This window comes from Eufriesea mexicana, unplaced genomic scaffold, assembly GCF_001483705.2.
Source record: "Eufriesea mexicana isolate 0111107269 unplaced genomic scaffold, ASM148370v2 scaffold7018, whole genome shotgun sequence".
Taxonomy (NCBI): domain Eukaryota; kingdom Metazoa; phylum Arthropoda; class Insecta; order Hymenoptera; family Apidae; genus Eufriesea; species Eufriesea mexicana.
The window spans coordinates 1-65,747 of record NW_016914851.1 but is presented as its reverse complement, the minus strand read 5'-3'; the positions used below and the strand labels follow the sequence as shown (position 1 = coordinate 65,747).

Sequence of the window (65,747 nt, the reverse complement as noted above, 5' to 3'; positions counted from 1 at the left end):
ACTCTTTCTATTACAGGCAGTGACAATCATTGGTTGAAGTTGGCCGAAGTCGGCTGAAGTCGGTGACGAAGATCATCGACGAATTGTTGCGAGACAGAGTGAGATAGAATATGGCAGCATCGGCGTTAATTTACTGTCTCTTAATATCTAACACTACGCTTCAAAGTCTATGACGGTGCTGCCATATCCTATTTCACTCGGTCTAACCACAGCCCGCCACTGATCGTCGTCACCATCTGCAGCGAATAGTAGTTACATCCTATGATCGAGGGGTGTCAGCACAGTCAGTCAGCTAGGAGGATGTAAGTAAACACGCTGAGCCATCCCTTCTCGAATGAATAGTACCAGTTTTATTTTGTACATAGCATGTTAAAATGGTAGAAAAATTGAGAGAACTTTTTCAAAATAGCCTTCTCAAACCTATTTTAACCAAATATCGCAATTGCCAAAAGAAACCTAGAATCTACAATTAACACAAGGTAACTACGCAGTATCATAATACCATATAACCACCCGGCGCTTTACTTCGCACATGGCACGTAAAAATGGAAGAAAAATGGGGGGAACTTTTTGAAAGCAATCTTTTTCGAGATACTTTACTTAAATATCGCACTTGCTAATCGAAATCTAGAATCTTCAATCGATATTATGTAACTACGCAGTATCATTATACCATACGATCACTCGTCGCATTATTTCGCACATAGCACGTAAAAATACAGAAAAATATGGAGAACTGTTTATAATCAGATGTATAATCGATATTATTAGAACTCTCGCATGAGCATATTGTTATGTCACATTTTTTATAATGAAGTCTATTCGACGTGCTCGATCTGTAATTATTTTACCCTAATAGTAATGACACGTTTATTTAACACATTGAATAGGATAGATAATGATAGATTATGTCTTCAAACAGTTGTTATTTCGCTCCATCGATATGACTACGATCTCGCGTTATTATGCAAATATGACTACTCTTTGTATGCATTAAATAACGCTACACGTCAGTCTCATTTCTGCCTTTTTCCTTTTCCTTATTCTTCTTTTCCTGATTACGTTTCCGCGAAACGCAAATCGAGATGAAAATCCGGAGAATCATGGCTTAGTTAATTGAAATCGATAAAATGTTTTCGCAGGACTAATTTCTATGAAAAATAAGACGAGTTCCTATAAAAATATGTGTGCTACGTTGAATTAAAATGTATTAAAAAAGACGCTGAGAACTTTATCATAAGAAGCTTCTTCTCCCAATCTTTTGCACTTCAATTTTATTATAAGAAATTTTGCGTTGAAAAACTGCGTATATATTATGTACTTCGTCCGCAATAAAGTTGTAGAAACTTTTAGAATTTGTGTGAATTTTATTCGTGTCGAATTTTACTCGCGCATAAAAAATTCATGATGAATGAAACTCATCATTGCAGTATAAATGCTTAAGATACAAAAATTATAAATACAAAAATATATAAAAATTATATAAAATTATATACAGTAACACTTATTTCCATCGCTGGCAAACGATGTTAAGCCTTTGGCATTATCTTAATACGATAGTCTGTTCAGTAGCGTTAATTTGGTAATTAACTTCTGTTCCGACGATTCAGTGCATCGCTACTAAGTGCAATGAAATAAGTCAGGGATAACGCATGGAATTGAAATTGCAATATTACCTATTATTATGAATACACTGTGATATTGGCACAAATATACTTAAATATAGGTGATGTATACCAATAACTTTAATGAAGTAATAAGAAATTAATAAAAATTTGCAACGGCGATAAATGCAAAATTTAAGTTACACTTCATATTGTAGTGAAGATTGGATTAATAAGTCGAAACGAACTTTTAATTCTGGTTATATTTTATATTCCTTGGCGGTATAAAATATACAGAGGCTCGGGGCCTTTTATGATGCGTGATGCAGACGGTGGACTGTCAAAAAGTGTGTGTGCCGTCAAACTCTTCAGCTAGGTTTCTGTAGGCCTTATAACAAGTATTGTGTACGATTTCGAGACACGCGCCGTATCCCGAGCTTAAGCTCTATAACGGCTTCGCGAAAGATATGTTACAGTACTTTCTAGGGTCACCGCTGCAAGCAAGCGCGTGTGTAGATGGACACGCGGCTTGGAAAAACCCTGCCCTCACCGTTAAAGGATTATTGGATAAGTTGAACCTACCCTTGCGTGAAGCAGCTCACTTGGCCCGAGCCTCCAGGTTGTCTAGTAGCCTGGAGTTTCATTACCAGCGGGGACCACGGGGAGGCGGACCTGCCAGCTTTTGTTCGGTCCCAGCAAGTTGGCGTTTGCTGATAATCCTGCACCGTCACGGTATCTGTCTGCAGATACCGCCTGCGGTGACGATTGCAGGTCAGGCCCTATGACAACCATTGCGTCATTCAACCCTGCTTCGAGAATTGATAAGCTGGATGGTTCCTCGAAGCAAAGATAGATCTCGGTGCAGGGTGACGCCATCGAAATAAAGATTCCTCTCACAATTACGAATACGAAATCTCGAAAGTTTTGCACTTCGATATCTGCAAACCCAAACTCCCACGATCCCGATTCTTACTTTCAGTTCGTCTCATAATACATCTTGAAACTCGCGTATAGATGGTTTACTTTGAATTTTATGGCCATAGGTAAACTTGGAAGATGATAGAGAAAATGTCAGACGAAGACACACACAGCACTTCTATCTCGAAGCAACCTACATCGAAGCAAATATTTTGTAAAGAGTTTCTCGAACCCCTTTACCCGTCTTTGCAATTATGCTCAAACGATATTCATAGTCTAACACATTCTAGAAATACCTAATGTTTTGAAACTTAATTCACGATTCAATTTCGTCGTTGAAAGGACGAGCTTATTGATTACAACGCACTTGCGTGACGTGTATCGATTTTCTATTAAAGTTGTGATTTAATTAATTTAGTTCTCGAGTTTCCTTGTATCCATTTCTCCCTCACATTCCTCATTTTATTTCCTCCAACGCTGTATCCGATTTTATGAGCATACTGTGCTTCGGCACTGATTTCACCAATTATAAAAAATGTTTTGCGGTTAAAAGCTTTGAACAAAAGCTTCCCAAAAACGTTTCCCGGTTTTCATTGAGTTGTAAAAACAAAGTTTCACCACACAATTGAAACAACGTTTATTTTTATTTTCCACTGTACATGAAATAAAAAATTAACTTTTAATTTAAAAAATTGTATAATTCGTCAATATAAGAATATATAAGACAAATGTAGTACAGATCGGATTAATAAGTCGAAACGAACTTTTGATTCTGATTATATTTTATATTTCTTGGCGGTACAAAATATACGGAGGCTCGAAGCCTTCTATGATGCATGATGCAGACGGTGGACTGTCAAAAAGTGTCCCGTCGAATCTTTCAGCTGGGTTTTTATAGGCCCTATGACAACCCATTGCGTCACTCAACCCTGCTTCGAGAATTGATAAGCTGGATGGTTCCTTGAAGCAAAGATAGATTTCGATGCAGGGTAACGCCATTCAAATAAAGATTCCTCTCGCACAAATATATATGTAGGAATGCTAGGGTTTCAGATTGAGTGCAATAGAACACTTGGGCCTACCTAGCTAATGATGGACAATAAACAGCAGCCTAGGGTTCAGTCCTAATGTTTAGAGTGATGTCTGGAGTGTACGTGGAAAGATAAGTGACCACGTGCAAGGATCGAATGAACGGGATATTTTATTTATGACAGTATCGAATGCAAGTAAAGAGTGAAATGCGTCTGTGTTTAGGGTACGTGATCCACTGAGAGCGAGGCTATGAGAAATGCATGATTAAGAAAGAGAGTATGAGTATGAAAGAAGACAGAATGCAAGGTTTAAATAAGGGTGCAAGGGCATGAAACGGGACAGTTCTTTGAGAGATAGTGAGTGTGAAAGTCGTAAGCTTAAAATAAGTTGGTTCACAATAAATTTATAATTTACTATGGTCGTTTCGCTACCATCCAACAATCCTACACATATATCATTGTTATTTTACAATTATAAACTCATAATCCCAATAAGATGTATAAAGTAAAAATTAAAATGTCTGATAGAGTTTCTGGTTATAGCGTTGCTGAGAACATGCAGTTGTTCTAGACAGAATTGATGTAGATTTTTATTAACGTAAAGAAACATATATAATATTATTATTGTAATATTTATAATTTTAAGGATGTGAAGGGGTGTAAGAGCGTGAAAGAGGACAGTCCTTTACGGAGTTTGAAGAAGAGTCAATGTAACAGTGTTAGTTGCGTGACCATATCAGTTATTAGTCTAGTCTTTTAGTATTAGTTTAGTAATTAGTCTAGTATTACATTTCACGTCCTATTACGAAATAGAAAATATTCTACGCTCTATTCTAAATTTTTTACGTACACGTAAAATATTTTTTATCACAGAAATTTTCATGAACTATTTGAAATCATGGCACATTTGCCATTTAAAAAAATGTTTATGATGCAAATGCGTTGTCAACCATATCGCATTATGCCATTAGTGTCTCGCATACAAATGTATAAATTTACTATTATACAGTGTAAATTTGTACCGACATGTAGATCATCGTGTCAAACTTTTAAATCGAATATTTACAAAAATTCATGAAGAATGGATCTCATGCTGCTATACTGTAAACTCGGCTACAGGTTACAGGGAGGGAAAGAAGGGGAAACAAGGAAGAGAGGAAAATGGTAAAATGGGATGAGGATAGGATGAGAGAATTCGAAGAGATAACAGCAGGTAAGGAGTACAAGGAGGAGACCACAGAAGAATATCGGCAAACAATAAAAGCAACGATAGAAAAAAGTGTCACGAAGGGTAAGTGAAAAGTGGGAAAGAAGAGGCTGGGTTACGGTAAAATGGCGGGATAAATAATGCACAAAAAGAAAAAAGCAAAGAAGAAATTTAGAAAATGGAAAGAAGGTAAAGAAAGTGAAGGAAAGTATTTAAGTGAAAAGTGGGAATTGCAGGACCTGTGTGAGAAAAACAAAAAGAAACTAAGAAGATAAGAACAGAGAAGGAACTGTGAAATTATATCAATATGGGGAGGAAAGAGGAAGCTGCTATTAATGAAGAAATAAAATTAAATGGATGCACTTCACAATATTGAAATTATTGTTTACGAGCAAGCGAATTCTGCCGGTAAAGGGGGGGGCGGTGGCGGGAAGTGCGTCACAGATTCGCCGTACTAGCTCCCGGGGTCTAGACCCCGGGTTTTTGAGACCCGGACCAAAATTTGTCTTCTTCCCTCCTGCAGCCAGGATATACTGTGAGCAGTTTGTGTGGGAGCTCGGTTGTTAGGGAAGCCGCGCTCGGAGAAGGGCGGCGCACGCGTAATGGCGCCGCGATATCCCGTGAGGATGTGATTCTTTTACCCCCCTCGGAATGAGTCTGGAAATAGTGGTAAGCCGCGGGAAAGTATAAAAATCTTACATGATCTCGTTCCCTTCATCAGGGGGCCGGGGAACCTTCTGAAAATTTCCCCCACCTAAGAGAAAGAAAAGAAGGAAAAGTATCCTGTTGCAGCAACAACAATCCTGTTATTAGGGGGAAACGAGAATGAGCTGATTTTCAGATTTAAATTAGCGCAATGCGAGGACAGCGAATTAATGGACCATTATAAATGTCGCGAAAGAAAGTCCTGTAAGTGGTTATATTTTAAAGAATGGACTATTGTTGTGTAACTCTATAGCAAATCGTAACATCCTAGTCGAACGAAAGAGAACATATTGGATATTGGAGCAGAAAATGAAAAGCATTTGCGTAAGTGACGTAAAATGGCTAGGAGATCCCTCTCGAGCAAGGGAGATTTAGTTGCCATTAAGCAGACACAACCCTGTACGTATGGAGAATGTGGCCGTGGCTCCATAAAATGTTTACGCTAGATTATCAATGATATGAGAAGAGCGAATTAATCCCTAGAATGCACGTGGGATTTCTGAACGCTCGGAGACGCAATAATACGAGTGTGTACTATATGTGGAAAAGAAAAGAATACCGAGGGATGAAAAGGGGTAGTCGATTTTAAGCTACACTTATAATAAGATGTAATGTAATGTAAGCTACATGCAGGTTAAAAATCGTCGTGTACAAATGTATGAATCATTTCAAGTCAAAAGAGGTTGAAATAAAAATCTACTATTACTACTACTACTGCACAAACGGATATATGTATATACATATATTTAAACAAGTACAAAATATTTTTCAATAGTTGGTCTCACATTTCGCACTCGAAGCTTTCAAATCTATTTGTACTATTTCTTTCTTGCGCTTTCGCTTTCGCCCTACACGCGTCTATACTGTCTCCATACCCTGTTGTGTCTAAAAAATGGTTTCACCGATTCCATAACGAAGACCAATGCCACAGCACGATTATTTGCATAAAGGCACAGTAGAGTAATTCCAACCGCAGGTTTCTAGTTTTAATTTATTTGCATTGACTTTTGATTTAAGCTTCTTTATTTCGACAAATAGCAATAGCAATGATTAAATACCCCTTTGATTTTCTCAATAAATTATATGTCGATAATTACTCCTACTATCGTACAAACACCCTCCTACTTAAATTTTGATAGCGAGTCGAAAACGCAGATAAATAGGAAAAAGTACCATAATAGGGCATATTCGTTTCTTAATAAGCAAGACTATAAATGTTAATGCGAGGGATGGTCTTTAAACGCTGTGAAAATATGTATTAATAACTGATTTGTGAGTTAAAATTCATAACACATACGCGTGAGGGGTAGAATCAACGGCGCAGGTTCCATCATGCTCTCCTCCTATAGGGCAGACCCCGTTGAAATCTGTCTCCCCACCGTAAACATCCCCACCAGAAGATAGAAATAAATACCGCGAACAGCATCCGCATCCCCATTTCATTGCGAGTTCTCGTAAAGTGCGGAACAATCACCAATACCATTCCGATCGTCGTATTGATACATCACGAATGCAGTACTTGATCGAATAATTCCATCGATACCAATTATTTACCCTGCATTTAAAACAGCAACAGGTAAGCAAGTAATAAGGAATATTATTTTTGTATTGTTGTGTACATATTTAAGTTCATTCGAATCAATTAAATTTCCATTGTAAATATGACATGCATACATACATATTTCATATATACATATTTTAAGATTACATTACATCAGAACTGGGCATATTTTATTCGAACAAGGAATAACGAATAAATATGGGAAATTTATTCGTAAATAATGAATAACGATTTCATTCGGGGAAAAATTATTTGGTATTTACGAATAACGACTTCATTCAAAGAACAAGTCATTCGTTATAAATAACCATTTTATTCCAACAAAGTAACAAAGCATATTTGAACATGACTTTATTCGTTGTACGCACAGTTGGGTACTGTTTAAACAAAATTTTATCTAAATAACATTTCGAATAAATTCTTGGAATAAAATTTGTATTCGAATAACATTTTGAATAAATTTTCCGAATAAATTCTACGAATAAAATTTTATTCGAGTAACATTTCGAATAAATTCTACGAATAAAATTTTATTCGAATAACATTTCAAATATATTCTACGAATAAAATTTTACTCAAATAATATTTCGAATAAATTCTTGGAATAAAATTTCGATTACATTTAGCACAAAGGCTCTTACGTCTACTTCTATTGCATGATTCTTGAACTTGACAATTCTTCCATGTGTCAGTAGTATGAATTTTTGTCAATGGAATGGAAGTGTTCTCGATATCTTCCCTATATTTATTTCTTAGCTCTTCGGCCAATTGGAAAATAAAATCTTTTCTTGAAATATTTACTCGAGTGGTCTCTTTATATAGAATCCAAGCATCGATAGCTGCTAAATCTAAAGTGTTATAGAAAACTTGTAGAGATCATCTGCCAGAGCCTGCTTTAACGCTATATTTTTTGGCCATCTGGTCAAGTATATCCACGTCATACTTGATGCTATTACAAAATGTTACTGTTTCCAGAATAAGTCTTTTATTTTTTTCAATTATTATATTTTTATGTTTCGAACTTAGTAGTAAAACTTTTTTATTAGGCTTGTTTTTATAAATGGGTGCAAAAATTGCCCAGGCCCGATGTAAGCTATAAATTTCACGTGTTATGCGATTAACTGTTAAATCATTTTATGAGTTAAATTGGCTTACAACCGTAAAAGTAGGTGTACCACATTCGACAATGCGAAATGAAGGGGTCTGCGAGGGAGAGGAATCATTTACATATATTTCATTGCGTAACTAAAAACCAACATATGTTTTTAAAAAAATAATATTTAAGTTTTATATATATATATATAGTAATCAAATTTGTAATGAGTCAAATTCCACTTTACAATGGTATATTTTTCCGATCAAATTCCATCACTTTCATGTTTACATTAAAAGCAAACAAAATTGATCCTGAAATTCGCTTGCAGAATCAAATTAGAAATATACAATATTGTTCTATTTCGTTATCTTTTTTATATTTTCTCATTATCATAGGAGAACTGAAATACACAAAACTCGAAACTTGTGGTATATGTTGAGAATTTGTTACGAACTCCGATAATTAAATAGTTTAATTTTTAAACAGCTCGGTAAACTTCCGAAAAGCTGACGATCTAAGTTTCGAAATCCTTTATAATTTAATTCCAAATTCCGGAAATATAATTGAAAACTCCATGAAAAACAAGTGAAAGTATATACAGCATTACTGTAAAATGCATGAAATAACAATAAATAAAATTGAACATCGAACACGTAAATATAATTTCTCTCACTTTGTCGGATATTCTATTCTATCTTGTAGGTTCCCTCGGGTTTCGCCGTCTCTATGTGATCTTTGATATCGTTTCCACATATTATTGGCACAGTTGAATAATTTCCTTCCTGGAGCATATTTTGCATAAATTCATTGTATCATTTATATACAATCGATTTAAATTTATAAATACGTGGAAAAATAATTGATCAAACTAAGGGAAGTAAAAACGCAACCATTCTTCATCCCCGAACTCGACCTCGACAAATCTATGTTCAACTATTATTTACGAAAATTCTATTAATTCTATTTATACCATAGGTACATTTGGTACCATAGGTACAATTGGGAAAAACATTACGAGCGTGTTCGAAAAAGTCATTAACAAACAAAACGAATTTAATAATGCAGGAAATCTTTTCCTACCCTCTTCCGAGCTGACGAGACAACGTAATTTCCATCTTTCATGGTAATAGAAATAATTCACTGTCGGGGAATACTCGATTCTATTGAATCACGACGAGACTTGCTGCACCTGTTACGCGCTTTACATTGGCTATGAACTCATTGTTAGTGTTGGATGAAATAATAACAATATTTATTTAACAGTTTAATAACAGAACAAAAATTATAATTGAATTAGTTAAAATAGACTCGCTTCTCTCTGCGATATAATCTTTACACGACTCTCTTACACACAACGTCTTTTTCTGTTGACTGTCCTCCAAGCACTAACTGTTTTTCACGACTCTTAGTCATACTCGATATACACATATATTCTTCCACACAAACATTCTTCACATTTATACCAAACATATATACTTAAAAATCTATGTAACCACTACCACACTCATAAGTAAGTATAAATTATCACGACATTGCGGTATGATCATTACACTAGTTATTATGATTATTATGATTACGTTTATCATGATCAGAAGTGATTATTGTATTTAATTGAGGTATTGCGACCTGTGAAGGACTTGTAGCGAATTGCATCTTCAAGAAAATACAAAAGCGAATTGTCAAGACTCAAGATATAATGTTTTTATTTATGAAGTTATTTCACATTTAAATTATACGTGAAAAGAATTCAATCCAAAATTGAAGCCGCTGTTTGGTGAAAAATTAACAATATCTGATATCTGGTTCGAGAATAGATAACATTTCCGGGGATGAGACTAAAAGTTAAATAAGCTACGTTTATTGAAATTATTAGGAACATTATTACGTTACAAATTCCCATAAGATTCTGTCACAATAAATGCACAGTGATTTCACATGTTGAATACATTTGTAGCGACTATCACATGCACATATGCATGGTAATTTCCATTTCTCCAAACTAATGAAAAAACATTTTTTTGCTTTTTTAAGAGAATCTTAGATTCAATTGCTACATTCGACGTGGGAAATGAAATATTTTAATTTTACTACTTTATATCGTTATTTCTATTCATTGCCAGAAATATTGCAACACAGGTTTAAGCGGGACCTAATTAAATAAATTTTACAAAATATAAATATTTAAAATAAATGTTTTCATTGATTTTCAGATGACGTCATGTCACCAGAAATATGGGCAGTCGTTAGAATATTAAACATAATAGTTGCGCCACTCACGGTAATGGCAAATACCGATGAAATGTTACCAATTGCGAGTTCTTACACTATGACAAGCCCTTTTGACATATTGGTACAAAATAAGTATTTCGCGAACATGGTTATTGCTTTATTTTTAATCCCTTTTCATGTAAATTGATTAATTGTTAACAATTATAGTGGGTCAAATATGTACGTCTTCGTATAGTACGGTCTTAGAAATTATTACCTGCGAATAAAATGCAAAACTTTTACTGTTTAAGTTTATTGGAATTTTGTAGTTTGCTTATTACAAAAGAACGACAACGTATATTTTATTCTTAACTTGTTCTTCATTAGTCAAAGAAGGTATATCGTTTCTGCCCTCTTAAAAAGATGGTACTCTCCATATTTCATATGTACAGTTTGTGCTATAACCCAAATATTTTCAACCAACGTCGCGATTTTAACACTGACGACAATTGTTACTAAACGATTTTAAAACCCTTTAGCTATGTTATCTCTGAACGAATATATACTTTATAATTTTCGAACGTATTTCTACTATCTCGGTTTCCATTCGGATAACCAACATTTCACTATGAACAGCATAAAACCGAGAAAACAAACAATTAGTCTCGTAATTGTTAGAATTTAGATATTATTCGTAGCTTCAACAACCCTAATAGCAGTTGCGCGTCGGGTAATCAAATTACATAATGAAAAAGACCGTGAATATTTCTCGTACATCGGCTTTGCTACTTTTAAAGATCAAAGATGACCTCGATGGCCCACCATAATTTTTGCATGATCGTAACCGCCAATAACGCAATCTGGATGACTGTACGTGACCTACAGATTATTTTATTTACCGTTTCATCTGACTAACCGGCTGTTTTGGTATTTACAGCTAATCGAGGCAGCAGTAAAGAAGTGTGTATGCACATTAATTTAACGAACAAATGGATGCTATGTTATTAGTATTTCTATCATTTGTACAATATATTATACCATTTACATCAATGTGCATCATCTATTCGGAAATCGTGTTTAAACTGTGGTGTAGTAAACCTCCTGATAGCCGAGAACCTTCTCGAGATGAGAATTTAATAAACAGCAAGAATAAGATAAGGTGCAGCTACGTGAATTTAAATTAATCTGGAATTTAACAGGTATTAATTTTTCATCATTACCCTTCCAGATAGAGAAAATGATAATTGTAATTGTAACCATTTTTGAAATTAGTTGGTTATCAGTACAATTATACAATTTTATGGTATTTTTTAGCTCATCTAGAATGTAACACGTATTAATTTTTCATCATTAAGTTTCCAGATAATCAAAATAATAATTGTGATTGTATCCATTTTTGGAATTTGCTAGTTACTGTCTTTTGTACGTCAGTTCGAAGTATACTTAGTCATATCAATTATTATATTAATACGTGAGACATTGCTTTGTTCGCGTACGTAAAATTTAATATCTCAATGGCTTGCTACGAAACATGATTCCAGATATAAATACATTCATCTTATATGGTCCTGTTGCAACTGGTGGCCATGAAAAACTGCTATTACTGCCCATTCCTTTACGTGGTAAATAACGTAAGTACTAATTTCAAAAGTTATTAACAAAAAACAAAAATTTTTCGTAAAAATTCGATAGACCAAATATAAATACTAGACATTTCCTTAATATTCAAAAGAATTGAAATTTTCAAATGTCAAGCCCTTTAACTACGATAGACTCTGAGACTCACCGACTCATGCGTTCGGAGTTCATTCGCGACGAATACCGAGAACGGTGAAATTTTTCATTGAGAGTACATTTCAGAAAATGTATATTCATATAATCAAAACATTAAATTGCACTACATTAAAACAATATTATTTAGTCCTTCGTATTCTGCATTGAGTTGTTAATTTACATACTAAAAATTTAACAGTGCCATAACAGCAATATTTTTAACTGCCTTTTGGCGTCTACCGTATCACAAACGTAAGTTTTGTAAGCGCCTTTAGGCATCTGCAGTATAGCAAGCGCAGGTTTTCTTAACACATTGTTGACCCATGACGAGTTAACTCGTCATTGCACTTGCATTATCTATTTCAATTTATGAAACTCAGGGCGATATAGAATATTACGTGTGAAAGTGATTTTGAAGATTGGATTACGAAATAATAGCTGGTAATATGGCATAGTTTCTGTGTAAAATTATCAGTCAACAGAGTGTTAACAGTAGTCAAAGGGCTAAAGGATATATTATAGTTTCATATCCTTTGTGATTCTTTTATGTCACTTGACTGGAATCTTGCTCATCAAAAAATCATATTGAAAACAGTTTTTTGTTTTAATTTTAATTTTTTTTTTTTAATTTCATGCTGTCTTGCATAGCTTATAAAATGTTAAAACAAGTCACAAAAGCTTCTACAAATCAAGCGATTACTTTTCCACCGGTATTCCTTCATAGTATCACTAATTTTTGAGCGCGTCAAACTACTCCAATGGAGAAATGCAGAAAGTATAAACTACGAGGACTACGGTTTAATATTCTTTAAAATGCATATATCACTATATAATTATTTGTTTGCATGCACTATCGGTTTACAAACATATATCAGTAACAGAATAGAGAAAATATGATATCAATATCCAGAATAGAGGCGTTGAACGGTACCCAATCGCGCGTTTTCAACAACAATATTTATATCTCAATTAGGAGATAAGTGGGAATATCTATAAATTCGAGGTTAAGAGAGAACGATATAGAAAAGGTCGGTGTTAGAGTGAGCAATAGCACGACAAGGATGATTAAGGAATAAAAAGGGAAAGTTAGCAGTCTGGAATTTATCTAATGTATGTAATTTAAATTCACGTAGCTTTACCTTATCTTAATCTTGCTGTTTATTAAATTCTCTTCTCGAGAAGTTTCTAGACTACGAGGTGATTTGCTACTCCGCAGTTTAAATTCACAGTTAAAATCACAGTTTCTGGAGTAGATGATGCACATTGATGTCAATGATATAATATATTGTACAAAGGATAGAAATACTTAATAATATAGCATCTATGCGTCCGTTAAATTAACGTGCATACACACTTCTTTATTGTTGCTCGATTAGCTGTAAATACAAAAACAGCCAGTAGGTCACATAAAACGGTAAATAAAATAATCTATGGGCCACGTACGGTTATCCAGATCGCGTTATTGGTGGTTAAGATCATTCAAAAATTATGGTGGGTCATCGAGGTCATCTTTGATCTTTGAAAGCAGCAAAGCCGATGTACGAAAAATATTCACGGTTTTTTGCATTATGTAATTTGATTACCTAACGCACAACTGCTATTGGGGTTGTGCAGCTACGAATAATATCTAAATTCTAACAATTACGAGACTAATTGTTTGTTTTCTCGGTTTTATGCTGTTCATAGTGAAATGTTGGTTATCCGAATGGAAACCGAGATAGTAGAAATACGTTCGAAAATTATAAAGTATATATTCGTTCAGAGATAACATAGCTAAAGGGTTTTAAAATCGTTTAGTAACAATTGTCGTCAGTGTTAAAATCGTGACGTTGGTTGAAAATTGGGTTGTAGCACAAACTGTATATATGAAATACGGGGAGTACCATCTTTTTAAGAGGGCAGAAACGATATACCTTTTCTGACTAATGAAGAACAAGTTAAGAATAAAGTATACGTTGTCGTTCTTTTGTAATAAGCAAACTACAAAATTCCAATAAACTTAAACAGTAAAAGTTTTGCATTTTATTCGCAGATAATAATTCCTAAGACCGTACTATACGAAGACTTACATATTTGACCCATTATAATTGTTAACAATTAATCAATTTACATGAAAATGGATTAGAAATAAAGCAATAACCATGTTCGCGAAATACTTATTTTGTGTCAAAGGTCAAAAGGGCTTGTCATAGTGTATGAACTCGCAATTGGTAACATTGCACCGGTATTTGCCATTACTGTGAGTGGCGCAACTATTATGTTTAATATTGTAACGACTGCCCATATTTCTGATGACATGACGTCATCTGAAAATCAATGAAAACGTATTTATTCCAGAAAATATTTATATTTTATAAAATTTATTTTTTCAGTTCTTGTTTAAACGCTAAATAGTAGTATCAAACTTGTGTTTTAATTTTGGATTAATCCAAAAGCAGGTCAAAGCAGGTCAAAAGTAGACATATATAATATCGACTCCACGACTTTTCTAATATTATATTCTATAGAATCGGTTCCATGCTGATGAACTCTTACGTCATGTCATTACTCATATGCCGGTACGTTACGGCACGCAAGATCGCAAATCGGTTTTGACTTTCTTTCATTCATAAACAGTTTGTTTTAAAGACTAATGTACCTTTCGAACATTACTTTTAAAACTTCAAATTACTATTTAAGTAAAAAGGAAATGAACTTTTTCAAAATTTCAAATTGTCCTGTCCCCTGAATACGTTAAACGCCACACCGGTTTTACGTGCCATTCAATTCACGTCACAGTTAGCCGTTATGCGGGCCCTTTTGGGCCGTACGGACCGACGAGGCCTGAACGGAAAGTCTAGCGTCAGTTCTTAAGGACCGGGTTTGACAGGGTTTGACATGCTCAAAAATTAGTGATATTTTAAAGGAACATTGGATAAAAAGTAATCACCTGATTAATATTAGCTTTTGTGACTTGTTTCAACAATTATAAGCTATATAAAACAGCAATAAATTTTTTTTAAAAGTCCCTTGTTTAGCTTTGCCACGTCATCATTCTGAAATATTTTTTTTCAATATGGCCTTTCGGTATGCAGGATTCCACCCAAATGAGGTTAGTGGCATAAAAAAATGAAAACGATTTGAAACTATATCATATTCTCTAGGTATTGACTCTCGAACATTTCAATTTTTTTGAAAATTAACAAAATGGCAGCTATTTATATTTGATGAGTCGAATTTTTACGAAAAATTTCTACGTCTTTTGTTAATATCTTTTGAAATTGTTAATAATTTAAAAAAATCGAACGTCAATGCATAATAAATATTATAATAAAGATATATGCAAAATTTCATAATAATTAGTCTATTAGATTTCGAGATAACTTACACATTCTTCTTAGAATCATGGTTTGGAGAAAAACGTGTTTAACGTTTCGGGACGTAATTTTTCATACGTATCCTTAATTTTTCGCTAATCAATCATTGCTGCCTTATACGTATGACCATCTGCTTCGACTTTAGCCTATTGCACAACTGATAGACTAGATCTACGAGCGATTTAACACGTTAAGTGCCATGTCAATCCCTAGGGACCGGCCGCAGACTTTAGGTACCTATTACATGAACGCTCGTGTCGGTTTTTGCGCACTGATTGTGAGACTAAATAATGTATTTTGATTATTTAACATCAGTTTTAGTTCAATCAAGGTTTAAGAAAAAGAAATACAATATTTTGAAAAAATTTAATGTAATATATAGTCGTCCACTTGACGACCGAGTCTGGGCCTGAACGGAATAGCAAGCAAGATGAGTTGGGCACTTAACGTGTTAAACTTTTTTAGAGATTTGAAACGATCGTCTATTAGGTGCTTTAATAATTTTTTCGTCGACTGTGACGCATAGTACAACAGCTATTGATCTCATGACTAAATTCATAGTGTTCATATTTCATAAAACACTGGAGAATTCTTTACTGAAAATACTAGCAGCAATATAAACAGCAATTTTCGCGTTTGAAATGGTACAAAATAAACTTTTTTTGGAGCTGAGAACGTTAAATAGTATATAAAATTTCGTTTTAATTTTGAGTCATCACACCCAAAGCAAATCAAAAGTAGATACATATAATGTCGACTCCTCGACTTTTCTGATATTTCGACCTGATGTTGATAGACTCTCACGTCATGTCGTCACACATGTGCCGATACGTTACGGCACACAAGATCGCGAATCGGTTTTGACTTCTTTACATTCATAAATAGTTTGTTTTAAAGATTTATTGATTAATGTACCTTTTGTACATTACTTAAGACTTCAAATTACTATTTAAGTAAAAAAGAATGGATTTTTTCAAAATTTCAAATTGTCCTGTCCTCTTAACAGAGTTCTCTGAGAGTTCTCTGTTTCTTGCAAAGAAACAAAAAGTGTTGCGATTTAGAGTAACTATTGGGATTATGAACTCTTATTTCTCAAGGAAGGTATATGTTTCCTCTAATGTTTCTCCTGAGAGACTGACCGATCCCTCTAATACACATCTGCAACTGTACCCGAACTCCTGAGAGAGTGTCAAAAGGGTACGTGATGCGGTTCGCCCAAATCCCCAACTCCCATCGGATGTTTATATAAACATTCGTTCTAGGAACTTATATCTTATAAACTAGATTGATTTTCGAATACAGCTAAACTTATCTTTTCAACAGTAACCATATTTGCTTTTAGATTTTATTTTAACCCCTTGCCGTACTGTCACGAGTTTGACTTGCGATTCAAATTTTGTACGAAACACGAATATTAGACGAGTTAGACTCGTGGAATGATTCTTCGTCAGTTACACTCGTGGTTTAGTTTTTATCACTACGCCAACATAGTTGGTCACAATTCTTGTAATCTATTACATTCCTTCGGGCAAAGGCACCCTTGAAGACGCTCAGAAGACTTTAATTTCTGTTCAGGTATTGTTTATTTATGAAATATCATTTTGAAACTGATATTTGTCATGTATTGTAAAATGTAGTAAATTTATAATATATACGTGGGAATGGTGAGTGAATGATATTTAGGGTTTAAGCGTTTATTATTTAGAATTCCATATTTAAAGTGCTCCTGTGTTGAACAAGGAGCAGGTCTAGGAAACCTAGACCTACGTTCTCCTGACAGCCAGATACTAAATGCTGAATAGTTTAGAGTTCGGTACTTTCTATATTTATTCAGTTGTTATATATATATTTGTCAAACTTCTTTATTTCTTCGGGTCACCGGATACGAGGAGTTCTTCAGCACTTAGGATTTGGGTCTTCGTTAGAGTCAGTGTTCGCAGAGTGTTCGAGAGTGAGTGTGTTACGGTCGTCGATAAATATAAAAGTCGAGAGCGGAATTAAAGCTGGTTCAGCGTAGTGAACTTGAAATGGAGTGTAGGAGTAACCCAGAGGACTCAGCCGTGAGCAAGCGTACTCGTTGCATCCTAACAGAGGAGAAGTGTCGCTCTGTTTGCGCTTTGTAATATCTGTGTGATACTCTGTGTAAAAGACTTGGATCTTTTAATTGCGAACAACGAGAAGGAATATCGAGCTCGTAACTGATGAAAGCAACGAGTAACCCGCAATTCCAAAACATCCTTGAAACGGAAGAAAATGCGGCAAGGAGCAGTCCAAGTTCCGAAGATCCTGTCAACCAGAGGAAAGCGGATTTCCTCAGAAGGGAGCTAGAAGCCGCACGGCTCAAGTTCAAAATGTTGGAACAATTGCAGCATTGCCAATGCGATCGCCTCAGCCAGCATTGTCGATATCAGACAATGGCAGGGAATCGAAAATCTCATGAAAATAAGTATCACTGGAATTGCTGATCTGTTGAATTATTTTAACGACTGGGGCAATCAGTACCTGCATTGAGAGAAAGCAGGTGCGGCTACTACGTCACGTACAAGCTATTCCCAGAATCGTGCAAAGTTCCAGTGTCCCGTCTCAAGAGTGGTGTTATAGTAAAGACTAAATACTTTCTTGTCTTTTGTCAGCGCGTGGCTTTCGTCTCCCGTTTTCTGGAGACATCTTTTGACCTGAGTAGCCCTAAACAGACAGGCCAGTTCTAACCGTTCGCCCGTTTAATAAATATCTATAGTATTTCCACCGTTTCCACTGGCTACTATTTCTTTGCATTATGACCCCTTAACAAGTGGTGGACATGGCGATCGATGGGTTCCTTCAGGAACTACGTGGCATGTTCTATCGCCAACCGGGTAAAACGGTAAGAAGAAAGCAGTTCGAGGAAGAGCAGGGCATTGAGCAATATTTTCATGAGAAAGTGATACTAGCTAATAACGTGCCGATGGAGCAGGACGAAGAATTGATAGAGCATATCATTTTGGGAATTAATTCCTCCAAGATCAGGTCCATATCCGGAGGTTCGAATCGAAAATGGTCCCCCTAGATGTATTTGAGAAAGTGCCGTGGCATAGCAGGGATAACGACATGCTGAGGAGATGCCACAGCTGTGGATCGCCCAACCAACTGGCACTCGGTTGTCCTGGGAAGAAGGGGCACGAAGTGCTTCAGGTGCGTAGAATACAGACACGTCTCCACGAACTGTCCAAAGAAAGATCCTATGAGAAACAACTACAGTATCTCCCAAACGGAGGAAAACACGTGCCTGTGTAAGGCCTCCATAGACAGTGGGTAACTGTACTCGTTGATTCCGGGAACAAATTGAGCTTAATATGCGCTGAAACGTATATTCGCATAGGCGTGTCGCGAATAGGAGACAGAAAGCTGTTTCGAAGCGTGGCTTCTGATACAAGCAAGACCTTAGGGAAATTGCAAACAAACGTAAGTGTAGACAATGACACGTTTCCAATCACTTTACACGTGGTGTCACATCAGTTCATCCGACACAAACTGCTATTAGACACAGATTTCCGGAGGAACTTTGACTTCGAGACAAAGAACGGGAACGTCTACATCAAAAGGACACAGGAGAGCGATGAAAAATCTAGCGGTTGTATCCCAAAGATGTTTCAAGTTGGCACTTGCGGAACGGACGGAGAAAATCGTGTATACAGAACGAAATAAGAAATAATTCCTACCCGTCGCAAATAGCTCATTTGCCAGATGTGAGTTACCTCAAGAATTGCAATTCACTTCGAGCCAAGAAGAGTTTTTAGAAGGAAACGCGAGGAATGCTGTAGTGGATGCTACAGGAGGACATTGTATGTCGATCGTGGAAAACGAGATATCTAATTACGAACTCTTCGAAGATGAACAATCAGTGAATCTCGTGCAACCTTTGGAAACAGCCATACTAGCGTTTCGGTAGTTATCTCTATCCTAATAATCTCAACGAGATAGAGGATCCACGAGTCGATAGAGAAGAGGAATCGTTATGATATTCGCGAGCAACTATGGTTCAACGTCGGATAACAGTCCACTCGATTTTGAAGCCAAGGAAGAAGCGGACGACGAAGGGTTGACTAGAGTATCCTTGCAAGCTCGAAGAACGTGCAGAGTCGTGTAAACAATGATGAGTCGTTGAATAAGAAGTTACCAAATGACGCTATCCAGAAGACAAAGCACGGACTTTAGGGTAACGAGCACTAACAGCGTTAGTAGCTTGTTCGAGAAAGAATATCAGGAACTGTCCATTCCTCAATCTCTACGCGGCAGAAGGATGGAGCGGAATGCTGGTTGTCGACTTGGAGCTTTTGTCGGAACGTTGTATTTGATTGCGATGAACGTATTTTGAGCTTGTTGAATTCAAGTTCAACGGGGCCAGCAAGTAATGTATATGTGGATGATGGCATCGTACCTGAAGCAGTCGCAGCATGGCTCAGCAAAGGAACATCTATCGGCACCTAGAGAAGGTATCGGTGCGATAATGGCAAAGTACAGGACATGTCTTTTGTTCATGGCCGTCTTATACTGAATCCCTTCGTTACCGACCATGTCAGCAGACATCCTTCGGCAGTGTACTTGGACGATATTTCTTGGACTCGAAAAATGACGTCGACGATATATTAAATTTGTCTGTGTATGACTAATAATACAGAGTATGATGAATGTGTCTGATCGCAGTGAAGTGATTGTGCGGATATCTAAGAATATCGATATCTTTGTTAAAATGGACGAGTATGGAAATGGTGAATGAATGGTAGAGTTTAGGTATTTATTATTTAGAATTCGATATTTGAAGTGTCGTGTATGAAACAGGAAACAGGCTAGAAGTCCTTTTACAGTCTTCTAACCCTAAGCCAAGTTCTAAATGTTATATAGTTTAGAATTCGGGACTCTCTATATTTATTTAGTTGTATATATTTGTCAGACTTCTTTATTACCTCGGGTCACCGATCACGAGGAGTTCTTCAGCACTTAGGATTTGGTTGACATATATATAAAAGAAAAAATAATTAGTGTTAACGTCCACAAGACGCTGTATCACATAAAGCAAATGGCTGTACTACAGATATTCACATTTCGGCTCGTATTGCATCACTTTGCAATATTTTCAAGGATCATTCTGGCCTGTTTCGCATTTTGTCGAACTGAATGGTACGGCAAGGGGTTAATATATGCATACTAAAAAGGCCTATCTATGACCCAAGAATTACATGTGAAAATCAATGTAATTTAATGTATTAAAGTAAGAACAAAATAAATGAATAAATGAAATATTGTTGGTATGTTATAAACTTATTATATATATATATATAGTGTTCCATTGTCGGTAGTACAATCAGGAAGTGGTTGACTACATGAAAAAACAAATCGAAATAAAGAATAGAATCTTTTCATTCGAAGCTTCGTTGGCGAGAAATTGACTTTGAATATTCACCGAATATGCGTGCACTTAGCTATGGCTTAGAAGTATATAAAGATATTACACATTGAATTTTTCTGTCACGCAAATCAGAAAAACTTCAGATCCTTTACCCTTTTAGAGTCACTTCCAGTAACACCGAAACGGTGTAGTATAAACGGTGTACAAATCAACAACAATTTTTTAAATAACATGATGTCCGAATATTGGTCCATTTGGTTAATATCGTTTTTAGCCATTATTTTCTTTTTTTAACATTAAAACTTTGTTATAAGCACTTAATATGTTAAAAACTATTGTTATGAGTAAGTAAATGGCCTTCTTATGTAAAAAAATAATAGTACATATGAAAATTAGTGTACATATTGTTATTGTAAATTATACGAAGCATATAATTGCAAAAATCTATGTAATAACTATTATAAAAGGCTCCCGAATCTTTGGAAAGTCGGTTAAGTTCGTGAATTTACGTTTGACTTGGGACAAGGGTACCCTCGGTTCATATAGGCACCGGAGGTTATAAGACACGTCAGTTGCTCATCGACCGTCACGGCGTAAACATTTAAACTTAAACCGCCTAAATTAACTTATTTAACTACTTTTTACTTTCAATTATTTATTTAATTTATTTATTTATCATTTACTTTTAATAACTTATTTAATTTAATTATTTATTTTTTACTTTTAATAATTTAATTAATTTTGATTAATACTTTTTAAAGAATTTATTTAATTAATTAATTTATTTCTTACATTTAATAATTGGTTTACTTAATTCACTTACTTTAATATTTAATTATTTATTTAATTATTTCATTCATATTTTAATTCTAATCTATTTAATACTAAAATAAATATTCTATGTTTTATTTTTTTAATTTCACTAGTGTTAGTGCACATTAAACATTGATTATTTAAATTAATAAATATAACTAAATCGTATACGTTCGAACGATTTTGCACGCGATTTTTTTCACTCGAGCCGGTCGAAATAAGTTCGTATCCGCGACGTCGCGAGTGTATTTCGGAAGTGTTGGAAGAAAAGAAGAAGCAATTACAAGCAATGATGACATTGCTACACCGACGACGTGGCAAGAGAAGGTCAAAGTGACGCTGATGCCAGAATAAAAACGACGATCAATTTAGAGCTGCTTTGTTACGAAGAAGATGACAACGATCGGTGAGTCGCATGTTTACAATTCCTCTGGTTACCCATCATGTCGTAAGACGAATGGTCTGAAACGACACGGATGACTGGTTGTATTTAATTACAATATTTAGCGAGCATAGTGACCACGTGTGCTAATGTACCAATGTACAATAGCATTCGTGCAATATATATTTCTGTGCTATACTTGTTGAATCAGGTTAGGGCTTTCTTGTACATCGCGTATTAAAATCGTGGTTAAAAAAATGTTTAATTTCTATTCTGAACGGGAATTTCGATATTTTAATTGTTCATTTCGTTCATTCCCATGTTTATTTCACGCGATTTTTAACGAATACAAATTCAAGAAAGCATTCCCCTCGGAATAGGTTCCAAAATCAAAGAAATAATTTGAATTTTCCCCTTTCATTCCTTTTTTTTTATTTTGTTTTTTAATTAATGCATATTTCTTTCGTGACATGAACTTTTGTCGAGTCATTTAAAAAGTAGAGTCACCCCAGCACCTTAGCTATAATAAATAAACTAATCCCGATTATTAGTTAGGATTTTCAGCATGGGGACAACAGCACTCATTTATACTATTTCTAATATTATTTTTGTCACTATGCTCGCTACTTTCTTTATATTTATTTTTGTATATTTGTACAGTATTACTGTACATACTGTGCGTACTGTGCGTACTGTGCGTACTGTGCATACTGTGCACATTCTTATCGCGGGTTAGTCGAACTCCCTTGAAATTCGATATATCGTGATCGGGAATTAAAAGTATATCCCATTTTCACATAAAAATAAAAAAAACCAAAGTCACGAAACATATAATGCCCTAAATAACTGCTCGCGTGCTTCTTTCCACTATTGTCGCGACTCTTAAAGCACCACAAGTGAAAGCGCGCGTATTTAAAAAATGATTTATTATTTAATATCACAATAATCCAATGCAACTACCAATTCTTCCTCTCAACTTTTATTTCTATGTCATTATTAATTGCTCTTCCTTTGTTGCAGATGTGAGGCATATCATATTTTGTAATTTGCATTGCAATTTATTTTGTGATTTATTTTGTAGTAAATCTTGTATTCCGTTCTACATTGAATTTTGTAATCATTTTTGATAATCATTTTGAAATTCATTTTGCGATTTATTTTGTATCGTATATTCTACTATGTTTTGTACTGTGTTTTGTACTATATTTTAGTGGAGTATTTAGACATGGGTCTCGATTGCGTAGCCACCTCCACGTGGTGAGACCTGGTAATTGGCACGTTTGTCAAAGATATACTTCCACATTTTTCTGAATAAATTTCATCGCGTAAATTTCGGAATATTCGATCTTTGGCAAACGGTGCCAAGCTAAGAGCTACGTAGTTCTCGCAGTCCAGTCTAGCCTCCATCAAGCTACCTTCAGCCACCTTCGCAATTATTAATTAAGATTCGATATTCGAAGTATTCCTGTGTGGAACAAGGAGTAGGTGTAAGAAATCTAAATCTACGATCTCCTAATGGCCAAGTCCTAAATGCTGAATAGTTCGGTACTTTCTACGTTATAATACGCTGGTACCTTCTACGCTATATATTTATCAAACTTCTTTATTGACTCGATTCACCGGACACGAGTTCTTCAGCACTTAGGATTTGACTAATAATGCTGGACAAAAGTATTGGCACACTTGAATAAAAACGTTTAAAAATGACTTGAAATTAAATATTAATATTTAGTTAGCTCTCCTTTCCTTTTAAGGACTTCCTTTAATCATTTGGGCATTGAATCAACTAACTTTTTTGTAAAATCCCGCTCGATTTTATTCCATTCTTGTAAAAGAACATTTTTCAAGTCCACTTTGCTATACAATGCTTTCGAATCCTTTTTTTCCAGGCATGTTCGATAGGATTCATATCTGGACTCTGGAGTGATGTATTTAGGGAATGAGAAGTATTAAAAATGATCCAATGGCGTACAATATATATAAAAGAAAAAAGAATTAATATTGAAGCATGTGTATATAATACCCTGCATATACAGGGTGACTCAACCTGTAGTAACCTGAAATAAGTTATTCTCGTAATTGACCAAAAAGGTCCGTTGCGCCAGCACCTAGGATCCTTGCTACATCACTGCAGGACCCATGACACACTTCAATTGACCAAAATATAACGGTGCCCGCTCCAATGACCTACTTTGTGGCTCACACGCACTCTCTCTTTCCTATTCCTTCCGCCATTCCTTGAGTGCCGACTGTTGTTCCTCTTTCTCTCTCTGTTACCCCCACTATCACTCGATAGCTTTTCGGTCAAGCGATCGTCGAACGCATGCGCGCACGCAGGGAACGCATTCCCGCTGGCCGCTGTATTATCGGGCGAACTCCAGGCAGCGCAAGTGAAATCGACTGATTATACGATTAGTAATGAAAGCGTCCTTCTCACGCGTAGAGGTATCGTCATGTAGTCGCGAATTGTCACCTATCTTCTGTCGTTTTTACGCCGATAAGCAGTCTGTCAGTGAAAACGATATCGCCTTTGGACTAGTTACGTGATCTTTGATCCATACTTGGACCGGGACGCACAGAGTCGGTCCAAAGCTCCGAATTTCAGTCAAACACGAGTTATAAATGTGATTGTGCATCTAGTCCTCCAGGTAAATGCTAGTTGCTTCGTTTAGGATGATGAAGTTCAGCGAGTGATTTCCTTTCTTCTCGGATGATATAAAAGTGTTTTGTAAGATGCATTGTTCGTAGGCGTAAGGTGCGTGTAATGTAGTCGATAATGTTAATTGTTTGTCGGATTGTTCTCAAAGATAGCGTATGGAGATCACTAGGAAAAGATATTATAGGGATATTTTGATTAATTTTTCTTTTCGATGTACTTTGATGTCACTTGTAGCCGAATGTATTGATATATTTAGGAGGGGAAATTGGCTGTTAGGTGTAAAGGTGTGGGTGTTTTAAGAAAGGTAATAACAGACCTTAACATGTTGGCTGAAATAGATGATAAATATATTAACGAAATATAAATATATTAATATGAACGGAATTGTCGAAACTGTTTTCAATTCGATTAGGTAAAGAAAATATTTGTCGGTAACGTGTATACGGAATTTTACCGCCATGCAGCCATTGTTCGTTCCTCTAGTCTCAGCAGTGTCGCAGCTACGCGTAATTCCAATACCAGATGAAAAGGAAATAACAGTAACAGACTTCGAAAAAAGAAAAATATAATATTCTTCTAAAATTTGGGTAAATTGACAGCACATCTTTCGGTCTAATATAAAAAACTCTCTAAATTTTGTACATCGTGTATACCACTACATTATCGCTTTCTTTACTCGGCGCCAAGATCATTTTTTTCTATAAAATCTTACACTCAGGGGTCGTTATGCTATATTATGAATGCGCAAGGAGGACGTTGAATACACCTCGTAACGCCATAGACGAAGACAGCAAGCGGTTAGATAAAGATAGAGTAAATTGGATTATAATTGGAATTATAATAAATTATAAAATTGTAAATTGTAAGAGAAAAATATAATAAATGATATTATTTAACCTTTTTGTTATATCTGTAACTTAATGTATATTATATTGAAAATCCAAATAATATATAAGCAGAATAATCATATATAAAGGATGCTGTATTTTGAACTAAATTTTTTGTATTACATATTTTTAAGTCATATTTAAAATGTATAATGCATTTTTAATATTAGGTTTATTACTTTGTAGTATTTCTTAGTTTTCACTTTCATTAGTTATTTGTTAATTTAGAAAAACTAAGTTATTTAAAAGAAAATTTCAATTGTTGGATAGCATTGTTTATTGATAGAAAGTACTTTACGTATAAATATAATATTAAATGTATTGATGATTTTACGAAGATTATTACCAAAAATTAATAAACGGTTTAATTTATTTGCAATCTTCGATTGTCTTTAATCTTTTGTCTGATTAAACGAATACACAATGTATAATACTATCAAAAAGTTTTATTATTATATATTTATTATTTTATTAATGCAACATGTATTCTCAATCGTTATTAATAGATATTTTATTATCATATTTATTTTATATTACTATAATATAATTATTGTCACATCTCATTTTTCACATACGTAATTACTTTAATACTAATTAGTATATTTTATTCTCTTCTTATCTATTCTTTACATTTCATCCTCCTGAATAAAAACGTAATGTTGGTAGGCTAATCTCAAAATTAAAATTCCTTGAAATTTTTCATAATTATTAAATTATTTCATTAATGGGATTATTAAACTAATAGGATTAGAAAATAAGTCCAATAATAATTCATTTAGTTTTTATGTGTCTTAAAAAATACACTATATGTAACAACAGTAGAAAGCTAATCGACAATATGTGTAAAGACATATTCTGGAAGTTTCACTAGTCAAATGTATCATTGCTATTGTAGGTACAATAAAGTCGGTCGATTTCTCTATTAAGTAACGAATCGTGTTGCGTCGAACGATTGTTATTACATTGGTGGGAAATAAATGCCTGATTGAAGCATATACAAAGTTTATTGTTATAGCATATAATCGTGAATTACTTTTACTTTTGTGCTAAAGCTTCTTATTTTAATAGGAAGATTCTGAGAATAATATGGCACTGTTATGTCTACGTACTTTCAAAATGATGATTGTTCGAATTAGTAGAACAATTAGTGGAAAAATGTAAGTACTATTTTGAAGAAATTAAAATAAAAAAGAATAAATTATCCTATTCCTTTTGATAGAAATTTTGTTTTCATTCGAGAATAATGAATAGCATTTATTCTCTTATTTACTTATCCATTTATTTCCCGTTAATCCTATGCGAGAATGAGCTTAATTAATAAATGAGTTATCTTATAAAAATAGAACGATCTACAAAATTTTCTTTAATCTTGATACTTCTAATACTTGCAATCATTTCTTATATACCATGTTTATATTTCAGTGACGGTAATTACGCACAAAGCAGTCTTAGCGTATGTGCATTGAAAGAAATTGTGCACGGCCTCAAGAGTAGCGCTACATGATGACTACTTGGAATAAGAGTAAGAAAGAGCTTATACGTGATTTGTCGTGCTTCCAGTAACAATTGCTTTTAAAACATCAACTTTTCGCCATTACCAGGTCTTTACGGTCATTCTTTATTACATACCTTTTTCTCTAAAGCACATTGAAATAATTCTATTTTAATTGACAATTTTCATTAAATTAACATCAAGTAGTCTATTGATATAAAGTTAGAAGATGTGTTATTTCTCGTAACAGATAAATACGTAAATTTAGAATGCATCTTTTAAAATACCGAAATAATCATTTACAAATTAAATTCGTGATCTAATTGTAAGTTACTTGCAAATAAATAGTCTAGCAAAGGAAGCAAGTTCAAAGTGATAAAATTTAATCATTTAAATTAAACACAAACATTACGTTTCGACAAAACGTAATTTTTATTTCGAAGAAAAAAGAAAAGAAAAATTAAATATAGTAAATCTTATAATCTATTTCACAAAAATGGGATTCTTCATCTACTTTAAAAATGCTCCCCACGCTTTCTCTAAAATTTTATTCTTCAATAGTTATAATCTACTCAGTAACTTTCTTCTCCATGATTCTTTATGACCGACGAGATTGCGAAAGTATCAGAACCGTAAGTTGCAACAAGATAATCTCTCTCAAACTTAGACTAACTACAACATTAACGATGAAATTAAAAAACAAAAAATAGAGCGCATAGGTGAAAGGCTTAAATCGTTGCATGTTTTCTACGTTATTCTCTCTTTTTCCATTTCCTTTTTTATCGAGGAAAGGCTTCGTTTGCAATGTTTCAAATCATCACATCTAAAACAACTACGAGGTTAAAGAAAAGAAGAAAAGCGTAACTGGATAGAAAAAGAGAACCACAGCTGGTGTTTTCGATTTACCCCAGCTCCAATTCGTCCGAATCTGCCGAAAGATCGCTCTCGTAGCCAGCCGCGATGATTCGCACAGATTCGTCGGTTTTCGACCGAGGATTTCGTGTTTTCTCGTACTGATTGCTATTTCCGTTTCGCAGACGTCCACCGTTGTTCTCGATGAAACGGCTCGTCTCGTCCTTCGTCGGTGTCACCAGATCGATCTCCTCAATCTGTCTGTGTATTTTCTGAAAGAAATCGATAAGGCCACTGTTAATGATCCCGATGTATTCATTGATTTATCGGTTAGTTGGAGATGAGCATGTTTTTCGAGCTACATGCCGGAAAAGAAGGGAGAAAATCAACATTTGCACACTTTCTACGACTGATCCTGTTTATCGTTCGATGTCACAGACTTTGTTGGAATTCTATATCCTTTTCTTCCTTTCTTACTCTTGTTCTGGATTACTTACAGAATTCTAAAACCTAAAATTTTTGAACCTGGCCAATAGTAAAAGTTCATTTACATTTCCAATAGTAAGGTATGTGATTACTCATCCACCGTGTAAAAAATTTTACTTATAGAGAATTAAGTTTCGATACATTTACCTGCGGTGTGACAAGATCGATTTCTTCGATTTCTTCGATTTGCAAGCCTGAAGGTGTGTCGCTGGATGTTTCGAGATCTATGGCCGATTCATCTGGGTTTGGAGAATCGGTCGAGCCCAATGTACGCGAAGAGTTTGCCGATGTTTTAGGGGTCATAGGTCGTTTCACCAATGGGGAAGTAGACGCTGGACTTGAAATAGTCGGGAATTCGTGACTTTGCGTTGATAGCGACAGCGTTGAAGAGGCTGCCGATAACAGAGGCTCCTCCAGCTCAGCGAAGCCTTCGTTTATCATCTCTTGGCCGATATTTATGTCCTATGCATATTTTATATACGATATATATTGGTGCATCAGTATTAATGGAAAAATAAAGTTCATAAGAATAGATGGTTTAGCCCCAAGGTTTATATACCTTGTCTTCGTTCTTATTGAAAAGATCAACGCAAGGAATCGGTGAACCCTCGCGTCGAGATCTACCGTAACTGAGGGTCCGCTCCTTGTAACCCTTAACTTTGGCAATCACCACTTTCCATTGAGCCAACCAAGTGAGTTCAGCAAACAAGTCGCAAGCCTCCGTACTCCATTCATTCTCCCTGTAACACACGAACAACATAAAAATATTTGAAAAATTATCACACGAGTACTGGACTTCATTGTTTCACGTTACAGAATCATTACTGATTATTACTATTATTTCAAAGTAAGACTTCTTACTATCACGGAATTTAATAATTATATTTATTAAAGAATTCTGCATAAAATAATAACAAAAATAAAAATATAACAAAGTATAAATATAAACAGTGAAATTTTGAAATGTCACTGTGTGGCAAAAACATGAGAATTAGTAGTAACATGTCGTAATACTACGATATCGTATATTACATTTCTTCTTTTTATATCATATTTGGCACGAATCACGAGTTATGCTATTATTTAACTACACTACAGCCAGAATTTTGTTTGTTTACCTCCAAAAGAAAATTATAATTGATTTCTTATTCTAATTTAAAATCTGTGAAAATGAATTATTCCCTTCCAGGAAAATGGCACCTCGGCAAAGATGGGACATCTACGGGCAGATAAAGTAAGATTGCAACAAATAAGAATATGTGTAATTTCTAAACCAGACTACGCTTTCAATGAAGTATTTTCACTGGTTAATTTTCCAACTAAACATTGGCAATTGCAGATACTCAAATTGCGAAGTTACGCGAAACGTAGCGTAACAAATAGCAATTTGGCAACGTAAGGAGTGGTCGTATATCTAGAAACGTGATTTCGTTCCTAAACGTTTAGAATTCTTATGCCTGGGAGTAATTCGTCGAATATGTTGTTTAGGACTAAATCTTCGATTTTACTACAAAATATTATTACACAAAGTTCTACGAAAGTATTGTGTTCGACCACTGACCATTTCATAGAATTTGCATTTTCGTCGAAAGGGGGTTCGGTAATTTTCTTCGTGGTAATTTTGTGCACGTTAGTAACATAAGTCGAAGCAGCTAGAATGAACCCAAACAACGTGTAAATATTTATTCTAGAATGCACATTTCTGATAATGTCCAAATTTTCCTATCTACTACGTACATGTACTTAGGTGCTGTACCAATAATAGGACTCTGAATCGAATTTCATAAATGTATCGGGTCTTTTATTCTTCTTCATATTGTTAGTCGTACTTTTAAAGAAATATAACACATAATGATATTAAAAATTCGTGTAAAGAGTGTGATATTGTAGGGTGGGATGGACTTTAGCAAAGGAAATAGTATTAACCCTTTGCACTCGAGAAGTGACCCTCAGTCACCATTTCATAAAATTTGGAAGATCAATATTAATTAATATATCAAATTTGATGTAATGTAACAGTGTGCAAGATATCGAAATCAAATAATTCTACAATTCTATTATTATACAATTCTTTATTTACTGCTCAAAAAAGTATCGTCAGTTTTTTAATAGAGAATCTTTGATTTTCTACTCTTCTTTAGCCAAAAAATCGTCGAGTGCAAAGGGTTAAGAGCGATATCGGGTCCGGCTTATGCATTTAGGATATCATCTGGAGTGCATGCGACCGAACGGATGACCACGTGCAAGAATTGTATGGATGAGATATTTAGGACCAAGTCGAGTGCAAGCAATGAATGAAAGTCTAGGAATGCGTCAGAGTGTCTGAAGTACCTGGCCCTAAAAACACCTATTTTACCTAAAAATAATCAATCCATTTCAATATACCAACACGTATATCGTATACTCAACTACGTGCAGTCTCCAAGCAAATATTCGCGTCACAATTTGCTTTCTTCCAACATCAAAGGGCATTTTAGAATCAAAAGATCACAGTAAAGGTTCAATTACCTCAAGCTGTATTAGTACGTTTACTCTTGATCCGTTTCTTCCCAATTACCCAGAACTTTCAAGCAACTACGATTCTTTGTAAAATTGCCATTAACCCCGTTTCGCGAACGGAGTTCAGACTTCGAGGGTTGATAAGGATCATCGTGAGAAACAAAAAACATGTGCACGAAACACCCCCATTTAGCGAGACTTAAGCACTTTCGGGACGCCTTGTTCCATTTATAAACGGCACAGCACAAGTGTATACGTGCGAGAAGATGAAGTGGACGATGAACGTAGACCTCTGCTAATGGTCAGAGGGTCTCAGTCGTTTCACGATCTTCGTGCTGAACAATATCCTCAACCAAAGCCAAAAAGAAAGCGTGCTACCAATCATCTCTATTCCTCTCAGCCGAATCTGCTACCAGTGATCGTTTCAAAATTCCGAAGCTTTCAAATCTCGTCGAATTTCATTCGCGAAACATCTAAAAAGATATATGAATACCTTCGTCTAAACAAATATTACGACCAAAAATAAGAAGAAGAAAAGTTTGACAGAAAATAGGGAAAATTTGAGGAACGGATATCGGTGGTAGTTCTAACTATTAATTAAATCTTGACCGATTTTTACCATTCTTTTCATCGATCTTCTGAAATAAATTTATGCGACGAGAAAAGTGAAGGTGGATTAAACGTTGAGTGCAAAAGAGTGCAGAAGTGAACTCGCGGTTTCTCGTTGGCTGGAACTTTTGCTGGCTCGATGCATTAATGAACGTCATAATAGACACGTGTGTAATATTTACGTAAGTACGAATTTATTTCGCCACACAGTTAGTTTGCCTGTGCAAGACTCTTTTCAAGCGTGTGTCACAGTGATGTAGTTTTGAATGTCAATGAGAAAATGCTACTCCCTCGACTTCCTGACAGTTGTCAAAGGAAGCTTCGCGTTTCTTATGCGATGAATCTTAAACTGAATTTTATCAAGCTGATCTTATCGAGCAAATATTAAATAAACATTAACGTAAATATTTACATATATAGCTATTAGAAAAATCGAAACGTATTTGAAAGTACCTTTGCTTATTAATAGAATTACTGTCATGTAAAATAGAGTATTCGTTCATTAGAAAATACTTTTATTTTCTAGGTAATAAGATACGAGAAATGGTATTTTATTTCATGATTAAAAAAATAAAATATGTTTAATTTATATGCACGTTTGAATGCAATTTCGAATGGCAACCGCGACTGATCAACAAATTCAAGGATGGAGGATGAGAGTGAAGATCCTAAATATGAAATTTTACTTTCGAGAATTTAATAGTATTTTTAATATTTTTAATATTTTTAGTAAAATATTAATAAAAGAATTTTCGGTACTATGCATAGAATTCCATACAGCATTACTGACACACCACTTTTTAAACTGCATTGAGATTTAATTATATCCGTCAATTAAACTTATATAAGTTAAATTAATATTTCGGCAATTTATATTTCCTGTTTATGATACTAAGATTTTCTATTGATACTTCTTTCGGAAACTATTAAATTTCAGAAGCTTTAATTTTATATTTGAGGTGCAAGACAAGTTCTCTTCCAAATTTTAGCGTGTTCAATTAATCTTCAGCATATGTATGTTTTCGTGTGAACACAAATGGTGAGATTATAACTTTGTTGCTAAAAAAAGAAACTAAAATGAATAATTATTACGAAAAATAAAATTCAGCATGAATTCTTGTCCAGCTGTTTGTAACGAACATGAAGCAAGGCAGAGAATTAAGCTTCTTAAACGACCCCCATGTTTGTAACGCAAATAGTCTTCGAGGTCGTCGTTGTCTTCAATTAAGGATCGTTTAACGCGATTATCCCTATTTATTAATTATCTTAAATTACCAGGTGGTTCAGTTATGTCTCTCATTGCCGCGAAGAATTTTTCTGAATTTCCGGACGCACTAGAGACACAATGAAACACGCAAGTCTCGAATCGGTAATTTCGACTATTCGCCCGATTAAATTAACTCAACGCAACCTCCAACCATTTTGATTCATAAAAATAATACTCGATTCCTATATTTAGTTCACTCTAGATGTTTCTTTGTTCATCTATACTTTCAAAACGGTCGTTCTGGTATTCTACCCGATATAACTTTCTTTTCTTCCTTTCTTCCATTAATTACGTTACCAATTGTAAAACAATAATTGGCAATTCCAGCGTTAAAACTATTCCAAAGAAAAATTCCTGATAATCTCTCCGCGGGAAACGAATAACGTACAATAGCATAGAAGACATCAGAAATGAGAAAATAATCGGTGCAGCATGGTCTCCATTTTAAAGCGAAGATTAAATTCACAACTGGAGGAATCAAATTTACCCTCCCGTTTAACCGTGTGAGAGACAAAAGAAGATGAAAGATGAGAAACAAATTAAAGGAAAAGATGTGAGAAGAGAAAAATAATGACTCTCTTTACAAACAATAATGATTGCAATGAATGCTTCTGCATCGAGGAGAATAGGAGCTGATGGGAGCACGGTGAAGCGAGTAGAACGAAAATAGAAAACGTTTCGGAGTGGTCTGCCATTTTTTGGCGAGACACTCGGATTTGCCTTCGAAAGTCAACATGTCGCCTATAACCGAAGATCGTCGACACCGTGGTAATTCCAATTGGAAAACTATTTTGTGTGTATTACTCAGAGGTTGCACTGGTGATTAGCTGCTCCTCGGCACGCGATACGAATCCTGGTGTTTTGCCAAATTGATTAAATTCGCATTCGATTGACACCCCGCAGCGAAATCTATTCTCATCCTGATCATCCGGAGTATTGCGGGGATGCCTCGATTTTTGTCTCATTAGTAGATCCTATCGGACATGAACGTTGGAGAAAACTCATGAAGAACGCGTTGAACACGTTATCAACCCTTTATACGCGAGTGGCAGCCTCTAGTCGCCGTTTAATAAAATTTTAAAGATCGATATTAATTAATACGCTAAATTTGAAATAACGTAACAATGCGTGAAATATCGAAATAAAATAATTCTACGTGACAATTTACACGCAATTCCTTCTTTATCGTTTTAAAAAATATCGTCGACTTTGCAGCAGAAAATTTTGTAATTTTCCCTACGGAAAATGTCGACAAGTGCGAAGGTTAACCCCTTGTACTATGATTCAATGATGAAAAGTTATGCATTGAAAAATCGCTTCATTTTTTAATTAAGCACTATGCATCCATCTTTTTCGCAGTAGAATTATAAGAGATTTCAGGATTTATAAAAATCCTGATGCAAGGGTAATGGATCTTTATGGGGTTTAGTATGGAAAACTTACAACGAAGTATACTCGTCGTTATACTATAACGGATGAACCCTTTGTGCAATATAGTAAGAACGAATTTAGAATTTTTATCTCATTTGGGATTTTCATACTGAAAACTACGATTATATTCAATATTGGAGTTACCACTAAGGTGGTCACAATGATCTCTCTGAGAGTTTCTATTTTTGGAATTTTTTGAATATATATATATATATAATTTAATAACAATTTATGAAACCAATTTATACAACGAAACTGTATTGTAGATGAATTTGTTTCTAAATCTGAATCTTCGATGATAATTTTACCCTTTCCCTAGATCAGCACTTACCAACGAATGAAATTACCTTTCCAAACCCATAATCTCTGTTCCATAAACGATAATCCCATTTCTTTATTATTTGATGAACCCTAATTCGCCAAAATGTGGTTTCCATTGTAACTCTGTTCAAACTACCACTCGCGGAAATTTGCATCGAATTTCTTTCCATCGAATGTTCTTTAATACGATCCGTTTGTTTGTCTGCCTTCGATCGTTTGCCAAGCTTGCGTCTATTCGAAATAAAACGTGGATTTCGTTGACACGTCTAAACAAAAGCGTAAACCTGTCGCCTAACCGGTAAGGAACTATCGTTAAATTAGGGGTAAATTAAGATCGAAAACTGGCAACCCGCCAACAAACGTATGCACACGCCTGTCTAACGTTCAACTTGCGATTTATACTGCAAAGTTTGCCGGATCCAATAATCAACAAAGCCTTCCGCGTGCTTTCACATGACACTTTATCGTGATCATGCGCCGCAATTATTCCACGGGAATTATTTTTACCTCGTGGACAGATAGACAGGACACATAGACTAATGCATGCGAAAAGAATCAAAAGATGGAGGCAGAAGAAAGATTGTCGAGGCGAGAAAAAGTGTCGAGATACGCGCGATGAAGAAGAAATATGGTACAAAATAGAGGGAGGAAGAGCATTAAAAAATGTAATATATTAAAAAGAGAAATTAAAGATTAATAAAAGTTAGTTGTTCTTGAAAAATTTTCGATATTCGAATTAATAAGGGGACCGTTTGAATAAGTGAACTTTTAGATAGTAAAATTATGATCTTATCTTGTATTTAATATTATATGTATACGTAAAAATTGGCTGTACTTGAAAACACAATGGATCCTCTAATATTCGAATAAATAAGTGAATTTTTAGATAGAGAAAAATAAATGTTGTCTTCAATTTAGTACCATACGCAATAATTGAAATAAACAGAAAAAAATATACAAAAATGATAGAATGTTTACAGAAAATTCGAGTACTAGAACGTTCAGATATTAAAATAATTAGCAAGTAATTAATTATGTTCAGATAATGGTTCCATTGTTACATACTTCTGGTTCACGTGTAGCTGAAAAATTGGAATAAAATTTTTTATTGGTGCAAATTGATGATTATTCGAGATGATAATTTTAATTCTTAAAAAGTCTTTCTAAATGTTAATAAAATAAATAAACGAACTACAAAACGCAGAATTCATATCTTATTATCTAGTTATTCAATTAATAGGTCGCTAGACAGAATATTCCGATATTATTATGGAATATTCGTTAAATATCAATGATTAATTGCTCCTCGATTACCCTAGGCCTTTTCGTTTACGTAGAACCGCCATAAATGGAACTACTGGTACCAGCAGTCTCAGATGTCGTGTTCAAGTACACATGGCCCATTCCGAATTACAAGAAGACTGTTCTAAAGAAACGTCTCATCGATAGTCCTTCGTTCGACGTGAACGTGAACGGTATTCATAGCACGTGGAATTTGTCCATCAGATTTTGGAAAGATCCTGATGGTAAGAAGAACGATAACCTTAATCATTAAACCGCTGTTTCGATCGCTATTCTGTAAATCATCCTAACCTCGACAAAAATAACGTTTCGAACATCGAACTCGAATAATTTAACTTGACAAACGGGAGGATTCAGTTGAAGAACTTTTGTAATATGACTTGAGAAGGTTCGCACATTTTCAAGATCCCATTTTGATAAATCTATTCGTGAAAGTTTCAAAGCTCAAATTCCTTTACAGATAAAGAAATTATTTCTAACTGCGATGCGCTATCTCAGAATCCAGTACATTTTTCATTCATTTCTCTTCTTCTCTTCTCTTCACTTTTTTCTTTCCTTTTTGTTTTCATTCGAGACCATCTTCATTATTGACTTTATTAAAGGAAAGAATGGTCCACTGTTTGGTAACAGGCAAAAGAATGATAAACCCAGTGGTACTGTGCCTGAACATGTTGAACTGCACCATAGATGAAGCGGAACAAGCGAAGATACGATTTCAATTTGCAGTTTTCAATGCTGAAGATAAATACTGGGAGTACTATCACGTTAGCAGGACAATACTTGAGCTGAAATCGTACACGGACATCATTTCTTTAGGCTACAGAGACTTATCCATTATTGACAGGCATTTGAAGAAAAATGGCGAGGTGATGTTAATGGTTAAGATACAGATAATCCAATATGAAAGTGAGAAGCATAATTTGTCACAGGCAAGTACTTTTGGTACAAAGTATACTTAGAACTAGTTTATACTAGCACAGCATCGCTTAAAAACCTTATAAGTTTCATTTACCAACTCATGTTCTAATTTTTAAGAAAAGAAAAAGAAGTTTGAATATTTTATTTTTCTGCAACACTGCCAAATGGAAGTGAAACAAATAAATTCTTTTCATAAAATAAGTGTTGTATATGAGAAAAGGTACATATGTATGGTGTCTAATATACATGTAATTTAAATTTAAATAATGCATCATTTAAATATTTAGATACCTCTATAGTCATTGATTGAATAAATCCTTTTCAAAATTCAATAACAAAAATTCATTGAAAAATGATAGGAAAAAAGATGATAAGTGAAAATTAAGTAATAAATTAACATGTTTCAGGATATGATTAGATTATTGAAGCATTCATATGGCGCAGACACTAAATTAACCTGTGGAGGTTTGAGCAACGCTGAATTTCCAGTACACAGCAGTGTGTTAGCTGCTCGTAGCAATATTTTAGCTGGAATGATCGTACCTTTGAAAGAATTCAATGAAAGGGAAATCTTGAAAGTGAATACCGCTGAAAATACGATATCAAATACGCGGAATCTAGCAGAAGAACACATAATCGATAAAGAAAATGGTTGTTTTAATGTACGTGTCAGGAGTTATTCTGTGCCAATGTTGCAAAATACTCGAATTAATTTGTTTTAGATAATATAATATAACAAACTGATAGCTTGAAAGTATTCTTTACAATATTGATATTAATATAGAATGAAAGAATAAAAGCATTATCTTTAACACATTAACATTCACTTCATTGCAAGATGTTTGACTTCCAAACTGATATCTCTATACATATTCACTTCTTTAATATTATTATGATTTTCTAGAATTGTAGTGTATTCATCGTAGTTAACAATTGTTCTCATTTCTCTTTTTTTAACAAACATCATAATGTATTACGTTTTCTGTAAAGTAATAATTTTTGTGGCATAATTGACTATTTATATTGAATAATTTCTAATCAAATTTGCTACTTTCACAGGTAAGTATTCGAGATTGTTTATCGTTATATTTATTCGATACTTATATTTTTTAATAATATTTTGTACAAAAATATTTTAGAAACGTTACATGTTTTCTCTGGAATTATTGGATCTAAGTAAAGAAGTGACAGAAGAATTGTTACGATACATATACAGTGATCATGTTGATAATTTAGACAATTTTGCTCCACAACTTTTATCTTTAGCTGAACGCTTTTCTTTGCAAGGTATTATATATTACGCTATTAAAGAATTTATTTGGTAGAAATTTAACGTCGATTAAAAAAATTGTTGTTAATTATTTTTTAGGATTAAAGGAGCTTTGCGAAAGAAATCTCATCGAAACGATAACTCCAGAAAACATAGCAAGTAGACTTTTAGTTGCTGACGAATTTGGCTGTGATACACTAAAAAGGGCAAGTATAGCATACTGTGAAGAAAACATAATGATACTAAATAAAAGTTTGGCATGGAAAATGATGGAACAAGTAAACCCAGAATTATTCAATGAAGTTTGTGAAGCTGGTATTAACAGTTCAAGATCAAGTAACATGGACGATAGTGAATTAAGCAACTGACATTTTCTTTCCTTATGCTTATACAATTTAAGCATTAATCATAAATTTTTATAAATCTTGGTTAGTAACTTCATATTTTTCAAAAAATGAAATCAACGTAATATATGACATAGAAAGTTTCATTACTTATAAAATCTCATTGAAAATGTATGAGTCCAACAAATTTTATAAAAAAAATGTTTTCTAGACTTTAATATATCTCGTCATCGTTATACTTAATTAAATTAATTTTACTGGAAATTAACTTACCGTGGTTTAATATTGGCTAACGAACATTCGACTGCTTGCAACCTTAAGCTGAGAAAGTCGGTTCGAAGCTCTAATACATAATCAACTTGAACCATTTCATGGTCTCCATAATCTACAAAATAGACTTCACATTGACCATCTTCAGGAGTAGAAATAACTTCAGCTCTGTACCACTGTTCATCACAACTGAATTTTGCTGCTACTATTTGTCCAAGTGTTATCTGAAATAATATATTTAATATATTTATTTCTAGCAAGTGCATGTTAAAATACTTAATTATGTATTTACATTTTTCAATATATGTAATTCATGATTTTGTTCATCATTATAGTAAGCAGTCATTTCAGATACTAATTTATCTAATGCTGTAGTACTAGGACCAACAACTTGAACCCAAAATTGGCTAGGACTTTCCATTGCAGATACATATACTTCCATCAAGCCATCAGAAACTAGCAATAAAAACATACAATATATATATATATATATATATAAAATATCCATATATAATAACTATTAAGGAGACTGCAAGGTTGTTCGTGACAACTAGTATTCCTACGCGGATAGGACCTTATTTCCAATTCACTTAAACTCCATTGTGTATCTTTAGATGTGAAAAATTTATACAAAATAAAAAATAATTCAAGGAAAAAGATTATTTTCCATCTTCCCCGGAGTTGAACCCAAACCCTACAGTGTAGGAATACTAGGTCTGTTGCTGTTACATCAAACTATTACATGATAACCTATCTAAACAGAATTTCATTAAACTTATGATAAGTCTTCATTTGCAAATATCTTAAAAATTATTGGATAATGGCATGTACAATCATGTACCTTCACCAACAGAGGAACTAAATCTACCATCCTACAAAATTTGAACCAAATCAGTGACTCAAAGGCCTTACAGTTTCCTTATAAGAACATTATTTATGTAATGTACCTTGTAATGACAAAGATTCAGTAGTTTGAACCTGTTCAGATGTACTAATTTTAGTGTTTCGGGGAGATAATTTTCCTCTTGGCAGTCTTGAAGCAGAAGAAGCCTCTAACTTTCCACGTGCTTCTTTTACTTCACGAATTTTGTCTTTAATTTGGGACAAAGCTGCAGCAATTTGTTCACCTGTTCCTTTTATAGTAACCATTCTCTCCGCACCTGAAAGATACTAATAGTTATTAAAATTTAAAAATGTTAACACCAAACACCAACTATAGTAATGTAAATTTATATGAAGTAAACATACTTGCATCATGAGGATCATAGTTTCTATCAATGATAATTTTTGCACTCGATATTGTTTGAATTCGTTGTATAACTTCACCACCCCTTCCTATTATTCCGCCACATGTACTTTGAGGTATATACATTACATATGTTTCAATTATAGGCTGATTTTGCACTATAGACTTTATCATTTCTTCAGCTAAATGTACATTTTCATAGTTTCCTTTTATTATACAAATACGATCAGGACAATCAATATTATCTTCTTTAAAATGTATCTGCGTTCCTGTTTTATTTTGTATATCTTTTACTACTGAACCACTTCTTCCAATAACAGCAGGAACAAATTGCCTGGGTATCTTACATTCCACTGTAAATTGTTTTGAAACTTCAACTTTGTTTTTTCTAGACTTAATATCTTCTTCATCCTATGTAATTAAAGAAACAATCAAAATAAAATATTAAATGATATATAAATTTATATATTTCTCAATCTTACCTTTTTGTACAGTACATATAATGCAGCAATACTAATACTTGTTAAAGACAAACCCAATAAAATTGGTAGTGTAAAGTGTCGTGTCATCCACCGCATTTTATATCTAAGTATTCAAACACACTATTTATTTTGTACTTTTCCTTTCATATAAATAAATATAAATTTAAATGTGGAGCATGCTTTAGGATAGTTACGAATAAAATGTTTCATAACCTCGAAGATTCTTGTGGAAAACATTCATGGCGCGAATTACAAAATATACCACAAACCATAGATACAAATTTAAACGCACTTTTAAAGTACTGTTGAATAAATTTCGTTTGATGTATTTCATTTGGCTATAAATAATAATTTAAGCTCATTTTAAGCTCAAATTAGAAATTATATTTTTAGAACTATATTATTATCAATAATAAAATTAAAATATATTTGAAAGAATCACACGTTTGCCAAAAGAAAATACATATATAATATTTTTATAACGTCTTTATTTTATACAAACACGTTTTGCACTTACCACAGAAAAATTGAGGCTATGACGTAATCACTAAGATTAGATCATGACAGATGATTTAAACATGTAATTTCTAGCAATGAGTTTAATGACATAATTATCCATAAATTATCGAAAATGATATAATATTACAAAGAAGATAGAGATATAAATGAAATATAAGATAAACTTATAATCTTATTAGTTTCATATTCAATGTTCTGAAATACATACGTTATGTTTCCTACAATGAAAAATGATGAATTTAGAAGTTATATTTAATCTACTCGTTAAATTTAATAAAAATAGATATATAAAGATTTTGTTTTATCGCATTATTATACAAAATGTCAATAACATTCAAATATAAATAAAAGATAAATTATGTAATTAAAAATTATAAAATAGATCTTTACAATCAAGAAGTATTTAAGAAACTATTTTAAAAAACATTTAAACTCATAAAAAGTAACAAGTAAAAAGTAAACTCATAAAATAACTTCTGGTAAAATAAGGTGATATATTATTTAAATAATTATTTTCTAAAAACATTTACAATCATTTCGCTAAAATTATACCGATATAACTTTACTAATAATTTAATTAATTTATATAGAGAGAATATAGCTCACTAATCAATAATTTTAATCAGATGACATGAGAAGACTTTTGAATTCGTTATTCATGATTGGTATTTTATAACATGATCTATATGATGAAAAGTATAACTTCTAATAAGGAGAGTGCAAGTTCTTCGGGACATTGATTTAGTTGAAACATTGTAGGTTTGTAGATTTCGTCATGCAGTTCAAGAATATATATCCTTATAGCCGCAACTACTTAATAGTTTTTGAGATATTTATGATTAAAGTTTTATTTTATCATGAATTACAGTTTTATTTCCAATAATTTCCAAATAGAGATGTAGCTTAATAGCGACATTCGGAAGTTCCTATACTGCAGGTTAGGGGTTCGATTCCTTTCCATAATTATTTTTTTCTAATATATTTTTAATTTTCTATTCATTTTTCGCCTATGAAAACATTGTAAACAAACAATTGTAAATAAAATTTCTTAATAAAAAAATTTATTTTTTAAGCTTTCCTATGCAAGTATATATTTATTACAAAATAATAAGAATATTATGCAAGAAAAACAGTTTTCTACAGTAATCTTATTTACTACAGAAAGAAAACGAAAATATAAATAATCATTACATATAGGAAATATAAAACTTATCGCTCATGTAAGTATAAATTATTAAATTAAACATTGTATAAGAATGTTGCTATAATTCCAATTTTGCTGTGTAGCTATGAATGTTCATGAATTAATTACAAAAACTTGGAAATTTATTAATTTTCTACTGCTGAATAAATCAAAATTTTATCGCCTGCGATCAACACCATCTATGATTTGGGCTCAAAAATCAAGAAAGTAATAGGAATATAGAATAGACGAGGAGGTTGTCGAAGAGCTCGTTATGTGACAGACAAGGACAGAGAGGGGATAGAAACGGACAGAAGGGCTCCGACAGAGAAAAGTTAATAAATTACTCAATTTCCGAATTTAATTTATGAACTTTTATAATTTCGGGCAACATTCTTATATAACTTTCGTAAAGAATTTAACACTAAATTGTTAGTTATTAATTATCGTTTGATGCCGTCCATGATTTCGTAACGATGATCATCACGTTTCGTCACCATTGTCTCGTTGCTTCGTTCACTTTCTTTATCACATGGTGTTCTATGACCGGGCTAATAGGAAGGGATCAGTTCTGCCAATAAGGGAAGCGTTTTACTCTACTTCTGTCATGATGTTATAATGGTTGGGCTGGTGGGGATTCGGTCCTATAAGTTTCTCAGATGACTTCTCTCATGCAACGCATAGTAGAAAGAACATAGATTGCGTCTGGAGGTCGCCAAAATCCACGTGACATGGAAGTCGAAATAAATAAAATAATAAAACGATATAAATAACTAACACATATTTTCTTTCCTTCTTTTTATTCACTTAAGAATCCCATAAAGTTTTCTATATTCTTTAGTAAATTTAGCCCAAACAGTGGTTTTAACCAGACAATCAGTATTCATTTCTTTACTTGGCGGACGACAAATATGCAAAGGTACGCCTTTACAACACAATTATAAAATTTCATAAATTAATCACAGAAATTGAGTGATTTGTTCATTTTTCTCCAAGTGAACAGGAGAATGCATAGAAAATGAGAAAAAATTGCAAACAAACGCCGAAAGCATTGTTGTGTCCATGCAGTTGTGCCTGCATCACGAGAAGGATGTAAGTATTTGTATTAACATAACCTTTAGTTGTAATTAAATAGCGTAACTTATGAGCCATTGTTTGCCCACCTTTCATTAGTGATAGCAGAGCTTGGTTGTGAAAAGACAATATTCTGTTGAAATAAACAGGCATGTGCAGCAATAGAAAAATATTGGACTCATGGAATATCATCTGCGTGGATGCCAAGAATTATATTTTATAGCAAGAAAAAATTGAAGCAGCAATACAAATATGTAAAGTATGATATGTCTATTGGATGCTACGTCGGCTAACCATATGACATACAAAATAGAAATCTTTGATGGTCAAATAAAGATTCAGAAAATAAAGATGGTTTAGGCAGACAAAAAGGAATACAATTAATTTAGGTGATAGCCTCTTATAACAACAAGACATGAAGAATACAGTGAGATTGAAAGGTATGTTGTATTCCTGATCTAAATAAATATTAATACCAGTGGTCAAAGTCAATGATCATCGCTAATGTGTTAAGTTCAAATAAAAGGAGTGAGAAGAGTAAACACATATTATGTCGAATCAAGAAACAGGAAAAGGGCAGCATCTATATCAACGGAGATGGATGTGTGGTATGGACATGCAACTATAAAGATCATTGAAGAGATTTGGAATGAACAAGTGGTAATAATTATGAAAGTTAAAGATAAATTGAATATAGAGTGTGAATGTTGTATTAAGGCACAAATGTGTAGAAATATAGGAACTTGGAGACTATAAAAGCAGCTGAAATAATGAGACTGTGGCACATGGAATTGATTCGGCCAATAAAGCCAAAGTTAAAGGGAGGTAAAAGGTACGTATTTCCTGCTAATGATTATTCAAGAAAAGAACCATTTGGTTGACTGATTTATAAATGACTAAAGATTTAATATGAAATAATATTGACGATGGATTTTTTTTATTGTAGGAGACATACAAACATGAATAATATTTAGATGCAAGAGCTAGCCAACAAGAGTAAAGTAATAGGTATTAGTTAATAATATTTCAATAGATTGTATATCTGTTTTTAAAAATTTAATCCATATACAATATTTACTTTCTAAATTTCTATATTAATATATTAAATAATTTCTAATTTGAATTACAATAATAAATAATGAATTTTAATAAATTTGATTTTAAAATTATTTTACAGTAATCAAACTAATGTATTTGTTATAACTAGGTTATAATGAAAACAAGTGTTAGTGATATTGAGTTAGAATTATGGGTAAAAGAAATTCCAAAGGCACATAGAAATTTCATACAATTATGTATGGAAGGTTATTGGGATGATACTATATTTCATACACAAGGTGGTGACCCTACAGGTACAGGAGAAGGTGGTAAAATATATGGAGAACCATTTAAAGTAAGACTAAATTTAAAAATAAAATGAATTCCTTTTTTATTCAAAAATAATTATTGGATATATGTGTTTCAGGACGAATTTCGTACAAGATTACGTTCTTGTGGACGAGGTTTAATTCCTATGGCTAATGCTGGAAAAGATGACAATATTTCCCAATTCCTCTTTATTCTTGGTTCTACATCAGAATTGTAGAGTAATCAAACAAACATACAATCTTTGGTAAGGTTACTGGAGAAACTATATATAACATGCTTAAACTTGAAAAAGCGCTTGTAGATGAGGTAAATTTAATGTTTACAAGAAAATATAATATTTTCTCTTTTTTGTAGAATGATAGACCACTTTATCCTCCAAGATTGATAAAAACTATAATATTGAACAATCCATTTTCTGATATTATACCAAGAATAATAGTACAGGAAAGTGAAGAAGTGAAGTATAGTTCAAAAACTAAAACAGCAGCAGTAAAGTAAAAATCATATATGTTTGCAGAATTTAGCTCTGATAGTATTATTCTTTGTAGTGAAAAATTTTGTTACAGAGATTTCAGCCTTTTATCATTTCTTTTATCTGTCACGTAACAAGAATTAGATGACGTCCTTGCTGATTTTATGTTCCTGTTACTTTCTTGCGCTTCTGGTCCAAAATCATAGACAGCGTTGATCGACTATCGGTCGATTCTATCCTTGTCTAACTTATTGAAGAAATTAGTGCCGTGTCAACAAATTGTATTAGGCATCTATGGAGTTCATTTATTAACAGGATTCAACCTAGATATTATATTTTACTGAACATATTAGACATTTCTTTTTTAATCCTTTGCTATTTGTATCATATTATAAAGGAACACTTAGTAATTATATGTATACAATATTTTCTTAAGTCTGACAGTTTATCGTCAGTAATAATTCCTTTGTTATTAATTAATATGTTACAAATTTGGCAGGAGGTTTTATGCAAACACTGCCAAATTTTTTATCGATAGAATTCTTGGAAAATGACGTCATTTCTTGGAATTTTCTCGGTATGCCACCTTCTTTCAGAATATATTCGTCTAACACAACATCGGATATTTGGCATTTTATTCAATAAATTATTATTAATTATTGCACAGTGTGTTTTAACTAATGCCGAAAATACTAATAGTCACTATCTTTTATACTATTATATCTCTGTCTCCCTGAGGCTGTTCGCATATCATTTTCGTTTACATGTTACCTCTACTTTTGTTCGTTATTCTGAATTTTAACGAAACATCGTGACGGTCGTCAGTAGCAAATCACGTACCCCTTCAGATAATTGTTAATAACAAACTAATTAGATTTAACTCGATTTGTCTCGAAATTTCAAGATTCGTTGCTTTTTTCTAAAATAATAGTCACAGTTGACTATTTAATTTATTTACAACTTCTACATATGTTAAAAATAAATTTTTTAGTGTAAATGATTCTAAATTCTCGCTACTCAATTTTCAAATTCACTTTTTATTTTATTTTCTAAATAACCCTGAAATTCCAGTTTAATAATCGTTTAGTTTGGTAATCGAATTTTATTTATTTCAATCATTCGCTAGAATCTATTTACATTTGCAACATTAAATCCGAGAAGCAGGTAACATTAAAAGCTAAGGACTTGTCTTAGTTAATAAAGCAAAGCTAGGTGGATATGTTATGACTCAGTGAGGTAGAACTATTTCGCTTAGATCGTATCGATGTAGGCTGTATAAATTTGCATAAAGCTACAGACGAAACATATCGAAATAACATATTGCATTTGAGGCCTAAAAATGATCGTCTTCCGATGTCGAATACTACATGATTACAATAACCTTCTAATGTTGTCATTTTTCAATGAACTTGTAGGTTATCGATAACAGAAATCGAAGCGTTATCTGGAATCGCCAATGATTCAATGCGCATGCGCGTGCACATGCGTGCGCAGCAGACAGCTTTCTTTTCTACTTCTAGGTGAAGATGCAAGAACCAGTATCTGCGTTCACCGGCCGCCGTGGTAAACTGGTATTTTGCCAACTAGTAATCGGGCGAAACGATGCTCCAATAATCCAATGCTATCCACCTAACGGAATGGCAAAGTATAATACCATTACCTTAAGGCTATCGATGGTATCAAAGATGCATCTTTGAAAAGGAAAAAACGGCACAGTACGTAAAGTAAAACGTATGTGAAACGTTCGTGCTCGGATTCCACGGTATGTGCGGCAAACTCACCGCGAGTACATAGCATTTACGGCTTGTTGATGGACAAACTGTTAGAAATTATAGGCTCAGTTGAATGGCGCTGTTGACATAACATGAATTTCTTCTTAGAAGAATCATTTTCAGATTATCATATTCCGTGGGAATATTGTCTGTGGAAAATATATATTACGTATTTCCGTTTTTTATAATCGTTAGTTAGGAAGGATTTATACGGAAGTATCGGGTAACCTTCATGTGCTCAAAATGAAAAATCCGATATTTTATGTTACATACATTAACTCGCAGTATTTAATATATGTAAATGTAATAATAGTAGATAAATAGATATATATTTATAAAATAAATATAATAAATAAATGATTATAAAAATATTTAAGTAGATATTATATTACTGCAAAATTTGTTAATCGTTGTAGAATATATATAACGTAAATTTTTCACCTGTATTTGAAATATTTAAATCATTATTCAAATATATGGATATAGAATTCAAATATAATTAAATAAGATAATCATCATATATAAATGTTTAGAAAGATAAATAAATAGATAGTTGTATACAATATTTTCGGTATAAAATATTTTAATTGTAAAAAGATAAATATAATATAAATAATTCTTTTCCTATATATCATATCCAAAGTATTTACATTGTTGTAGTTTTTAAATATATGTAAGTATTAAAATTATATATAATTTTCTAGCTATTTGTTTACAGAATAAGCATTTAAAATGTACAAATTATTGTTCAAAGACGTATAGAGAATTTGATAGAAATATATTTTCATTAAAAAAAAGTTATAAAAATTCATTCTACTTTATTTACTAGTTTGCAGATATATTTTAATTTGTAGGCATAATAAACATTATTCCGCACAGATAACATTTATATTTAAAGAAATAGAAAACTTCTACAGAAAATTATATAAAATTTGTTTAATTAGGTGGCTAATATTTCATTAATATATTATTACCAAACTGAAAATACAAATATAAGCTACAAATTATATTTATTATTTTCTTTGCATTATTGAATAAATAGTCTTCCATTGTGTTAAATTAAATTATCAGTAAATTGATGATTGATAACTGAATGACAATCACATAAATAAATTATACTCGATACAACATACATAATATAGAATACAAAAGTAATAAGACTATATTTAAATAATAATTCTAAACATAAAAATTTGTTGCAGCAATATTTAATATTGCTTGTTACATATTCTTCAATATTTAACACTGTCTATTAACATTTACAACATATCGTGAAATCGATCAGTTGATGCAATTATCATGGCACATATGTGCGTGGTAACGAAAGCGTTGCATCTTGGTCCCGTCTTTGGACACGAGATGCCTCCGCAACGCATAAAAGCAAGAAAATTCAGTGAAAGAGATTCCAAGTGACAGTGGTTTCGAGGTCAGTGGAACACGCGGAAAGTTTCGTTGGAAGCATTAAACAGCATTTATGGCCATGCTCCTCGATTTTTTTCGTTTGTAAATAAACAAGGCAATCAAATAGTGATCCCTAAATGACTGAAATTTAGTACAACTTTCTTCCACAGCTGCATCCGTTGCACGCCATTATCTTTCACGCAGACTTCCGGTCTTTTCTAAAGGGTTATAAATATTAATGCTTCACTCGGGAATTTATTTGTTTACCGAAATTAAGAAACATATTTTTATTCATATTTTTTGTAACATTTTAATGACTAATTTTGCAAAAGAAGGTTGTTATATATTATCAACATCCTTACGTTTTGATGTCATATCTTGGGATAGGACTGGTGAAATTGAAGTTTCGAAAAAGTAATTTGTCGCATAAACAGTATTTAATGAAAGGAAAAAATATTCTTATGAAAATTAATGATAATAACTAATAATTCACAAAAATGCACGTGGTCAATGAACATTCTAGTAGTTTAACGAAATGAGCTATTCAATGCTTTGTAAGTAACCATGAGACCTTATATATTCACCAATTTGTACGAAATTAAAGAATAATAAATTGTCCAATACATAAATCAGTATAACTAGTAGAATTATCAATTAGTAAAATCATTAATAAAGAAGGAGGTAAATTGTTATTATAAATTTATATATTTATTATACTGAAGCTTACTGCCTAATACAGTCCCAATACAAAAGAGCTCTAAACCCGACAAATTTTGCATTACAATGCAGGAAAGTTTCAACGCGGGTCATTTGTCAAGTAGGTTAAAGAATAAATAAACATCAAATCCTCTCACATCTAATCCCCTCGAAAAACACATACGCTCTATTTTTCCATTCGTTCACTTTTCATTGTCCATATAAACAGCAAAAATAATTTCCCAGATACTTTTCCGCTCTATTACACATTTCGTGTCGACCTAACCTCCAAACATTTCTACCAAGCATTCGAGAATAACACATTCGAGAAAAACTCATGAAAACAAGCCCAAGAATGCTTCCTACCAGTGACCAACAAAAGAAAACGCAAAAACATAAACAAACCGAAGCAAGTACCATCAAGGAAGAAGACTGGAACCTCAAATTAGAAACTCGAGCAAGTGAGACACGAGGTCGGTGAGGGACAACGCGATCCGTACTTTCCTCAAATAACCGATCGCGAACCAAAAGATAATGCTAAAGCGAAAGGATATAGCAACGTGTTCGAGATCCCGCGCAAATTGCGGCTTAAAGAGGAAGAAAGAAAAAGCTGGCTAGGTCGCAAGATCTGCTGGCCAGTGCTGGTAGCTAGCGCGTCCAGCAGCCACCAGTCACGAACAATATTGCTATTTCCGGCGATTCTACATAGCCAGGAGGACGGGATGCGCGCTGCTAGCCACCTTTCTCCTAATTGACCGAGCAAGAGGAGGTCCGTTGCGCCAGCACCTAGGAGGGCCCTTGCTACGTCACTGCGGGGCCCCGTGACACACATCAATAGACCGAAATATAACGGTACCCGCCACGGTGACCTACTCCGCGGCTCACGTGCGCTCTCTCTTCCCCGTTCCTTCATCCTTTCCTCAAGTGCCGACTGCTCTTCCTCTTTCTCTCTCTGCTACCCCCCACCGCCGCCGCTCGGCCGCTTCTCGGTCAAGCGATCGTCGAACGCGAGCGCGCACGAAGGACTTCCCGCTGGCCGCTGTACTTTTACCGAGCGAACCCCAGGCGACGCACGCGACGCCGGCTGATTACACGGTCAGTAATGAAAGCGTCCTCCTCGCGCGTGGAGGTGCTGTCATGTAGCCGCGAACTGTCGCCTGTCTTCTGTCGTTTTTACGCCGGTAAACAGTCTGTTAGTGAAAACGGTACCGCCTTTGGACTATCCGCGTGATCGTCCATCAATACTTGGACCGGGACGCAGAGTCGGTCCAAAGCTCCGAATTTCAGTCAAACGCGAGTTATGAATGTGATCGTGCATCTCGTCCTCCAGGTGAGCGCTAATTACTTCGTTTCAGATGATGTTCAGCGAGAGATTGCCTTTCGTCGCGTATGGTATAAAAGCATTTTGGCTTGGCTAAGATGCGTTTGTTCGGATCCATGCAGTTGGGTTCGTGGATTTGATGGTTGGTCTGCTAGAGGGTGCCTCTGCTAGAGACATAGAGGATGATGTTAATTGTTTATGCGAACTGTTCTCAGGAGTTGCATATGGAGATCACTAGGGGGAGATATTATAGGAATATTTTGATTGATTTTTCTTTTTTTTTTCTTTTCTTTTTTTGTTTTGGTATAACTTGTGGCTGAATATATTGGTATATTTGGAAAGAGAAATTAATAGGTGGAAGAGAATTTAATAGGTATGAAGGTACGAGTGTTTTTAAAAAGTTAAAAAGCTTTAGCAAGTTGATTCAAATACGTGATAAATATATTAAGTTTTAGGAAAATATAAACTGATATAATGGGAAGTATGCTTGGCATGTTCAAGAATATAAAATCAGATAATAAACCATAAAATTAAATAAAAATATAAGTTTTACTCGCCATTATATGAATTTTAAATAAAAAGCAGAAAATATTACCTATTATGTATTCTTCCCGTGATCTCCATATGTATTTTGATACAGATGTTATGCTAGAAATCTTTGCATCTATTTTGTAATTGGTTAACATATGTTTATCACTGTAATGTTACAAGGAAAATGCCAATTAGTATATGAGTACTTTGAAGCTATTTTGAAAATATTTCATTTTACCCAAAAACTTGATTTTTGTATTTAGTTCAAATAAAAATTAAATAAAATCCGAGATATAGTTAGTAATAATTCAATACAATTTTTATCCTATAAAAAGTGGCATGTATATTATTGTTATGATAAATTTTAAAATCGACTTACGAATTTATTAACATTGTATATCGTTGTAAAATAAAAATGTAAAGTACTAAATATTCTAATTTCTACTGATATCAATTTTAAACGTGATATTCGTATCAATATATGCACTATATTCATGGTACTTTATCCTGATATTAAATTATTGAGATATATTTTAAAGTAATTGATGATAAATGAAATGTTGATCAACAACATAATATATGTATTTGAATAATAAATGTAAATATGAGTGATATGGAATTCAATCAAGTAATATTTAAATGAAGTTAAATAATTATATACATATATAGTAATTTCTATAATAATTTTATAGAATAAATATAATGTAATGTAATATGATATTTATAGTACGTAATACTTTTCACATGTTGGTGGTCATTTGAATTATTATAATCGAAAGAATAACACAAATAAATATTAAAATTGAAATCATCGATTTATGAAATAATTTATGAATAATGTATATTTATTACTATTTTCTTTTATTAAATCGTTGACATAATAATACGAAATACACTCACAATATATATTGTGCTTTCGGTATAAATGTTTATAGGAAAAATTACTTTAACAGAATAGTTTACAAATCATTATTATTCAACGTCTTATTCAGTTAGTTATTAAAAAGTAAATAGCCATTTTCGAACATCCTTCTTCAAATACAAATTATTTAAAATTTGACAGAGTATTCACAGCATATACAAAATTAACTTCACACATATTATAGTTCACAATTATCAACGTAGCTAATCCAATCGAGTGTATGAAATAAAAATGTAAATAATTAGAAAATTAACAAAATATATTGGTAAGTGTATTGAATTTGTTCTTGAAACGTAAGAAAGTACACAATGCACAATTTTGATCTCGTAGGTGATCACATATCAGCTTGTAAGATGTCAAGGTGGAGGACCAAGCACCTTCGGATACGATGCATCCTCGGCTTGCAGCAAACCATATTCCCGGGCTGGTCGTGCACGATTGGTAAATCTTCCATGTGACTTCCGGCGACAGAACTGGTGCACAATAGCTGGTAGCTCTTATCCTTGGTATGCCAATAAAATTATTTAATAAATAGCCTAAATAATCCAATGGTACTTGTTATTAATGATGTCACAAAGAAAATGATAAAAATATAAGATTATAATTATTATCATTATAATATTATTAAAATTATGAATATTATAATTGGAATTACAATAAATTATAAAATTATAAATTGTAAGAGAAAAGTATAATAAATGATGTTATTTAACCTTTTATTATATGTGTAACTTAATGTGATCACACTGAAAATCCAAATAATACATAAGCAGAATAACCATATATAAAAGATGCTATATTTTGAACTAAAATTTTTTGTTACTACATATTTTTAAGTCATATTTAAAATGTATAATGTATTTTTAACATTAGGTTTATTAGTTTGTAGTATTTCTTAGTTTTCACTTTCATTAGTTATTTATTGATTTAAAAAGAATTGTAAATTATTTAAAAGGCTATTTCGTTTGATCAAATAACATTATTTATTAATAGAAAGTAGTTTGCGAACAAATTTAATGTTAAATGTATTGGTGATTTTATGAAGATTATTACCAAAAATTAATAAACTATTTAATTTATTTCAATATTTTCAATCTTCGATTGTCTTTAATGTTTTGTCCGATTAAACAAATATACATTGTATAATACTATAATACCATCAAAAAGTTTTATTATTATATATTTATTATTTCATTAATGCAACATGTATTCTCAATCGTTATTAATAGATAATTTATTATCATATTTATTTTATATTACTATAATATAATTATTGTCACGTGTCATTTTCCGCATACGTGCACTTCAATACTAATTAGTATATTTTATTCTCTTCTTATTTGTTCTTTACATTTCATCCTCCTGAATAAAAACGTAACGTTGATAGGCTAACCTCGAAATTAAAATTCCTAGGAAATTTTTCATAATTATTAAATTACTCATTATCAAATAAGAAATATATATATAGTAAAAACTAATCAATCGAATGTAATATTTTTTAATAGATTTATTAATGGGATTACTAAACTACTAGTATTAGAAAATAAGTTCAATAATAATTCGTTCAGTTTTTATGTGTTTTAAAAAACATACTATATCTATCAACAGTAGAAAGCTAATCGACAATACGTGTAGAGACATATTCTGGAAGTTTCACTATTCAAATGTATCACTGCTAGCATGAATTTTAAACAAGGGTCTGCATGCCTTCAGTTATTAAAACCGTACGTGACTGAACTACGAAAGTATTAAGGAAACGATGTACTTTTACTCTCGATAATGTGTACACTAATTTAATATGCGGTAGTTTTTTGAAAGTCACGAGAAATGTTCGAAATCAAATTAACGTTCTAATTCAGATTAATTATATTTATTTTCTGTTTATTAACTTGTTATATATACTTCAGCTTGATCTTGGGAATAGAAAAATTTGTATAAATAGTTGTGATTGTATTATATATTGTATATAATATATTTTGAAGAAATATACTTTTAAAAACGATTATTACTAAAATTGATATAATAAAACAGTTTTTTCATAAAGTATCAACTGAATAATTTTAGGCACGCAGTTCGCCGTTTCGTGCAAGAAAACCAAGGATTAATGAGGCGCATGTATGGCGATGAAAGGCACCTTAACGTATTAAGAGCGGAATTCGAGAGAAATGATATTGAATTAAAGTATGATGATTATTACCATCATTTTTCCGACGATTACAGGTGAGTTTTTGAAGAAAAATAAGCGATATTGCCAATTAATCGATGTGTATTTCCAAAATTTGTATGTTAATATTAAATATCATAATTTTCATTTTTAATTTATCAACTGATACTTTTTATAGACGTAGATGTGATCTTTTTATTCTTTAAAGATTTAATTTACTTTATTTTTAAAGATTTAAATATTTTTTTTGTTATTCTGTAATATTATACATATATTAGATTGTAGTATTTTATAAATTTTATAAATAATTACATATGCAATAATCTATTTACAATCATCTATATTACTCATTACTCATACAGATTAAAACTAAATTTAAAGAGCTTTTGTCACATTATGAGAACATAAAATATCGACAATGACAATTTTGGCAAATAAATATGGATAATGGTAATTTCAATGTTGATAAATATAAATAATCTGAACCGAAATTTCAAATAAATATATCTTAAATTAAACGTAATATATTTAATTAAGACAGTGAGACTAAAATTTTACCAGAATTCATAACATTATCAATCAATTTACCATAGATAATTTAAATTAAATAACATTATATTGAATTAACGAAATCTTCAAAATAATGAGCCTCTTATCCTTCAAAATCATTATGTTATTGTACTCGATCATCACTGTTATTTCAGGAAAATAGTAAAAATCGTTTGACTTAATTTTTCATAGACATTCAATTACAAGATAATCCAACCTCATTAGGCATTTAATATATCTCATTCGAAAAAGCAGATATCAACACTTACTTCTAGCAAACCTATCAAACTTATTAATCTACTCCATTAAGTCAAATATACGTATAAAAAAAAAAATATTCAGAAATTGAATAGAAAAGACCCGAGTAATAGTACACTTTCACGACTAACTATAGCTCATAACATACCTAATAACATACTCTACTAAACCATTCCTCCATCACACTTTTACATTTCCAACCACAAACTTCTAACTCAACCCCAATCGACAATTCAGAAAATATCAGTACACGCACGATTACGAGTACTTCGAGGCTGATGAGAGCTTAAGAAACGGTAACGAGTTCGAGGGACGAGGCTTCACCAGCAAATCCTTTAATGAGAATGCCGCAAAGCGGCTGAACAAATTCCCAAAATTAAGCGAATACACGAGGCCGCACTTCAGACCAACCGAGAAAACCAGCGTCCCGACCTCGACAACCACCACTACGACTACCCCATCGACGATCACAGCCACCTCTTCTAAAGAGACCGCGTCCTCGACCCTAACCTCGTCGACCCCTTTAACCACCCAAGAGTCAACCAGTAAGTCCACTTCTTCCACGACGAGCTCGTTAAACAGCACGAGTGAAGAGAAGAGGACGTCGGAAGAGATAACCATGTCGCCTACAGTGACGACTTCTTACATGGTGAAGGAGCAGAACTTCAGCATCAACGAAATCTCCGAGCAGATAGACAGGATCGACGAGGTGGTGGAGGAAACTGGCGAGGTGGCTGAGGTCTCCGAGTCTACGTTAGAGGAAACGTCGACTGTGAGTTTGTCAGAGACGACCGAATTGCCCGTGGAGGTAGATGGCAGCAAAGATTTGTTGGCCACGACGAAAGAAACGACTGCGCAGGAGGAGACGTCCAGTTCGAGCGAGCAACAGGAGTTCAGGCCGCGACCGGAATATCGACCTGCGAATAAGCCGGAAGCTTCGACTATGGAAGGCCAGCTGTATCAGGACGTCGCCGCGAAAGATCAACAGGAACAACCGGTTCTGAAGCTTCGGGGAGTGTAAGTGGCGATCGTTTTGCTTGCATCGATTATGAATTCGCCGATAGTGTTTCACTTTTGTTTAACGCTAGAACTGCCGACTTGTAACGTATAGTGTGCACAAATAGTATACATTATGGTAGTATAATATAAATAAATAGATATAACGATAATAATATAAATATTAATATTATTTATATATAATATACTACTAATATGAAATATTGTTATCATTATGATCTAATTATATATACATATATACACATAATGATATATGATTGTTATATACACAGATTTACACAGATATATAGAATATGCAGCAAATTTTTTTTAATTAATAATATTAACATAATTTTATAGTGCTTATTATATATAAAGTTATATATAACTATATCATAAAATAATAATAATATATGTAGAATATTATAGTATAGTTTGATATATATTTTCAATAGTTTTACATATTTCAGTGAAAGCATATATTAAATTTTCGAAAAGTAGCTGTATGTTTTCATTAACTGCGGAAACAAAAATTCTCACGAAAGTGATTTTATCTGGTATGGTAATTCTGATTAAGCTAAGGAATGCTTCCTTATTATATGTCGTTGGATCTATGGCAAGACATTGTAGAATGTGGAAATGTGTAAAAGTTTGTTAAGATAGGAAGATGATAAGGAAGGAAAATTAGATCATAGTTTATTCATGACTATCCTGAAATTACTGGTATCTAGGTGTTGGTAGTCTTTAAATACTAGTTAAATACTGGTTTACATAATCAGGAAGTTGTTCGGATCAGCTTTTATCTAGGTAGAATCAGAGGAGCAATATTCATGTCACGTATTAAAATTGAATTTTGTTAGAATAGTCTTATTTATATTGTAATTATAATATGAATAATACTACCTTATTGTAATTATAATTACACCGATTGAATTATTTATGTTACAAATACTTATGTTACAACTTAAAAATTAGATGTTAAATTAAAAAAATATTTTCCTTATTTTACAGTAGTTATGTTATTTATTATTCAAGTTTTTGATAGTACTAAATATTTTGAAATATCGTTTAGTATATTATAGAATTATGATTTTATTTTGATACAGTATAAACCAGTATGAAATAGTATAAACATATTACTTTACTTAGAATTGTTGGTATTAAAAAGCAATAAATTTGCTTCAATAAAGTTAATAAATATGTGAGAAGGTAGTAAATTTAGTTAATTGAAATTAAGATAAATTTAGAGCTAAATATGTAAAAACTTTTATCAGAACAATCAGAACACTATAATATAAAAATATTAGAAATCTATAGTATAATTTTTGTCTGATTCAATAATAATACTAAATATAGTAATTATAATTTAATATAACACTTATAAATTATTTTTTGCATATATTATAAATATTTCAGCAACGCTTGTCCAGTGAAGGAGGAAGTAGTGGCGCCATTTTGGGCAAACAATACGAGAGGCGAAGTACTAGCACTTCTGAATCTTTACCCCTTCGAGCAATACGTTCACTGGGAAAAATGCACGTAAGCATTGAAATATTCAAGTGATAAATCATAAAAAGCCATCATTCAAATTACAATTAGTAACACTGTCCAACACGAACTTTAATCTGTAATATCTCTTGGGTAATTCTTGTATAGTTTACTTTCATTAACCCTTTGGCCTACAACCACGAGTGGAACTCGTGGTAAGGAATTTGTGCCATGAGCGAAAACCACGAGTCTAACTCGTGGTAAGGAATTTGTGTCATAAACGAAAACCACGAGTCTGGCTCGTTGTGAGAAAGTGGCTCCATTAACAATACGCAGGAGTTGAAGTCGTGGTAATTCATTGTGCCGAAATAATATACATGTCAAGTTCGGGCACACGGTTGAACAGTTTAATGGCTCGGTGCGCAACCTTCTTGTTTACTATGGCCCGCGCAATCAAGAGATAGTGCGTAAGCCAAGGAGTTAAAACGAATCCGTAATCGAAATTGCTCTATCACCCTCAATTTTCGAAAATTCTGCGTTTTTATAAAAACTCACGGTTGTTGGCTAAAACGAAGAATTACGTAAAACGTAGAAACGTTAAGAGACTCATTCTTATTTTAATATTTAGGTGAGAGAATTCTGAGTTTATCAATGTCTATAATCATAATTATTTGTTTTTCTTTACAAAGGGAATTTTGGAAATTTATAATACATAGAAAATATCTTAAGCTTGTTACGTAGCTCTTAGCTTGGTATCGTTTCCCAAAAATTGTTCTTTGGGAAACGATACCAATTACCAGGTCCCACCACGTGGAAGTGGCTACGCATCGGAACCCGACATGCGCTCTAGTGGCGCATCCTACTGGCGCTACCTGTATCAAAGGAACCCTAATCTAACTTGGAGCGAATTAAGTTAAAGTGACTCTACTGACACATTATTTTATTTCGTGTCTTGCAAAAGGATTTGTGATTATTCGAAAGACCGACTAGCCTACGCGACGTACTCTCGTGTACAAGACAACTTCATGCCTCGGCACCAACCCGATCGGGCCTAACTCACCCTGCCACTGCCAATCTCGCCATGGCTTACTCGATGATCTAAGGCAGCTAACGAACCAGTGAAACACCCAGAGTCAATCCGAGGGTCCTATGCGAGGTCTAACAATCAGAATCACGCGCACGCTCCTTGCCCCAGCGCTATGCAAACATAACCACATAGCCGCTGTGCAATGGGGCAGGCAGGCATGCTGTTGCAATGATTCCGACTGCAGGGCCCATCCCCCGGTCGTGTACTCCCGGTCGTGTGGCACCCAGGACGACTAAGGTCGACGGACCCTCGTGTTGCTCCAGATGCCTCACCAGCCCGAGGGCCACCAGAGATCCCGATGCATGACGTCATTGACAGTGGCAGAAATGAGTGTCGGAGACGAGTCGTGAAGATGATTTACGAGGCGTGGAGTTGTCGAGTACACGGGAAGTACGTCGCGTAAGCTAGTCGGTACTTAAGAACGATCGCGATTATCGCGAGAACAATTATGTCCTATTTTGTAACGAGAGGAATAAGAGAATGTATATATTCGCTCCAAGTTAGGTGGCTTACCTGTGAACGGATAGCGCGCACATAATACTTAGTCTAGAGATTTATCTTATAACTGCTTACAACTACTTATGTCTAATCGCATGCATCCCTCGCCGTCCAACCATGTCTTCCGATGAAATCTTGAAAAACTTAAAATCTACCTTATAGATACTTAAATCTACTTAGATCTAAACGCATGCATCCCGCGTCGTCCAACGATGTCTTGAAAAACCTGAAAGCTGAAAAAGAAAAGGTTAGTAAGTGATTAGTAAAACATAATAGAAGCGAAAGAAATATAAACGATAATGATCAATAAAATGGAATAAACAATCCAACGGTAAGACGTAAAGAACCTAACGATGAGAAATAAAGAACCCAACGGTTACGAGAAGAATGGTTACGTATGGACAAAATCTCACTTACGTTTTGCCAATATATATTTTACCGCACTGTCAACACTGAAGATCATCCTAATGTTGTGCCTGGATAATTTCTTTTTCAGAAAAGCCTACGGAATACGCTGCTGTACAGCAAATTCGTGTCAGATAAAGAATATTTTGTAAAAATGCAAGAATTTGCGTAGGAGGTACGCTCGGAGGCTTATTTTTAAACTATAATGACCAATTATAGTTATTAAGATACACAAATAATTATAATTATCGACACTTCAACGAACAATCATTAAAATTAAGAATCATTATAAAAACTCACATTTTTCGAAAACTAAAGATGATAGAGCAATTTCTATTACAGATTCGTGTTCAGAAAAGTATCACCTAGTGGATATTACAGATTAGAGAAGTTAAAATTTGTTGGACAGTGTTATTAATTACAATATATATCTTTACAACGAAAATTCATAGAATAATCTACAGTATTATCTTACTGTTATATTTTAGAAATTTTTGCCCAATTTAAAAATTAATTGATCGATTAGTCGCTTATCAAAACCAAAAATACATAATCTACTAATTTATTATTAATATCAAAATGGTGAATAAGCAACTTCAGTTTCACAAACTTTGAATCCCAGTCATTAATCAAAGAAGGAAAAAGAGCAAAGAATCTAACTCATCCTGGTACATTTTGCTTTCCGAAATTCCTATAGTTAAGAAAGAAATTGGAATTTAATTGTTATATCTTCGAAACTCAAACCCAAATCTCACACAAGAAGTTCCAAACTTCAATGTTTCGCGGAATCCATCTCCATCTATACAACATTTTCAACTCTTTTGAAATCGTGCTACATTATGTACGATTTTTGGCTAAATTAATCCTATGCAGATAGAGTTCTGCGCGTCTAATAAACAACAACTCCTTTTTACAATAAAACAGGTTTTATTTAACTAAAATATTACACTAAGTTTCTCACACGATTCTCTATTCACTACATCTTTGCCACAAACATTCAGCCTTCTGCCTTCTGACTTCTCTTTACTCTGCTTACTCTCGACTCTGCGTTCTCTACTTTCTGACTGCTTCGCGCTCTTGCATCCTTACTTAAAGCCAAAACTATCTCTTTTCATACACATATTTTTCTTTCCCTCTTAATCATTCGACATGGTCACAGACATCCCGACAAAAGGATTTGGTGCTATCGTTTGTTCTTTCGCCCTAAACGTCCGAGTTGGACTCGATTCCGCCGTTCGCTATCCCTCGTTTTTCGAGAAACCGCTCAAACGTTTTCATGCACTCCCTTAGAAGTAAGACAGCACACCCTTTCGCCCCGTTACTACTCTTAACCCTTTGCACTTGACGATTTTTTGTCTAGAGAAGAGTAGAAATTCAGATTCTCTACTAAAAAACTGACGATACTTTTTTGAGCAGCAAATAAAAAATTGTATAATAATAGAATTGTCGAATTATTTGACTTCGATATTTCGCACACTGTTACATTACATTAAATTTGATATATTAATTAATATCGATCTTCCAAATTTTATGAAACGATGACTGAAGCTCACCTCTCGAGTGCAAAGGGTTAACCCTTTTACTTTGATAGTGTCCTTCACCGCTCGCCATCCCACAATTATCATCCCTTGAATATCACGTAAAAATGATATTAAGCCATTATTGACTGTCATTTTATTTGTCCAAAGACACGAAAACAAGCAGATGTACTGCCGAGACGGGTGCAGGTGCGAACAGCAATACAGACTCCATCGGTTGCTAGCTTACGACCCAAACAACGAGTGTCGTGGCATCTTCAGCGACTGGTTCAAGTTTCCCAGCTGCTGCGTTTGCCGTTGTTACGACTTACCCCTTGAATTTCGCGTAACCTCGCGCTCTCCTCGCACCCAGAAGCAGCGGATTAAAGTACGACCGCCTCGAATTCACTACACGTAAGGAAACACGCGTTGTTTCCTCGATTTAAGAAATCTCGATGCCACGATAATATTAGGAATTCTTCGATGATTCCGTCCTTGATTCAGCTTATCCACCGTGTGCGACAAAATTGTTTTCTTCAGTGTTCCTTCAGTGTTTCTCAAATCACAGTAAAGCCATGTGTCTGTGTGAAAGAAAGCCACACGATTCATCAAATAGATCGAATTTGATTTTACAGAGAAACAAAAGAAAATATTGGAAAAATTATTATCTTTGAAACATTCTCTAAATCACTATATCTTGTTCTATAGGTTTATTTTATGGAAGAATTAAGTTTAATCTCCTAACGCTAGCTTTTTGCGAATAATTTCGAATTCAACACGCGAAGAGGAATACTTTTATTCTCAAATGATGAAACCTCGTTGACTTGTGCTGTCATTTCGTTGTATTGTGATTTATCATGTAAATGAAATTTTTGGAAATTTTACTATTGATATTTGTAAAATAAAATAAATATAGGTTAATCTCTTATATTACTAAAGAAGGATTTTACATATTAGATATATATGTAAAATTGGTCTCAAGGAACACTGAAAGTCATTTTGTGATATAATTTTGTTGCGTACTGTATAGGCTGAGCTTCTTGTAAATAATTCTATTGTTGTAAACGACGATGAGGGTTTGATAATTATAGGATGTTTGAAATTTGGTATTTCTTTTGATGAAAGATTTCATATCTAGGATGAGACATAATTCATGACACCGAAAGGGTGATGATTCATCATGCACAATGAGATCAAATTTTTATATAGATAATTCATAAAAGTAATAATAAAAAGTCTTTCGTGATTATAATAAATTTGAAATTTCCTTTTTTAATACAAAAGAATTATAATATAAAGAGAAAAATATTACACATAGTGCATTCGATTTGTAATTTTTACACAAAATTAATACGTAAAAGGGTCAAATTTTATAAAAGAAAGGTAAATAATTTCTAAGTTTGTTATTAATTTACTTAAATTACGTCACCATTACTGGCTATGAATATAAATTCGATATTATTCGAAAAGTTTTACTATAGATTTGTGTAACGAAAAGCACACTGCCGGAAAAATTGAAACGAATGTCGACAATTTATTAAAATTTATGAAAATTTATGAAAATTTATGAAAATTAATGGCTTCAGCCTAGTCAAGAAATTTAGTCTTCGTTATTGTTATTTATAACAAGGAAGAAATTCTCTCTCATAGAATCCATTTGCCATAGTTACTTAGTTTTATATCACTCGAGATATATAATAGCTTGTAAATATAAACAATTGAGTAAGAAACAAACGCGAAAATAATCCACAAAAGAATTATATACAGGACATATACTATAATTCCTTTTTATTATTTTATAATAAATTGGTGCCTCGATTGTTATAAGTATCTATTTACATGTTTAATAGATATATCACATTGTTATGTATATTATGTTTGTATAGATATGTACACGTAAATTTTGATCACAAGTTGTCTCAAGTAATCATAATTTATAATTATTTAATTTATAAAAGATATGATGTGGGAAACGTTTAAAATGGCAATCATTGTGCTTAGCATTATTTAAAATTAAGCTTCCTTTCCACATTGAAGATTTTAACAAAATACGATATTGTTATGTTGATTTTTATTGTAAAAAGGATCTACTTGCAGGTGATAGGAGTTTAATTATTCTATATATAAATTAATCATTCTAAACAGATATATGTATAATTTGGAAGGCAATAATTTTTCCAAAAATCATGAAAAATATTTTTTGGACGTCTCATAAGAAATCTAATGCTATTATTCGATATTTAAAAGGAATACTCATCATGTATTACTGTCAATACTATCATCTTTTATTACTGCTTGATATTTCTTTTTACTTTGACATAGAAACGATGCTTTTAATTTGTTTGGAAAAATTGAGGAAATAATTTTTTAGAAATGACTCATGAATATAAACCATGTATCTTCTATCTTATTTTACAACTTGAAAGACAAATATTTCCTGTTTTAAACACTTGTGGGATGATAATTGTTAATGGCAAGAATAAAAATGTATATTTCATATGCTACAAGTTATATATACATATATACATGTACACATAACTACATATGTAGAAATTGAAACATATGTATAGTTTATGTTATTCTTTCATTGCAATAGTTGTTGAACACGCTAAATAAAAAACTATGATTATAGTAGCAAGCTAATTACGGAACGAATGAAATATAAACTAGTATGATGATGCTTCAATATAATTATTATGCTAATTTATATTTCAATATTTAAAAGAGTACACTAAAACAGTTTGTTATTAGTTGAGATAATTTATTATTAAATGATTCCTGTAATGACTTTTTATTAAAAATCTTTTCTGTGAAAATTACAATTTTATATTTTATGCTATACGTGCACGTGTTCGGTGTTATGTTTGTTTCTATAGAATATCCCATTTTCATAATAAAATAGTAATAAAAGAGAAATTATTTAAAGAGAAATGTAAGGAAATAAATGAGAAAACAAACAAATATTGAACACGAAAATATAATATTGAAAAAATACGCTAAGTATTAAGATCGAAAATTTGGCGTTTATATTAAACTAATTGTTAGACTCGCTTAATAAGTTTGTTAAACATTTGTTGCAAATAATCGTAAAAGAATAAGGCTCGTGAATAAAGCTATGTAAGCCATGTTTTTGTTACGTTTATCGTTAATTAATTCTGACTAATGAATATTATATAATCTCCGATTATTTACATTTGCAATGTAACAAATGACGGTAATGGAGCATACTTGTTTTGCAATACTAAACCACATAACATTGTCATCGGTAATGTTAACGTCCATAAAAATGTAATTATTTATTTGTAACAACGTGAATGTCCGCACACGTTCCATGCCAAAAAATTAATGTAAAAATATTTTTCATTCGCCGATTTTGTAAGTATTATGGAAAATTTGGGTCCATGTATGTATCAGTGTTGTTTTATAGTAAATAACAAATATATTCAATATAGGTAATTTAATTCACTTAAGCACCAAAATTAAAATTTCCTGTACAATAATTGAAAATTATAGCTTCATGATGAAGTATACATAAATAAACTAACTTGAATCTTTTTAATCATTACACAAAAGAAAATCTCAACTTGTATGAAATTAATTCAAGATACTGAACAAAAACTAGCGGGAATTTTATAGTGAACACATAAATATCTTTAAATACAACATATTGCAGCAAATAGCTTTGTTATATTAAAGGAACAAAAATTATAAATTAAATTATTAATTTCAATAAATTATAATTTAAATTATAATTTAAATAAATTAATACGCAAATACTACTGTCAATTAAAATTATACTCAGAAGGAGAGTGCAAGTCCTTCGGGTCACGGATTTAGTTGAAACTTTGCTGGTATGTAGATATCGTCACGTAGTTTAAGAAAATATATCATTATAGCAGCAACTACTCAATAGTTTTTGAGATATTTGCGATTAAAATTTTATTACTTACTTAATTATAGATTTATTTTCAACAAATTTTAAATCAAGTTATGGTTTAACGACAGTCGAGATCTATGATGAAGGTCCGAGATTCGATTCCCGTATATAGTTGGTAGTTTTTTCAATCTATTTTTTATTTTGTATTTACTTTTTGCCTATGAAAACATTGTAAATATACAATTATAAATACAATTTCTTAATAAAAAAATTTATTTTTTACGCCTTCTTACGCTAGTATATATTTATTACGTCCGAATTAATTTATTAAGATGTATTACAAGCGCATAAGCAGGAAAGGTCTCTGGTTTGAATAAAAATACTATCGCCAGCGATCAGCGCCATCTATGATTTGGGCTCAAAAATCAAGAAAGTAATAGGAATATAGAATAGGCGAGGAGGTCGACGAAGATGACATCACGTGACAGAAAAGGACAGAGTGGGGATAGAAAAGGATAGAAGGCCTCCGACAGAGAAAAATTAATTAATTACTCAATTTCCGTAACTAATTTATGAACTTTCATAATTTTTTTGCAAAGCCGGAACTTCAGGCTATATTCTTATATAATTTTCGTAAAGAATTTAACTCTAAATTGTTAGTTATTAATTTTTGTTTGATGGCATCTATGATACCGTAACGACGACCATTACGATCTTCCGTGAAAATATTTAATACTAAACGAAACTAGAAGGAAAATGTGATCAAAAGTTATATGAGAAGATTCGCAAGAACATTGTTTTTATAATGAGTGCATAAAGTTTCATAAATTAATTGCCTAAAGGATAGTAATTAATGAAAAACTATAACTATGTCCGGCAAAAATTCAACCACTTCGTAGAATAATAATTAATAATTAATTAATTAGGGACAAATTAATATCAAAAGTTATATTAGAAAATTCGCCAAGGCTGCGCCTTTACGATAAAATTATAAAAGTTCAGAAATTAATCGCAGAAATTGAGTAACTTGTTAATTTTCTAATACTGAATGAAAATTCAAACGACAATAAAGGTTCAAGGTTCCAGTCCAAACTCATAGATGGCGCTAATCGAAGACGCTTGAATTTGAATCGGTTACTAACTTTGGTTACATGCTCCCGATACATGCTGTTATTGGACGGTAGTTGTGTAATGGGTATCTTTGACTGTAGACGACGAATTAATCTATAACTGGAAAGAATGACACGAGATTGTGATAGCGATGAAAACAAAAG

General features: G+C 33.0%; 3 protein-coding genes across 9 annotated transcripts; 2 read left to right on the top strand and 1 right to left on the bottom strand.

Moving 5' to 3' along the window:
- The first annotated feature begins 23,915 nt into the window (after positions 1 to 23,915).
- On the top strand, positions 23,916 to 38,640 carry LOC108552535 (protein roadkill). Of its 6 annotated transcripts, XM_017907146.1 has the most exons (8): positions 23,916 to 24,688; positions 26,655 to 26,743; positions 27,009 to 27,108; positions 35,881 to 36,069; positions 36,476 to 36,774; positions 37,171 to 37,425; positions 37,903 to 38,050; positions 38,133 to 38,640. In XM_017907146.1, the coding sequence occupies exons 4-8, from the start codon at positions 35,892 to 35,894 to the stop codon at positions 38,399 to 38,401; spliced, it is 1,149 nt and encodes a 382-aa protein (XP_017762635.1). In that variant the 5' UTR covers positions 23,916 to 24,688; positions 26,655 to 26,743; positions 27,009 to 27,108; positions 35,881 to 35,891; the 3' UTR covers positions 38,402 to 38,640. The 6 variants fall into 6 exon arrangements, with proteins under 6 accessions (XP_017762635.1, XP_017762636.1, XP_017762637.1 ...); XM_017907147.1 differs by lacking the exon at positions 26,655 to 26,743; XM_017907145.1 differs by lacking the exon at positions 23,916 to 24,688 and having other exon boundaries at positions 26,384 to 26,743.
- LOC108552534 (tudor and KH domain-containing protein) lies at positions 27,613 to 40,912 on the bottom strand. Of its 2 annotated transcripts, none has more exons than XM_017907141.1 (9): positions 40,893 to 40,912; positions 40,376 to 40,478; positions 39,896 to 40,304; positions 39,595 to 39,807; positions 38,940 to 39,103; positions 38,651 to 38,871; positions 28,976 to 29,156; positions 28,564 to 28,878; positions 27,613 to 28,202 (listed from the first exon to the last, which is right to left on the bottom strand). In XM_017907141.1, exons 2-9 carry the CDS (start codon positions 40,469 to 40,471, stop codon positions 27,981 to 27,983), a joined length of 1,821 nt encoding a protein of 606 aa, XP_017762630.1. In that variant the 5' UTR covers positions 40,472 to 40,478; positions 40,893 to 40,912; the 3' UTR covers positions 27,613 to 27,980. The 2 variants fall into 2 exon arrangements, with proteins under 2 accessions (XP_017762630.1, XP_017762631.1); XM_017907142.1 differs by lacking the exon at positions 40,893 to 40,912 and adding an exon at positions 40,589 to 40,607.
- A 9,090-nt stretch (positions 40,913 to 50,002) lies between these two features.
- On the top strand, positions 50,003 to 61,014 carry spz4 (Spaetzle domain-containing protein 4). The gene is made up of 6 exons (XM_017907139.1): positions 50,003 to 50,190; positions 51,965 to 52,140; positions 53,699 to 53,854; positions 54,843 to 55,622; positions 57,018 to 57,140; positions 60,768 to 61,014. Exons 1-6 carry the CDS (start codon positions 50,161 to 50,163, stop codon positions 61,012 to 61,014), a joined length of 1,512 nt encoding a protein of 503 aa, XP_017762628.1. The 5' UTR covers positions 50,003 to 50,160.
- The last annotated feature ends 4,733 nt before the right edge of the window (positions 61,015 to 65,747 follow it).

Bases quoted from the DNA above. Each gene is read 5' to 3' on its own strand.
- spz4 (XM_017907139.1), top strand. From the start codon at position 50,161: ATGAATGTGATCGTGCATCTCGTCCTCCAG. The intron at 52,141-53,698 runs GTATGCCAATAA...GAATAATTTTAG, and splicing joins GCTGGTAGCTCTTATCCTTG to GCACGCAGTTCGCCGTTTCG. The intron at 55,623-57,017 runs GTAAGTGGCGAT...TAAATATTTCAG, and splicing joins GTTCTGAAGCTTCGGGGAGT to CAACGCTTGTCCAGTGAAGG.
- LOC108552535 (XM_017907148.1), top strand. From the start codon at position 35,892: ATGGAACTACTGGTACCAGCAGTCTCAGATGTCGTGTTCAAGTACACA. The intron at 36,070-36,475 runs GTAAGAAGAACG...GTTTGGTAACAG, and splicing joins ATTTTGGAAAGATCCTGATG to GCAAAAGAATGATAAACCCA. The intron at 37,426-37,902 runs GTACGTGTCAGG...AAAATATTTTAG, and splicing joins AAGAAAATGGTTGTTTTAAT to AAACGTTACATGTTTTCTCT.
- LOC108552534 (XM_017907141.1), bottom strand. From the start codon at position 40,471: ATGCGGTGGATGACACGACACTTTACACTACCAATTTTATTGGGTTTG. The intron at 38,872-38,939 runs GTAAATACATAA...ATATTATTTCAG, and splicing joins AATTACATATATTGAAAAAT to ATAACACTTGGACAAATAGT. The intron at 29,157-38,650 runs GTAAGTTAATTT...CGTGTGTTACAG, and splicing joins TTAGCCAATATTAAACCACG to GGAGAATGAATGGAGTACGG.